The sequence below is a fragment of the Podarcis liolepis genome (genome assembly GCF_965112155.1).
Source record: "Podarcis liolepis genome assembly, chromosome: 11".
NCBI lineage: Eukaryota > Metazoa > Chordata > Lepidosauria > Squamata > Lacertidae > Podarcis > Podarcis liolepis.
In genome coordinates, this window is record NC_139565.1 from 64694037 (window position 1) to 64764158 (window position 70122).

General features: G+C 51.7%; 2 protein-coding genes across 8 annotated transcripts; both read right to left on the reverse strand.

Annotated features, from left to right (window-relative positions):
* Positions 1–5919: 5919 nt before the first annotated feature.
* Positions 5920–28564, reverse strand: LOC310688207 (uncharacterized protein; the record flags this gene model as incomplete). The annotated part of the gene is made up of 9 exons (XM_083464332.1): positions 28475–28564; positions 20103–20258; positions 17518–17694; positions 13402–13692; positions 12365–12494; positions 10092–10437; positions 9019–10042; positions 8804–8923; positions 5920–8121 (listed from the first exon to the last, which is right to left on the reverse strand). The coding sequence occupies exons 1-9, from the start codon at positions 28502–28504 to the stop codon at positions 5920–5922; spliced, it is 4476 nt and encodes a 1491-aa protein (XP_083320458.1). The 5' UTR covers positions 28505–28564.
* A 6951-nt stretch (positions 28565–35515) lies between these two features.
* On the reverse strand, positions 35516–60377 carry DNAJB5 (DnaJ heat shock protein family (Hsp40) member B5). Of its 7 annotated transcripts, none has more exons than XM_083466173.1 (4): positions 60212–60377; positions 46371–46627; positions 42474–43078; positions 35516–37581 (listed from the first exon to the last, which is right to left on the reverse strand). In XM_083466173.1, exons 2-4 carry the CDS (start codon positions 46579–46581, stop codon positions 37348–37350), a joined length of 1050 nt encoding a protein of 349 aa, XP_083322299.1. In that variant the 5' UTR covers positions 46582–46627; positions 60212–60377; the 3' UTR covers positions 35516–37347. The 7 variants fall into 7 exon arrangements, with proteins under 7 accessions (XP_083322299.1, XP_083322301.1, XP_083322297.1 ...); XM_083466175.1 differs by lacking the exon at positions 60212–60377 and adding an exon at positions 54272–54368; XM_083466171.1 differs by lacking the exon at positions 60212–60377 and adding an exon at positions 53094–53468.
* Positions 60378–70122: the final 9745 nt, after the last annotated feature.

The following is a 70122-nucleotide window of genomic DNA, read 5'->3' on the forward strand; positions in this document are numbered from 1 at the left end:
ATGTTTAGGGGTACTCTCATTTTCCTACTCGTATTGAAATACCACCCCTCAATGAGGCCAAACTTAGATTCACAAAATGTTCTGGGGTATGCGTACCCCGGGGGGGAGCACTACTCAGGACTGAAAGGGAACTTCTGGTTTGAAGCACGACCATTGAGGGCACCAGGAAGGCAGCCTTGTCCGTCACGGCCCGCCAGGGACTCTCAAGTGCTGCAGAAGACGCGTCAATATTTCAACAGCGGCCTTCCTGAGAAGGCACTTCAGAGAGGCAGGATAATATAGGGCAGCTCCCCCAGCCAGAAAGAGACTTTGCAGCAGATGTCTGGAGAAGGAACGTAAAAATTAACATCCGACAGAAGCAGTACTGAGCAAATTCTAGGTGGGAGCCTGAATGCATGGCTTTGCAATTCAGAAAGTGGTTTTTCCAGAGGAATGCAGATCGCCAGGGATTAGGTTTTGGAGAACAACTGACCTGCCAAGGGGGCTATTGGTCGAGACGTGGGCCTCTTTCTCCTTTTGGATAGTGGCAGAGGTCTCCCCTCTGCTTTGGTGACTGGGAAGAAAGCTCACAAGTGGCGAAGGGTCCCCATGAGCAGCATTTGCTTGATTTCAGAGCAATATCGTGCCTATTACGTTATGTACAGTGTGAGGAGGAGGAAACGTCTTGTGGCACTTTCAGGACTAACTCACTTATAGCAGCACGCGCTTTTGTGGCCTGTGGGGGTGTGATGAAACAGCCTCTGGCTCAGTGGTCCCCAAACTTTTCCAGGGGCCCCTCCCCATGGGTATGTAGATTAATCCTCCGTGCTTTGCACCGTACCCTATTAAAAAGCATTATTCAGAAGAGCAGTTTGCATGACCCACTGAGCAAGATAATAAGGCAATAAAACCCAAAGCAGTAACAATTAATTGCATATTGATTCAAAATCCAATTAAAACTGTTCAGTCTAATTAATTTAACAAAACTGATGAACTCAACCCAGTGATGCCAGCTTTTTAGTCCAATAGTCATGGACACCTCTGGTGCCCCCTGCCCCCCTCACCTCTTAGCGTGCCCCCACACACACACCTGTAATCCCACTTCACCCCCCAGTGGGTGGTTCCGCCCTCTTTGGGAACCAACTTATGCCATGATGCATTTGCTGGTTTTAAAGGCGCAATGAGCCTCTTTTTGTCATTTTTGCTGCAAGAGCAACATGCCTCTCTCCTCCCCGCACCATCCTGTGTGCCATGTTTCTGAAACGTCTCCTTTGTTACCTAGTCCTACACAATCACTCTCTCTTGTTGACTATGGTAATCTCCTGCTTAATCGTATTCCTCTTGCTCAGCTCCAACCGATTATCGCTTCTCATCTTCTCACTTAATTCTCCGTGCATTAATCTGGTTACACCTCCGTACTTCCGCTCACCTTTCCCGCTATTGTTTCATGCTAATGAATTTAAACACTCCTAAGCTTTATTCTTGCTTTGTCTCTGTTCTCCACCGCAGGCCTCCCATTCATCTAACAAGCACCTCTGCCCTCTCAGAGCGGGGAGCACCTGCTCTGCATGCAGAATCGTGGAATTGTAGGGTTGGGAGTGAAATAAAAAATTTAAGGTCTTATATAGATAATAAATGTACCAACCAAGCACATACATAGATGTGTAGACCACATGTCTGGAGCAGCACAGGAGGACCGCCATGAAAACCATTTTGACTCCCAAACTGACCAAATGTTTTCTCTGCAATGAGGGAGGGGGTGAGGGAACCTTCCCATTGTCTCAGGAATTGGGAAATCACCATCTCAAAAATGGCCAGACTACCAGGAAAGGCAATCAGATAAGGCATTATCAGATAACCTTGCAAACAGGAAAAACAACAACATTCAAATTTCTGTTGTAGACCACCTCTTCTGTGATGTATGTATGATGTGTGGAGGGGTGGTTTTGAGCTCCAGGGAAGGCAATTTAAAATGTCTGTATAAGGGTGGGCACACCTGGGTTCTGGGTTCCTCCTCCTTTCCTGCGTGTGAGGGGAGCCCCCTGTTGCAACAGTTCAATAAAGATCAGGCTTACTAGCTGCTTTGCTTCTCAATATTCTCTGGTTGGCCTCTGTTATTTTCTCCGAACGATGGAGAACCTACAAAGAATTCTATAGGGGCTCTTGTGTCCCCCATAAGGGAATAAGGGCGGATTTTGTTTATTACAGGAGGGACCCTGAGGGACATCCAGTCCAACCCCCTGCAATGAGGAACCTCCGCTAAAGCATCCATGACAGATGTCCCAGGTTCAGTCCTCAGCCTCGCCAGACTGAGGTGGGAAGAGACACCTTCCCTGCAATGCTGGAGAGCCATGGCTGCCAGCCAGTGTCGACAGTCCTGGGCTAGAAGGCAGCATCCTCTGGGGACTCAGCCTCCCCTCACTAGGCTCTTCTCTCCCGTCTGCACGGCCTCTTCTGACCCACTGCAAAAAACACTTAGAACGGACTTCTCCCAGCTGTGTCTCCCCCAGATGTTTTGACCTACCAACCTTATTCCAGCTGACCTGGCTGGACCTGATAGGTGCTGGAGACCGAAACATCTGGTGTGGGGAGAAGCCAGCCTGCGGTGGGATTTTTCTTAGGTCCATTGTAAAGTGAGGCCAATGTCACCTGCTCCAGAATGCAACCTCTGGATCTCAAGACTTGTAAGAACCAGCGCAAGATCCAGAGGAGCCTGATGGCTGACGGCTGAAAAGGCAACTCCGGCTGAAAAGGCAACTCCAGATAAGATGCAAGGAGGGTTCTGAGACACGTTGGAAAAGGGGGCTGAGTAAGTTGTGTTTCATGGACTGTGGCTGGATGAGAGGTGGTGTAGTATTGGGGTGGCAGAAGATGGTTAGGTAAAAGGAGCAGCTGGGAGAATGGATACTTTGCCCATACAGTCTGTGTCCTAATGGAAATGCTCTCTCCAAATCGCTGGACTTTCTCTCATAATGCATTGCTGAATAAAGTCTGACCAATTGGCAATTAGGTGGGAGCCTCCGTTCCTGAACCCCCCAGGGCAATTTCCTTCCCAGAACTCTCTTGCAAGTGCCTCTCCAGATGTTCTCTTTGACTTCTCTTTCCTGCATGCTGCCGATTTTGTTTTAAATGCCTTGCCTCTCAGCTAATATGTGGTCTCTTCCCCACCCCAATCTCCCCATCCCCTCCTCTCCCTCTCGTTCTCTCTCTTAATAAACAGAGCCTTCAGCTAAAGTCCTGCTTATTTCCCTTCCTGCAAAGCACCTAGGGGCACTTTTTGTTCATTTCCTCTAAGCAACATGATTATTTTGTTCCCTTAGGCTGGTGCCATAATTTGCAGCACTTTACGTAAAAGGCAGTAGTACCATCTAGTGGCCACATGCAGAAGGCATTGTCACACACAAAAATGCAGGAATTTGGATTTCCACTCACTACATGAACCTGGGCTAGTCAGACACTCTCTAACCTACCTGGTAGGCTTATTGGGGGGGGGGAATGAAATGGATGAATCAAGTAACTTATTGGAGGCAGGGAGAAACAAAAATGTAGTTTTTGTTAGGATGTAGTTCTGTTCCACCTTAAAAGGGTACAGGCATGACTATTGTGTGTCACATGCCTGTTTACTTCCAGCACAGTCTGCTGGGAACTTCCGTTTGTATATTGCTTTTGCATTTAGCTGTTTTTGCTGGAGATGAAGGGAAGCAGACATGTTTTTTTCTTTGTTCCTGCTGCTGAATAAAATGCTGTAATATACTGCTTACACGTGGCTCTGTCCGCCTCTCCGGCTGTGAGATTTATTCACTCTGCTGACAGAGCGTGCACGGGTCTCTAAGCGTATCTGAGGCTCGTGTCGCTGATTAATGCTGGGGAGAGCAGTGATCGTCCGGCTGCTGGCCGGTGGCTGGAGCCAGCTGGGGGCTTGCCTGATGCCCCCGTCTCCCCGGCAGTATCCCAACAGTTTTAACAAACGTTGTGGCTGACTAGTAAAGCACCGCAACCAGCATAATCCAAAAGGTTGCTCTGTGGCACAGAATGAATGAGCAGGTCTTCCCCTCCGCTCTGCAGCTGCTAGATAGGAGAGCAAAAGCAAAAGTGGGAGAGGGCTGAGGTGGAAGCTGGAGACCCACAGACCTGCTTGCTCTGTGCTGGATCCAAAACTGACTAATATCTGTTGGGGTGTGGATCCTGTGAGCTCCTTCCTCTTATGTTCAGGTTGTATACATGTGTAAATAAAAGTGTGCAATATTTAAAATGCAGTCAAACCAACCATTCGTGGTTTGCTAGACAGGCACATGACAGGAGTTGAAGCACACAAAGTTTCCCTGCAAGTTTGCAAGAGGGAACTATGTGAGAGAGACTCCCACTGTGTCCTGACAGAGCTGTAGATCTTCTCCTACCTTCCTGGGCACACACACTCTCGCTCTCTTTCCATGCTGCCAGCAACGTGAGAACATCTGCCAAGTCTGAGCTCCATGCTCTGCCTACATTTTAAGCTAGACTTAGGTGTGCCTTTGTAACCGAACTACCATTTGAAGCCTGCCTGAGCAAAGATGCTGAATTTGTTGCTCTTCAGCAAGTATTCCAAGCGAGCAAATGTTCTTTTTACCTTTTACAAGACTGTTTGTGTGAATATTGTTGAAAAGGGGGAAATAGCAGGAGCATCCTGGATTACTTAAAGGCTAAAAGTAGCCTATCTAAGCTGCAAAGGGATGCAACTCTGCTGAACTCACAAAGGTGAAGAAGGATGGATGATATCTAATAAATATATTCTCTCCTAGCATCTATTCACATCCCAACAAAAACCATGTATCCTGAAGACACCCCCATCTCTGCTGACCTTTATTGCAAGGAAACCCAACCTGGGCCTGTGCCTGGAACCCCTGAGGTCTCTCGCCTCCAAGAGATTGGCATTTAACATTACCCTCCCATGGCTCAGGATGTTTCTACCTGGAGGGAGGAAAGGATTCCAAGAAGCATGATTACAATAAAAAAAGGTTATTTATTGTTGCAAATGATTAAAAAGCAAGAACATCGCCAAACGAGGCTTGGTTCATGCTGAAAGGTTAAAACATCCCATCACCTCCCATGGACCCATCCAGGTCATGGGCTGAGAGAGAACCACCAAGGGGTCTGACTCCTGCCCCATAAGCTTCCAGGCTGGCCCAGCAGTGGGGAAAGGCCAAAGGGCTGCCACCAAGAGGCAGCTAAAGGGCAAGGAGGCCAAGAGACCTTTGCTCAAGAGGCCCAGGCAGTGAGTGGAAGATGGAGTGGAGGGGAGATGGGAGCCTGCTCAGGGCTTGGCTCCTTAGAGGGACAGGAAAGGAAGGGAAGGCTCTGCTGCCTCCCTGGCCTGGGCTGCCCCCCCCCCCAAAAAAAAATCTGTGCTTAGAGAGGAGAGGAAGGGGAGGTGGGGAAAGGGCTCCGTGGCTTCAGTGGGGACAGTGGAGAGTGACCTTGTGGGGACATGGGCACCAGACTCTGCTGCAGAGACGCAGTGGCCGGCCTGGGGGCACCATGGGGGTGGGGGTGGCAGCTAGAGGTGGGGGCCTGTTGCCCAGGGAGTCTGGAGCACCAGGAACAGATGGCAGTGGGAAGGGTGACAAAGGAGGCAAGATTGGGGCCAGGGGAGGGAGCGCTTTCAAAAGCCTGGGGGGATGCTGGGAGGTGGGCGACCCAGGGCTCCCAGGTTGAGATGGAGGTCCTGGAAGCTGGGGTGGGGAGCCGGAGGGCAAGGGAGGAGGGGGAGGAAGCCTGAGAGCCTGATCCCCAGCCCCGCTGGGGGCCATTCAGGATTTTAAAGGAGGCAGAGGGCTAAGGGGTGGAGGCTGGCGCGAGGTCGGCGGCTGGGCCCGGGGAGGCGATAACGAGGGGCTCCCAGGTTGGGTCGTGGGCTTCGGAGCCTGAGAAGCAGCAGAGGACGGTGCCTCAACGCCGTCAGGATCAGGACCTGCCAGGGAGGGTGGGCGAGGACGCAAGTGGGGTGCTTTGACAGGCGGGGGCAGGAAGCTCTCTGGCTCGGATGGCTGTGGCAGAGGCTTCCATTGCGGAAGGAAAGCTCCGTGGCCCGGAAGCCGGCTGGAGGACGATTCTGATGCCCAGGGGCGATGCAGGAGTGCCCTGCCATGGGAGAGAGTGGAGTGAGAATGGCCCTGACCTGGCATGGGCCCCGGAAAAGTCCTGGGCATGGTATGGGGTCTGGGGCCACGGGTTCGGAAAGGCCTGGGGGGCTGGCGCATGAGGTGGGGGTGGGAAGTGCCCTTGATTCGGAAAGGCCTGGGGGGCTGGCGCATGAGGTGGGGGTGGGAAGTGCCCTTGGTTCGGAAAGGCCTGGGGGGCTGGCGCATGAGGTGGGTGTGGGAAGTGCCCTTGGTGCCCCGGCGGGGCATGGAAGGAATCCAGAGGCACGAAAGGCTGTGAGATGAACGGCACGGCTTGGGCAGGGGGCTGCTGGAAGGGATTGGAGGAAGGGGCAGACTGGGCCTGCTGCATGAGGGGGTCCCAGGAGGCAGGAGGGGACTGCGAATGGGGAGACATGGCGTTGGAGACAGGGGCCCAGGAAGGCTCACCAAGCAGCGGCAGCTGGTACGCAGGATCTGGCCAGGGGAAGCGTGGCCCCTGCTGGAACTGGGCTGGAGGAAGGGGGTATGGGAAGGGGTGTGGAGAAGGAAGCAGCACTGGGAGCCCATGGATGGGGCACAGCAAGAGCGGGGGGCCAATTAGGTTCCCCCAGGAAGCCCTTGGAACACCAGGGTTGTGAGTGTCTTCCTCCGCCAACGCAAGCTCCTCTTCCTCTAGCAAAACTCCTGCGTCGCTCCCAGATGCTGAGGAGCTGAGGGGGATTGCAGAACGTGGCCTCCTCTCCAGCCCAGCACCCAGTACATTGTGTCCGGAGCTTCTTGATGGTCTGGGGTGTAGCTTAAGTCCGGAGCTGCTGGTGGAGGGTCCAGGGTGGGGGTCAGGTGTGAAGTTCCTTGAGGTCCCAGGGCACGGATCTTGTCCAGAACTGCTGGTCGAGGGTCCAGGGCTGGGGTCAGGTGTGGAGTTCCTTGAGGTCCCAGGGCACGGATCTTGTCCAGGACTGCTGGTCGAGGGTCCAGGGTAGGGGTCAGGTGTGGAGTTCCTCAAGGTCCCAAGGAATGGATCTTGTCCAGGACTGCTGGTCGAGGATCCAGGGTGGGGGTCAGGTGTGGAGTTCCTGGAGGTCCCAGGGCACGGATCTTGTCCAGAACTGCTGGTCGAGGGTCCAGGGCTGGGGTCAGGTGTGGAGTTCCTTGAGGTCCCAAGGAATGGATCTTGTCCAGGACTGCTGGTCGAGGATCCAGGGTGGGGGTCAGTTGTGGAGTTCCTGGAGGTCCCAGGGCACGGATCTTGTCCAGAACTGCTGGTCGAGGGTCCAGGGCTGGGGTCAGGTGTGGAGTTCCTCAAGGTCCCAAGGAATGGATCTTGTCCAGGACTGCTGGTCGAGGATCCAGGGCTGGGGTCAGGTGTGGAGTTCCTTGAGGTCCCAGGGCACGGATCTTGTCCAGAACTGCTGGTCAAGGGTCCTGGGCTGGGGTCAGGTGTGGAGTTCCTCAAGGTCCCAAGGAATGGATCTTGTCCAGGACTGCTGGTCGAGGATCCAGGGTGGGGGTCAGGTGTGGAGTTCCTTGAGGTCCCAGGGCACGGATCTTGTCCAGAACTGCTGGTCGAGGGTCCAGGGTGGGAGTCAGGTCTCGAGTTCCCGGAGGTCCCAGGGCACGGATCTTGTCCAGAACTGCTGGTCGAGGGTCCAGGGTGGGAGTCAGGTCTCGAGGTCCCGGAGGTCCCAGGGCACGGATCTTGTCCAGAACTGCTGGTCGAGGGTCCAGGGTGGGAGTCAGGTCTCGAGGTCCCGGAGGTCCCAGGACACGGATCTTGTCCAGAACTGCTGGTTGAGCTTCCAGGGTGGGGGTTAGGTTTGAATCTCCTTAAAAATCGAGGGGGCGGCTCATATCTGGTGGTTCTTGAAGGACCAGGACACAATTTGTATCCAGAGCTCTTCCCCAAGTGCCCAGAGGGGCAGTGACTTCTGGGGTTTTTGGGGGGCCTAGGGCACAGAGGTGGTTCTGCAGAGTCAGGGGTATCAAGGGCTCTTCGCTCAGGGGTGCTTTTGGTCTCTGAGTCCTGTCCTGAGAAAGAGAGAGAGGGAGGGAGGGGGTTAGCAGCTTCCGACAAGGCAAGTGACTCCGACAGCCAGCTGTGCACCCACAAGTTTCAACCAACCCCCCCCCCCGCACCATCACAACTGGTCCTACATCCTTGATGCTCCCTGGTGCCTCCAGCCCTAAGGTCACCCTCTCCCAACCTCCAAGTTTTGAACATCTAGACCAGGGGTGGAGAACATCTGCAGCCCTCCAGATATTGTGGGAATCCCAACTCTTTCAGTTCCAGCCAGCGTGGTCAGTGGTCATGGGTGACGAGGGAAATTGCCTGAAGTCCCTCAGGCTCCCCAAGGCCTGGTCTCCAAGGAGGCAGGGGTCCCTCTGACTAGCTCCTCTTTTAGAAGAGCCCCTCCACTCCCCATTCCAAACATTTCAGCTGCCAGGTGGTCCTGGGATGACAAGCTCCCCTACCTTCTCTCCTAGGATGATGGGCTCACCTTGTCCAGAAGACCCAGGGAGGGCTCCTCCCTCTTCCGGAAGGGTGGCAGGCTTTCTTTGAGAGAACAGGTGGACCAAGTTGGCAACCTGTTCTTGAGAAAGGATACCCGCATCGACAAGATGTTGTGCCACCTCTGGGACAATAGCTCACCTTGACCAGAAGGCCCAGGACGGACATGTTCTGCTTCCTCTCCCTCTTCTGGGACAACAGGCTCTCCTTGACCAGAAGGCCCAGGACGGACATGTTCTGCTTCCTCTCCCTCTTCTGGGACAACAGGCTCTCCTTGACCTGAAGGCCCTGGATGGACATGTTCTGCTTCCTCTCCCTCCTCCGGGACAACAGGCTCTCCTTGACCTGAAGGCCCAGAACGGACATGTTCTGCTTCCTCTCCCTCCTCCGGGACAACAGGCTCTCCTTGACCTGAAGGCCCTGGGTGGACATGTTCTGCTTCCTCTCCCTCCTCTGGGACAAAATGCTCTGCTTGACCAGAAGGCCCTGGATGGACATGTTCTGCTTCCTGTCCCTCTTCTGGGACAACAGGCTCTCCTTGACCTGAAGGCCCAGGACGGACATGTTCTGCTTCCTCTCCCTCCTCCGGGACAACAGGCTCTCCTTGACCTGAAGGCCCAGGACGGACATGTTCTGCTTCCTCTCCCTCCTCTGGGACAACAGGCTCTCCTTGACCTGAAGGCCCTGGGTGGACATGTTCTGCTTCCTCTCCCTCCTCTGGGACAAAATGCTCTGCTTGACCAGAAGGCCCTGGATGGACATGTTCTGCTTCCTCTCCCTCCTCTGGGACAACTGGCTCTGCTTGACCAGAAGGCCCTGGATGGACATGTTCTGCTTCCTGTCCCACTTCTGGGACAACAGGCTCTGCTTGACCAGAAGGCCCTGGATGGACATGTTCTGCTTCCTCTCCCTCCTCTGGGACAACAGGCTCTCCTTGACCTGAAGGCCCAGGACGGACATGTTCTGCTTCCTCTCCCTCCTCTGGGACAACAGGCTCTCCTTGACCAGAAGGCCCTGGATGGACATGTTCTGCTTCCTGTCCCTCTTCTGGGACAACTGGCTCTCCTTGACCAGAAGGCCCTGGATGGACAAGTTCTGCTTCCTCTCCCTCCTCTGGGATAATAGGCTCTCCTTGACCAGAAGGCCCTGGGTGGACATGTTCTGCTTCCTTTCCCTCTTCTGGGACAACAAGCTCTCCTTGACCAGAAGGCCCTGGATGGACATGTTCTGCTTCCTCTCCCTCCTCTGGGACAACAGGCTCTGCTTGACCAGAAGGCCCAGGAAGGATGAGTTCTGCTCTCTCTCCCTCCTCTGGGACAACTGGCTCACCTTGACCAGAAGGCCCAGGATGGACAAGTTGTGCTTCCTCTGGAGCAACAGGTTCTTCTTGACCAGAAGGCCCAGGGATGACAAGCTCTTCTTCTTTCTCCCCCTCCTTTGGGATGGCAAGTGCTCCTTGACCAGAAGGCCCCAGAAGGACAAACACATCTTCAGCCCAACCCAGGTCAGGTGCAGTGGGGGCGTTTGCTGTTGGCACCAGTTCCTGCTTAAATCGCCGCAATTGAAAGGCTGCTGTGGAGACATCATATCCCAGGATGTCATGCAGTTCCCAGTAGGAAGGGGAGCACTCAATTCCTCCCCGGAGCATGTCAGCCATGTAGCGCCACAGGAGGGCCTCCACCTTGCGGCGACACTGCTCTGCAGAGCGCCAGACTCCTGCCTGCCTGAGAGCCGTGGACATCATAGAAGGGCTGGGGATGTGGTCTGGTGTCTGGGAGGAGAGACTCCTCCATGTCCTCAGGAGAATCTTCTCTTCCTTCTCGGTCCATTCTACAAAACAGTCACAGAACCATAGAATTGTAGAGTTGGGAGGTACCCAGAGTGGGATAATCTGCAGTCAAAATGAACATTATATTTGCTAAATAAGCATATGGAGGGGTTAAGACACTTTGAGTTCCTCCATTCCTAAACAAGGCAAGTCTATGTGGTGTTATATCGTCTTGTGGTAGGATGTAGGGCAAAGGATCTCAATCTTTTCTCCTTCCTTCTTGCCCCAGTCTCTCTCTTCCTTTCAAGTAAGCAATGTGAGCAGATGTAATCATAGAATCATAGAGCTGGAAGGGACCTCAAGGGTCATCTAGTCCAACCCTCTGCAAGGCAGGAATCTCAGCCCAAGCAGCCATGACAGATGGCCATCCAAGCTCTGCCTAAAAACCTCCAATGGAGGAGAATCCACAACCTCCCAAGGGAGACCATTCCACTGTCAAATAGCTCATACTGTCAGAAAGTTCTTCCTGGAGCTATTGGTTTGAATCCTACCCTCCAGAACAGGAGAAAACAAACTTGCTCCATCTTCCAGGTGACAGCCCTTGATATATTTGAAGATGGCTCTTATACCTCCTCTCAATATCCTCTTTTGCAGGCTAAACTTCTCCAGCTCCTTCAACCGTTCCTCATAAGACTTGGTTTCCAGACCCTTGACCATCTTGGTCTCCCTCCTCTGCACACCTTCCAGCTTGTCAACATCCTTCTTAAATTGTGGTGCCCAGTATTGGGCACAGGACTCCAGGTGTGGTCTGACCAAGGCAGAATACTATTACTTCCCTTGATCAGGAAACTAGACTTCTGTTGATGCAGCCTAGAATAGCATTAGCTTTTTTTGCTGCGGCATCACACTGTGGACTCATGTTAAGCTTGTAGTCCACTCAAACCCCTAGATCCTTTTCACATCTATTCCTAATAAATCAGGTTTTCCCCATCATATATTTGTGCATCTGGTTCTTCCTTCCTATGGGAAGGACCTTACATTCGTCCCTGTTAAAATTCATTGTTAGCTTGCACCTTGTTCTCCAATCTGTTAAGGTCATGCTCAAAGACCAGGCTCCATTTTGGAAACTAGTTTTGTATTTTGTAACTGAAAACTATTTTACCTGCATACTACTTTGATATATTTGCTGTCTGCATTAAAATGTAAGTAAACATTTATGTTTTTACTAAAACGTAAGGTTCATTCTTAGCAACAGGGACAGAGGGGGAAAAGATCAGCAGAACACAAATAAACAGGGATAAAAGGTGCAATTGCCTAATTCCTAGCTTCCAGTAAGCTGCAAAAGCACGTAAGTGTGTTTACTCTGCTAAAAAGCCCTTCATATTTTTCCCACACACATGGGATAGAATGCTTAAATTTTGATTTACAGACTTAATCCTCAATCCATCTCCATCAAGTCCAAACCCCGGAAATGCAGGAATCACAGCTAAAGCATCTTTGACAGGCAACCGTCATGTCCTTTTTATCCTACTGCATCCTTCCTTCTGCACCCGTGTCAAGGAGAACCATGGGACCCCAGTGGCTCCTTGGTCCCTCCAGCCTTCCCAAAAGGACTTTTTGCATGAAAGAGAAAACGAACTTGTAATATCTGGATTTGAAGATTGAAAAAAAATACTGCTTTAGAGAAGATAGAATGGTTGGAGCTTAAAGAATGAATATCATCTGTAGCGGCAGAGAGTTATTCTACTCTATTTTTCTTCCGTTTTTTTCTTTCTTTCCTTTTCTCTTGCTTGCTCCTTCTTTAGATTTTTCCTTTTCTTGCATTTTCTTCCTCCAGACTTGGCTCTTTTCTAGATTAAGTATCTGTTTTATCTCAGCATATTATAAAAAGAGACTTTGTAATGGGCATGCATTTCTGTATATCTTTGAATTTATCTATCAATAAATGTTAAGACAAAAAAAACCCTCAAGTTCAAGAGTACCACCCACCTAAAGGATTATACAGGAGGTCCGGTTTGAGATGGCAAGCGGAGAAGGTGTCCAGGAACTGCTGCAAAGTTGTGCCTTTGACCATTCCTCCTTTCTCCCCGAGGATCTCCCACCTGCAGAACCAGGTCATCTGCAAAGGAGAGACCCAGACAGACCCCCCGGCTCTCAGATTCTTGCCCAGTTCAACTTCCGGAGCAACCTTGCATCCGCTGAACCAAATCTGCCCCTCCTCCAATTCTGCAAACTGAGGTCGGTGGAAGAAGACTGGAAAAAGTTTAAAGACTATTTACAGAAATACTGTAAAATTAATGAATGTTAGGAAAATGTTGGAATGAAGTTATATGGCTTTAGTAGAAATGTTACAAGGAATTAAGTATAAATAGATTATTAGAGCATTAAAGGGAAAAATAAGGTTAGAGTGTGTTAAGAAAATTATAGGATAGAAAATAGAGGAAGATGGAAAGGAGGTCGTGGAAATTAGTGAAAGAAGGATAAAATATTGAAATTGGACTGTTTTAAATGGTTTTTGTTTTGTTTTGTTAGTTGTATGTTAATGTTTTGCAGGGTTTTTTTATTGTACTGTATTATTGTATGTTTTTTCTTTTTTGGTTTTTTGTAGCGTCGTGTTCAATTTGTTGGAAAATTAATAAATATTATTACTAATTTTAAAAAAATCTGCAAACTGAGGCACCCGCCTCACCTTGGCCCATTATAGTGCCGGCCCGGTTAACGAAGAAGTCGCGTCCATGGATTACTGATTAAGTCCGTCCGTCAGGGTGACTGAGAAATCCCTTAGCAATTTCCACCTGAGATACCCACCTCCCCACTTCCTCTATCGGACCAGCGTGGCCTGGCTTCCGATTGGCAGGACTGGGCCAGCTGGTTGTCTGAACCACTACAGGAAATAACCCCTTAAAAATGGCTCTACGGTCCTTGATCCCTCTTGGTCCTGCAACTGATGCCTGAACCAGAATCTGAAGCCCTGATTTAGGTAGCTGGGTGTTACCCTCAGCTTCCCCAAGAGATGGGTTGCCTACCTTGAGGCTGGGCTCCTGCAGGTTGTCCCCATAGAGGGCTGAGATGGGGAGAAAGAGCACCTTACTGGGGTCCCTGACCCACGCCCCGAGCCAGTCACACACTTTCCCAACGATATATTTGTAGCGGTCGCAGCTGTAAGGCTCCGGCGTGGAAGAGTCCATCTTGTTGACACACACCACGAACTGCTTCACCGGGAGTTTGCTGGCCAGCAGGATCTGCCTCTGGGTCATGTGCCAACGCATTTCAAAGTCCCTCTTCTCTGCAGAGATCACAAACAGCAGGCAGTCAACCTGAGGGAGGGAGAGGAGGAAAGAAAAGGCCGTCAAAACTCTCAGTCGCCTGGCCCTGACTTTCTGCCAGGGAAGGGTATTCCCTAAGAACATCAGAAGATGGCTCTCTAGCCCAGCAGTCTCTACTCACAACGGCCAAGCAGAGGCCTCAATGGGAAACTTGCAAGCAGGATTCAGGCACGAGAGCCCCCTCCCTCCATGGGGCTTTGGGCTGAAGCCCCCACAACCCCTCAGATGCAAGCGCATACAGTGGTCCCTTGCTTCTCAAATGCCTTGGTATTTAAATAACTTGGAACCCAAAACTGCAAATCCAGAAGTAAGCGTTCCGGTTTGTGAACTTTTTTCAGAAGCTGAATGTGCTCCGTTTTGAGTGCCACGTTTCCATTTTGAGTGTTACTCTAGGTCTGTCTGTTTTTGCTATTTTGCATTTTTGCGGCTCTTTTTTGTTTTGTTTTTGTGACTGTGTGGAACCCAGTTCAGCTACTGATTGACTGTGTGACTGCAGTACATTGTTTATTGCTTTCATTTTATGGATCAATGGTCTCATTAGATAGTAAAATTCATGTTCAATTGCTGTCATTGCCTCCTGTGGGAACAGCCCTACTGCATCAGAGGGTGTTGCGGGGAGGGGGGATGCATTTAGAACAGGGGTCCGCAAGGTTTACCTCGCCTGGGCCGGTTCACTCCAGCAGAGATCCCTCTGCGGGCTGGATCACACGTGGCCTGCCATTTCCAGCACCTGCGCAGACGCAATTTCCGGCAGAAGAAAGTTCCCGCACCATGCTGCACCAGTTTAGCGAAGCGCGCAGGGACTTGCCAAGTGGGCGACTCAGTTCAGGGGTGGCTTGTGGGCCTTGTAGGCTGCTTGGGGCCCGTGGGCCTTAAGTTGCCTACCCCCGATTTAGAACAGGGGTTAGCAAACTTTTTCAGCAGGGGGTTGGTCCACTGTCCCTCAGACCTTGTGGGGGGCCGGACTATATTTGGGGGGGGGTGAACGAATTCCCCACGAATGCCCCACAAATAACCCAGAGATGCCTTTTAAAGAAAATAATAATAATAATAATTTATTATTTATACCCCGCCCGTCTGGCTGAGTTTCCCCAGCCACTCTGGGCGGCTTCCATAAAAACCAAAAATACAGTAAAATATCACACATTAAAAACTTCCCTGAACAGGGCTGCCTTAAGATGTCTTCTGAATGTCAGGTAATTAGTTATCTCTTTGACATCTGAAGGGAGGGCGTTCCACAGGGCGGGCGCCACTACCGAGAAGGCCCTCTGTCTGGTTCCCTGTAGCCTCACTTCTCGCAATGAGGGAACTGCCAGAAGGCCCTCGGCGCTAGTAGAAAGCACACATTCTACTCATGTAAAAACACACTGATTCCCAGACTGTCTGCAGGCCAGATTTAGAAGGCGATTGGGCCGGATCTGGCCCCCAGGCCTTAGGTTACTGGCCCCTGATTGAGAAGGTCCAGGCCAAGGAAGAGCCCAAAGATTTGACAAGACGGTGGTGGCTGGTACCCATTGGAACTGGCAGGACAGAAAACAAGGAGGTGGACAGAAGGTGGTGCCAGAGGGAGCGGCTGGCAGAGCCAAGGAATTCTCGTTTTGGGAGTTCATGATGGCTGGGAGTTTGTTAAGAGGGAGATAGTAAAAGCACAACGTCAGGCAATACCAATGAGACGGAAACATGGAAGGTGCCTAAAGAAGCCAGGGTGGCTATCTAAAGAACTTTTAACTGAGTTAAGATTAAAAAAGGATGTGTACAAAAAATGGAAAAGGGGGGAAACCACCAAAGAGGAATTCAAACAAATAGCCAGTACGTGTAGACACAAAGTCAGAAAAGCTAAAGCACAGAATGAACCCAGGCTTGCTAGAGAGGTTAAAAGTAACAAAAAAGGTTTTTATGGGTATGTTCGTAGCAAAAGGAAGAACAAAGAAATAGTGGGGTCACTCAGAGGAGAAGATGGTGGGTCACAGAAAGGGCTGAACTCCTCAATGCCTTCTTTGCCTCGGTCTTCTCCGATAAAGAAAACAATGCCCGACCTGAAGAATTTGGAGCAAATGATTCAGCAAAGGAAACACAGCCCAGAATAACTAAGGAGATAGTACAAGAATACTTGGCTAGTTTAGATGTATTCAAGTCTCCAGGGCCAGATGAGCTGCATCCAAGAGTATTAAAAGAACTGGCAGATGTGATCTCAGAACCACTGGCAGTCATCTTTGAGAATTCCTGGAGAACAGGCGAAGTCCCGGCAGACTGGAGGAGGGCAAATGTTGTCCCTATTTTCAAAAAGGGGAAAAGAGAGGACCCAAATAATTACCGCCCAGTCAGTCTGACATCAATACCAGGGAAGATTCTGGAGCAGATCATTAAGCAAACAGTCTGTGAGCACCTAGAAAGGAATGCTGTGATCACCAATAGTCAGCATGGATTTCTGAAAAGTAAGTCATGTCAGACTAACCTGATCTTGTTTTTTGACAGAATTACAAGCCTGGTAGATGAAGGGAACGCAGTGGATGTAGCCTACCTTGATTTCAGCAAGGCATTTGACAAGGTGCCCCATGATATTCTTGTAAAGAAGCTGGTAAAATGCGGTCTTGACTATGCTACCACTCTGTGGATTTGTAACTGGCTGACTGACCGAACCCAAAGGGTGCTCATCAATGGTTCCTCTTCATCCTGGAAAAGAGTGACTAGTGGGGTGCCACAGGGTTCTGTCTTGGGCCCAGTCTTATTCAACATCTTTATCAACGACTTGGATGATGGACTCAAGGGCATCCTGATCAAATTTGCAGATGACACCAAACTGGGAGGGGTGGCTAACACCCCAGAGGACAGGATCACACTTCAAAACGACCTTGACAGATTAGAGAACTGGGCCAAAACAAACAAGATGAATTTTAACAGGGAGAAATGTAAAGTATTGCACTTGGGCAAAAAAAAATGAGAGGCACAAATACAAGATGGGTGACACCTGGCTTGAGAGCAGTACATGCGAAAAGGATCTAGGAGTCTTGGTTGACCACAAACTTGACATGAGCCAACAGTGTGACGCGGCAGCTAAAAAAGCCAATGCAATTCTGGGCTGCATCAATAGGAGTATAGCGTCTAGATCAAGGGAAGTAATAGTGCCACTGTATTCTGCTCTGGTCAGACCTCACCTGGAGTACTGTGTCCAGTTCTGGGCACCACAGTTCAAGAAGGACACTGACAAACTGGAACGTGTCCAGAGGAGGGCAACCAAAATGGTCAAAGGCCTGGAAACGATGCCTTATGAGGAACAGCTAAGGGAGCTGGGCATGTTTAGCCTGGAGAAGAGGAGGTTAAGGGGTGATATATAAAAGGATGTCACATAGAGGAGGGAGAAAGGTTGTTTTCTGCTGCTCCAGAGAAGCGGACACGGAGCAATGGATGCAAACTACAAGAAAGAAGATTCCACCTAAACCTTAGGAAGAACTTTCTGACAGTAAGAGCTGTTTGACAGTGGAATTTGCTGCCAAGGAGTGTGGTGGAGTCTCCTTTTTTGGAGGTCTTTAAGCAGAGGCTTGACAACCATATGTCAGGAGTGTTCTGATGGTGTTTCCTGCTTGGCAGGGGGTTGGACTCGATGGCCCTTGTGGTCTCTTCCAACTCTATGATTCTATGATTCTATGCCCCCCTCCTTCCCGCTGAGCTTTAAAAGGGCAAAACTTAGAGTGAGGAGGGGGGAGAATTTGACACCCAGCCCCTTCCCGCCCAACACATTTACTGCATGCGCAGGACACAACCTTCGGCATGAAACCTCTCTTGTCCCCTCAGCTGCTGAGGAGCAGAGACTCTCACCTTTTGCTGGCCTTGCAAGCAGCAGCTGCGGTACATCCCTACACGACTTGGGGGTTCTGCAATGGTGACTTCATACTTGGGGCTCTTGTAATGCCCTCTTCCCGGAGCCGCACCCCTTTTCTGAACTTGCTGGAGGTTCTGCAGCAACTGCCTGTACGACTTGCCTTGCTCCACCTTCTGCAAAGGAGACAGAGGTGGCAGAAAATCCCAGGCAGGCGGGGGCATACAGCGGACACCACCCCCACCCCAGTTTAACAGCAGTTAGGTATGCCAAGCAGTATCCAGGTTAACACTTTATTCATTGACATGTTTTATTGGCACTGATTTTATGATGTCATTTACACTGATTTTATGTTCTTTTTAATGGAAAATACAGTGGTACTTCGGGTTACAGACGCTTCAGGTTACAGACTCCGCTAAGCCAGAAATAGTACCTCAGGTTAAGAACTTTGCTTCAGGATGAGAACAGAAATCGTGCTCTGGCGGCGCAGCAGCAGCGGGAGGCCCCATTAGCTAAAGTGGTGCTTCAGGTTAAGAACAGTTTCAGGTTCAGAACGGACCTCCGGAATGAATTAAGTTCTTAACCAGAGGTACCACTGTATTGTTGGGTGTTTTGGGGAGGGGTTTCAGTCTGGATGATGCCCCGAGTCCATTCCAGTTCTTGGGGGTCCTTTACCCAGGGAGAATCTAAGGTTTTATTTCAGAACTAGTCAGGCAAGTTCCTTTGCAAGACCATGACCTTAGCTGGCTACTGAAATGTCCTCATCAGCACCCCAAAAGAATGAGCCAGGCTGATTGGGAGAGGGGGCATTTCTCCACCCTGCTCACCTGGCTGCCAGGTGAGCTGGAAGCTGGGGAAGGGCTTGAAGAAGGAGACCCAGTGATCTGCTTGCTCTACACTGGACCCAAAGCTGCGATTAATGGAGAAGCAAGATCTACTGGGGCTGTTGGGGCCATGAACCCCTCCATCTGACGCTCAGGTTGTATAGATCAGTGTTTCCCAACCTTTTTTGGGCAAAGGCACACTTGTTTCATGAAAAAAATCTCGAGGCACACCACCATTACAGCCCCGTGACGTCAGCGCGCAGCGTCACGCCGGGAGGGACATGAATTGCTAGCAAATTACATAATCACCTCCTTGAGGGCTGGCTCATCTTCTCCGAAGGCAGAACCCCATTAATTAACAGCACAGACTCACACCATAGCCAAGACGAGGGGGGAAAACCTCAGTCATGCACAGTCATGCACATGTGGGGGCTAAATGAGGACGAAGACCGGGCAGAGAGCAGGGTTCAAATCACCCCACCTGGCCAGGACGATCCCTGGGTGCTTCCTTGGGCCACTCGCCTGACCCACCTCGCAGGGCTGTTGTTGCGAGGATAACACGGGGAGAACCACGCACGCCCCGGGGAGCTCCTTGGAGGAGAAAGCGGGTGATGAATGCAATGCACAAAATATATGAGAGGCGACCAGGTTTTGCAGGTGAGGGGCCCCCGCCAGCCTCCGCTTCCAACACCCGGCGCAACGACGCCGAAGTTTCCCCCCGGGATTGGCTCAGGGAGCAGCGCTGCTCCCCCCCGGCTCCCCTTCGGCCTCCCGGGTCTCTCTCTGCCGCCCACTGGGGACCCCCCTCACCTGCCAAGTCCGGAGCGCCGGTGGAAGTTGCATGCATGCATGCAGGGCGCCGCGTTGCCATTGCATTGCACTGCACTCCATGCAACGCCTGCACGCATGCATTGCCTTGCACGCCCGCCAAGGGGTCTCCCCGCGGTCCGATGCTTCCCCTCCGGTGCGGATGCAGCATTGCAAAAATAAAAAACCCCCGACGCAGCCCTACCTGGGGGGCAGCCTCCGCCTCCGCTGCTCTGCCTCCGCAGGGATCCCCGGGCTCCATCCTGCCGCCCGATCTCTGCGGGGGCGCAGGCAGGCTGCGCGGGGTCTGCGCAGAAGAGCCCCTGCCCGCGCGGCGGCCGCCGCCGCTGCGCTCATTCCATGGCCGGGAGAAGAGCGCTTCAAACAAAACGCCCGGCCCGCCAGGCCACGCTGGGAAACGTAGTTCGCGCACCCCGCGCGGGCGCGGAGCCCAAGGGCAAGGGGACTACGGATCCCGGCAGCCCCCGCGCCGGGGACGGAGGGGGAGAGGCCGGGTGCAGGGATGGAGGGACGGGTGGGCGAGCGAGTGAGTGAGTGGCAGCCGCCAAGCCTTGGCCGAGAGCCAGGATGGGCCTCCCCGGAGGAGGAGGAGGGAGGCGCAGAGCGGGAGGGAGGGAGGGAACCCCAGGGGTCATCTAGTGACGGCGCCCCAATCGAAAATTTGACTTAAAAAAATAAATAAAAAATCTTTCGAATTTTTTAATTTTTCCCGCGGCACACCAGGCAACATCTCACGGCACACTAGTGTGCCGCGGAACAGTGGTTGGGAAACACTGGTATAGATATCCAGAGATTCTGAAGCCCCTGCAGCTCCTGGGGTCTCTCGCCACTCGGAGACAGGGGTGGCATGTGAAAATACTTTGTATTTCCTTGCTTTGAGCATCATTTGGCAGAAAGTCAAGCCACAAACTTAATAATTAGGAAGGAGATACCTGTTTCCAGAGGGTCTCCATAGTTGCTGCTTTAAGATGCCCACATTTGTAGAGAAGGTGGCCGACGAGGGTGGACTTCCCGGACTCCTCTGAACCCGAGACCAGGATCCGGAGTGGGGGGTTCCTCATCTTCTCTGTGCCCGCAGCTGCCAACTCCTATATAGGGGAGGGGAGGGAGCAAAGACAGGGTGAGAGATGGGCATGGGCCTTTGGGTGAGGCACTGAATGAGAACCTGTGTTTTACAAAATGCTAGTATACTGCTGCGTCATTGAAAAAATTGCAGTTTACAGCAATAAAACCATATAAAAAGGTTTTTTTAAAAAAATAACCATTGTGGAAGGGTGTGTTCTTTATTTTCTGAAGGTACTAAAAAGTTTTCAGCAGGTGTTTCAAAGTTGACACAGAAGGTACCTGCTGAATCTCCAGTGGCAAAGAGTTCCACCGGACTAGCCCAATGATACTAATGGATCAGGTGTGTCAGGTGAGGGGAGCAACTGAATGAAGGAGCATCAAATCAGCCACCACCCTAGAGGTGCAAGAACAACTGTTTCTGAAAACCTAGGATGACAGTCCAATAACTGAAGAACTTTTATTGGAGATGCCCCATTGAAGAGGTATGGTTCAACCTGCAAATTCCAAGAGCTATTCTCACCCACATTAACAGAAAGCACAGACACACACACACACACACAGACACACACACACACACTATATATATATATATATATGCTTTCGTAGATTTTCACGGGTACAGGAATGCAGGTTTTGGTGTCTTCGGGTGTCTTCCCGTGTAAGAGTTGGGGTGTCTAGGCCAGTGTTTCCCAACCGGTGTGCCGCGGCACACTACTGTGCCGTGAGACACCGGCTGGTGTGCCGTGGGAGGGAGGCGGGCGAGTCGGGCGGCGAGAGGCGGCGGCGGCGGCGAGGATCCGCGTCGAGCCGGGGGCGGCTCCGCGGTGGTGGTGCCGAGCGGCGGGGCAGCTCGCGCAAAAGGGAGGAGCGCGAGACAGCGGAGGAGGAGGAGGCCGGCATGTCCGGGCAGCAGCAGCAACAGCAGCAGCAGCAACTCCCGGCGACGGCTCCTCCTCCGCCCGCTATCGCCGCCGCCGCCTCAGCTGCCCTCGCTCTGCTGCCTCCTCCCACCCCGGCAAGGGGAAGGGAAAAAACGTTCACTTTTGTGCGTCCCCCCCCCCGCGTGACGCTGCGCGCTGACGTCACGGGGCGGGGCTTTAATGGTGGTGTGCCGCGAGATTTTTTTCCGGTAAGCAGGTGTGCCGTTGCCCAAAAACGTTTGGGAAACACTGGTCTAGGCGACGTTTCGACGAGGTCTCACTCGTCATCTTCAGGCTGGTGCTTTCGGCTTCTTGTTACTGGAACAGAGCAGGATCTCAGTGTTTGAGTTCCTATAAATACTGTTGAGGGGGTGTGGTGTATAGCCTCCAACGTTCTGGGCAGAGAGGAAGTCCCAGGTTAGTGTGCCTTTTCTTCTTTTGTTCCTTAATTACTTGAGGGATATCTTGAGTGATTTCTTGAGTGATATTCTGAGTACCACTTAGGTGGGTCATTAAGTGTGGATTAGTTGCTAAAGCTTTCGTGTCTTGACCTCTTGAGCTTGTGAAGAGTTTTTCTGAGAAGATGGCTGTACTGCACTTAGTTGTGTTCTGGCTTGGCTTCGTGTATAGGGGCGAGCTGTGGTTTTGTGCCCTGTGCCAGCCAGATCTGTGTAGGGATTGCAGGGGGGTGCAGCATCCGGAGGTGCCACTATGGTTTGGCTACTGGATGGTGTCTGTAATTTATCTGTGGAGAGGGTCTGGGTTTGGGTCTGGTGTGGTTGATTGGTGATGGCGTTCTGTGTGCCTCTGGTTCTGGTGTCGGTTTTTGTGGGGAGGGCTAATTTCCAGATGTCTGGCAGGCGGGACGTGTCGTCACGCTTGTTCATGTTGTGAGGGTGTTTCTCTATCTCGATGGCTTCCATGATTATTCTCTTGTGGTGATGTTCCATGTTAAAGAGCAATTTGGAATCTGCAAAATTAATTTCGTGTCCTGTTTCTTTCATGTGTTGGAAAAGAGAGGAAGTTTTTTCTTCTTTTTTGATGGCATTCTTGTGTTCTGCGATACGTGCATTTATTCGTCTGTTTGTTTGTCCAATGTACGTGGCTGGGCAGACTTTGCAGGGTATTTCATAGACCCCTTGGTTTTCCAACTGGATTTTATCTTTGGGGTTTCTGAGGATATTGGCTATTTTTTGGTTGGTGCAAAAGGCTGTTTTGATATTGTGTTTATGGAGGATTTTGCTAATTTTATCTGTAGTGCCCTTGATATAAGGAAGGAGGGCCATGCCATTGTTTTCTTCTGTGTCTTGGTTTTTGGGGGGTGTTTCTTTTTGGAAAAAGAAACACCCCCCAAAAAGAAACACCCCCCAAAAACCAAGACACAGAAGAAAACAATGGCATGGCCCTCCTTCCTTATATCAAGGGCACTACAGATAAAATTAGCAAAATCCTCCATAAACACAATATCAAAACAGCCTTTTGCACCAACCAAAAAATAGCCAATATCCTCAGAAACCCCAAAGATAAAATCCAGTTGGAAAACCAAGGGGTCTATGAAATACCCTGCAAAGTCTGCCCAGCCACGTACATTGGACAAACAAACAGACGAATAAATGCACGTATCGCAGAACACAAGAATGCCATCAAAAAAGAAGAAAAAACTTCCTCTCTTTTCCAACACATGAAAGAAACAGGACACGAAATTAATTTTGCAGATTCCAAATTGCTCTTTAACATGGAACATCACCACAAGAGAATAATCATGGAAGCCATCGAGATAGAGAAACACCCTCACAACATGAACAAGCGTGACGACACGTCCCGCCTGCCAGACATCTGGAAATTAGCCCTCCCCACAAAAACCGACACCAGAACCAGAGGCACACAGAACGCCATCACCAATCAACCACACCAGACCCAAACCCAGACCCTCTCCACAGATAAATTACAGACACCATCCAGTAGCCAAACCATAGTGGCACCTCCGGATGCTGCACCCCCCTGCAATCCCTACACAGATCTGGCTGGCACAGGGCACAAAACCACAGCTCGCCCCTATACACGAAGCCAAGCCAGAGCACAACTAAGTGCAGTACAGCCATCTTCTCAGAAAAACTCTTCACAAGCTCAAGAGGTCAAGACACGAAAGCTTTAGCAACTAATCCACACTTAATGACCCACCTAAGTGGTACTCAGAATATCACTCAAGAAATCACTCAAGATATCCCTCAAGTAATTAAGGAACAAAAGAAGAAAAGGCACACTAACCTGGGACTTCCTCTCTGCCCAGAACGTTGGAGGCTATACACCACACCCCCTCAACAGTATTTATAGGAACTCAAACACTGAGATCCTGCTCTGTTCCAGTAACAAGAAGCCGAAAGCACCAGCCTGAAGATGACGAGTGAGACCTCGTCGAAACGTCGCCTAGACACCCCAACTCTTACACGGGAAGACACCCGAAGACACCAAAACCTGCATATATATATATATATATTGGTTGGTGCAAAAGGCTGTTTTGATATTGTGTTTATGGAGGATTTTGCTAATTTTATCTGTAGTGCCCTTGATATAAGGAAGGAGGGCCATGCCATTGTTTTCTTCTGTGTCTTGGTTTTTGGGGGGTGTTTCTTTTTGGATTAGCTTCGTAACCCTGTTTTGCTGGTATCCATTGGCGATTAACACATTTGAGAGATTCTGTAACTCAGTTGTCAAGTGGTCTTTGTCAGCCAGGCGTTTGGTTCTGGAGATGAGAGTCTTGGCTACGGAGTTTATTTGTGCAGGGTGGTGGTGTGATTGTGCATGTAAGTAGCGGTTGGTGTGTGTTTTTTTCCGGTAGATAGTGTGTCCTAGGGAGCCATCAGGTTTTTTGTAGATTAGGACGTCAAGGAAGGGAAGTTGGTTGTTGGCTTCTATTTCCATAGTGAATTGTATTTTGGGGTGTAGGCTGTTGAGATGTGTGAGGAAGCTATCTAGTTTTTCTTTCCCGTGTGGCCAAATTACAAAGGTGTCGTCAACATATCTGAGCCAAAGTTTGGGTTTGTGTTCTGACTTGTCTAAAGCATTGGTTTCAAAGTGTTCCATGTACAAATTTGCGATGACCGGTGAGAGGGGTGATCCCATAGGTGCTCCTTCTATCTGTTTGTATCTTTGTCCATTGTGGATGAAGTACGTGTTGGTTAGGCAGTGGTTGGTCAGGTCCAGGATGTATTCGGGGGGATTGTATTTGTTTTGAATGGCTGTCAAGGCTTCATTAATGGGCACTTGTGTGAAGAGAGATACAACATCGAAGCTCACAAGTAGGTCATCGGGATGTAGGTTTTGCTTCTTTATTGTTTCTATGAACTGGAAGGAGTTAGTAACGTGTGAAGCGATGGATTCTGCATAGGGCTGAAGTTGCTTAGCGAGAAATTTAGCGAGATTTTGTAGATATGTTGACGACACCTTTGTAATTTGGCCACACGGGAAAGAAAAACTAGATAGCTTCCTCACACATCTCAACAGCCTACACCCCAAAATACAATTCACTATGGAAATAGAAGCCAACAACCAACTTCCCTTCCTTGACGTCCTAATCTACAAAAAACCTGATGGCTCCCTAGGACACACTATCTACCGGAAAAAAACACACACCAACCGCTACTTACATGCACAATCACACCACCACCCTGCACAAATAAACTCCGTAGCCAAGACTCTCATCTCCAGAACCAAACGCCTGGCTGACAAAGACCACTTGACAACTGAGTTACAGAATCTCTCAAATGTGTTAATCGCCAATGGATACCAGCAAAACAGGGTTACGAAGCTAATCCAAAAAGAAACACCCCCCAAAAACCAAGACACAGAAGAAAACAATGGCATGGCCCTCCTTCCTTATATCAAGGGCACTACAGATAAAATTAGCAAAATCCTCCATAAACACAATATCAAAACAGCCTTTTGCACCAACCAAAAAATAGCCAATATCCTCAGAAACCCCAAAGATAAAATCCAGTTGGAAAACCAAGGGGTCTATGAAATACCCTGCAAAGTCTGCCCAGCCACGTACATTGGACAAACAAACAGACGAATAAATGCACGTATCGCAGAACACAAGAATGCCGTCAAAAAAGAAGAAAAAACTTCCTCTCTTTTCCAACACATGAAAGAAACAGGACACGAAATTAATTTTGCAGATTCCAAATTGCTCTTTAACATGGAACATCACCACAAGAGAATAATCATGGAAGCCATCGAGATAGAGAAACACCCTCACAACATGAACAAGCGTGACGACACGTCCCGCCTGCCAGACATCTGGAAATTAGCCCTCCCCACAAAAACCGACACCAGAACCAGAGGCACACAGAACGCCATCACCAATCAACCACACCAGACCCAAACCCAGACCCTCTCCACAGATAAATTACAGACACCATCCAGTAGCCAAACCATAGTGGCACCTCCGGATGCTGCACCCCCCTGCAATCCCTACACAGATCTGGCTGGCACAGGGCACAAAACCACAGCTCGCCCCTATACACGAAGCCAAGCCAGAGCACAACTAAGTGCAGTACAGCCATCTTCTCAGAAAAACTCTTCACAAGCTCAAGAGGTCAAGACACGAAAGCTTTAGCAACTAATCCACACTTAATGACCCACCTAAGTGGTACTCAGAATATCACTCAAGAAATCACTCAAGATATCCCTCAAGTAATTAAGGAACAAAAGAAGAAAAGGCACACTAACCTGGGAACTTCCTCTCTGCCCAGAACGTTGGAGGCTATACACCACACCCCCTCAACAGTATTTATAGGAACTCAAACACTGAGATCCTGCTCTGTTCCAGTAACAAGAAGCCGAAAGCACCAGCCTGAAGATGACGAGTGAGACCTCGTCGAAACGTCGCCTAGACACCCCAACTCTTACACGGGAAGACACCCGAAGACACCAAAACCTGCATTCCTGTACCCGTGAAAATCTACGAAAGCATATATATATATATATATATATATATATATATATATATATATATATATAAAATATCAGAAGGAAACCTCTTTCATCACACACTCTGTTAAGGAAATGGTTTGAGGGCGACTCTGGGACCAGCTCCATTCAAAGTTGGGCTTCTACCACCGAAGTAGATTGCTTCCCACTAGCAAAGCTGCCAAGGAGATCTTAGCTGCGATTCCTGCATTGCAGGGGGTTGGTCTAGATGCCCCTTTAGGTTCCTTCCAGCTCTAGGATTCCGTGAGTCTCCCGTTTCTAGAATCCTCCCTCTATCAAGAACACTGAACCCCAGCTGTACCAGTCTGCTGCCCCTCAACACAGGCACATTCTTCTGCTATCTCTCCTGGTTCCCACTGCACCCTTTACAGCAGCTGCGTTAACAGCCAGGAATTCAACGGGTGCAGCTTTCCAAGCATTTAGGAGATGCGGAGAAGGAGAAACTTTGCCTGCTGAGTTCCTGCCTCCTGTGCAGCCGCTAAAGGCACAGGTGTCAGAAAACTCAAGAAGCAAGAGACAGCTGGAAGACCAAGACTGCACCTGGCGGCATCCTTTGGCATCACCAGCCATAAGCGCCACCTGCCCTGTTGTCCTGCACAGAGGCACCGCAAACAGTACCAGCAGAAGACACACACGGGGGGGGGGGAAGGGTCTCGTTCAAATAAGCACCCGCTCACTGAGCAATACTTCCTTGCAGCAGTGGCAGAAGAAAGGTCAACTTCTGAGGCTGCAAAATGGGCCAATGGCCCTTTCTGTCCAACCTACTAGGCTGCTCAGCACGTTGAATTTTTAAACTTTTCAAATTCCAAAAACTGAAAAGTTTTAAGATGACTTGGGAATTCAAAACGTAGTTTGGTTAGATTCAGGTAATTGAGGTTTGCTTGGTAAGTAAAATGGGTGTGAAATTGCACAGAAATCAGTAAAAATGATTGCCAAGTTCCTATATAAAAATTATTATTATTACTCATTATTATTATTAAGCATTACCAGGCATTTTCAGAAAATTAAAATGCTTTGCTTTCCTGAAAGCAGTTTGTGTGTTTCTTTATCAAACATAGACTTTTCAAGCTAAGTCTTGTCTGGTCGCAAAAATAACCGGAGATTTGAATTCCTCACACCCAAAAACATATTTTTAAGATTCCCCACCAGAAAAGAATTCCGATTCTTGCATTGCAAGGTGAGCCCTTGAGGTCCCTCCCAGCTCTATATTTCCGAGCTGGAAGACTTGGAGAGAGCAAGAAGCTTCTTTCCAAGCAGCTACAACATCCCAGAGGACAGTCAAGGTCAGTGAGTCAGACTCAGATGTGAGAGAGACCCGAACTCAACTCCCCATTGGGCTTTGAAACTTACTGGGTGACCTTGGAGGCCAGTGGCTGCCCCTCAGCCTAAGCTCCCTCACAGGACTGTTGTGAGGATAAAGGGGGAGTGGGGAGAGGAAAGAAGCTGCCCACCTTGAGCTCCTGGGAGGAAAAGCGGGCTATAAATGCAAAGTGATAAATGAGCTCAGAAGCCCATTATGGAGCAGGCAGATCTTGCCTAAAGAGCCCGGACTTGGGGGTGGGAGTCAGGTGAAAAGAGACCAGCCATGAACAGATTACGCTAGTAGGACTGCAAGACGTTCTGTAAGGAGGACTATTCAAAATATTGCAAGACTATGAAGAGAATTAGTTAATGATAATTAAGAGCAACAGAGAAATTAAGAAATGCAGAATAAGTGATAAAGAACGGAAACTCATCAGAGGTTGTGGACGGATATTATTAAATATTGTATAAGATAAGAAGTTATGTTAAATGATGGTTGAAAATGATATGTAAAAAAAAAACCAATAAAAATGTATTTAAAAAAGAAAGAAAAGAGACCAGCCAAGACTCCCTCCCTCCTTTAAATCCTCTCCCCCAACTCTCTTTCTCATGTGCACAAAACAAACAAAGGCACCCTCAAGTCCAAAAATTTAAATGGATTTAGCCCTTGGGGGTTACAGTTATAATCATGGAGGGATTGCCTTCCAATTTGCACCAGTGCAAATAGTAAGCACAATGCTCATTGCAATTGTCTGCTAATTGGAGACAAACTAATTAGGGGAGGAAGAGGACCAGTCAAACCATCACCTGTTGCAAGCGTCAACCAAGCCCCCCCAATACCCAACGCCTCCTCCTCCCTAAGCCTCCCATAGCAGACACCATATACCTTCCTGGCCCAGGTCCTTCCCCAGCTCTGCCCCCTGGTTTCCCCCTTGCAATGCCCCCACCCCTCCCAGAGGGAGCTTTAAACCCTGGCCACGCCCACCTGCAACCCGGGGAACTCCCCAAGCAGAGATTAACCCCACCTGGCGCCCAGCTGAGTCATCCAAGTCCATTCAATAAACACACAAGACGTAACCGGCTGCACGTTTGGAAATATATATATATACTATTCATTGTACTGAATTGTAGATTTCAACAGAAGTAACTCAAAGTTCAACGAAAAAAGTAGAAGACCCAGTGGATCAGTTCATTCACTGATCAGTTTATGCATAAGGTCCATATATGTGAAAGTGTCTGTTCCACCTGTCTGTTCCTAGAGTCCAACAATCCACACAAAAGGTTGTTGCAGTTTGACAAGGATTTCTGGAATATTAGCCTCGTTTCGCCGTCTTGGGCTTCATCAGTAGTACAAACTCGTATATGACATCACAGGACAGTAGATCATCCTTTTTTTAGACTCTGTGAAAGGATTCTGTGGAACTGATATTTTAAGGTTGTTTAAATGAATATTCTAAATTGTAAAACACAAAATCTAATAAAAAATTATATTAAAAGAGTTTGTGAAAGCAGAAAGTGGGGGTGGAGGACAGGTGCTCGTCCTCTGCACCTGCCCCACGGTCCTTGTTAGACCTCCAAGGTGAGCTGAGCATCTACTTACCTGCAGGAACAACCCCCACCTGGGCAGAAGAGGTGCTTGACTGGAGGCTCCCTGGGCTGAAATAGCTTAAAATATTCTCTTTCCAGTTATGCTGTTTTCAATGTGTATCCTATAGACCTCCATTGGTAATGTTTTATGTATGAAATCTTTAAGATAATATTTTAGTTTCCTGCTAGTTATGTTGCTTTGAATGTGTATTTCATAGGTGACCTTCTGCTGCAATGTTTCGCTTTGGAATGTTTATTTGATGCAATTGCAAACCCCTTTGAGGATTTTTCCCCCACCTTAAAAAAATAAAGTGGGATAAAAATGAAAATATAATAATAAATATTAAAAGGCCAAGGGGAGCGGCAGAGTGAGCTGTCCCTGGAATGATTGCCAGCAGGTTGACACCAAAGGGACATTAGCTTTTAGAGGGGGGTGATAGGAGGATTTTTTTAAATAAAAAACCCAGCTTTTATGCCAATGAGCACAGAGAAACAGATCATCTTCCAAAAGCAGCATTAGACATTTGGTTATCCTAACCATTTATTATGGACTCTGCAAATGCAATGTAATCATTTTGCTCCCACCAGTTGCCGGATGGAGAGGTAAATGTACCGTAAGTTTTCCACATAATGCTGTTGTTGAAACTTCACATTTTTCTTCCTGTGGACACCTGGCTGCGCAAAGAGATATTGTGTTATTACCACTGTTCATTAGTGCTCATGTGTATTTTATACTTCCCCAATAAAATGGAGGTGGGGGCCAGACTCTGTTCATTTTGCATGCGGGGTGCTCACGTCATTCCCCTCTGCAGCCACCAGAGGGCGGGCTGCCCCCAAAAGAAAGCAACTCTCCCCCCCCCCAATCTGTCCTCCCCACAAAGCCCAACTGGGGCCTTTGCTGCAACCCAGAACTGGGGGGGGGGGGCCAGAGAATCTGCATCAGTCACAATCCTCAGGGGCACAGACCCTCCATGGCATCCGAGGAAACACTGACAGCATCCTTCAGGTCTTCCCCAAGCAGCGCCCCCATTTAAGAAGCGCCCCCTCCAGGAAACCTCCACCCAGCTGGCCTTGCAAGGCCACTGCCCTGTGCCTCCGCAGAGAATCACAGAATTGGAAGGCGCCTTCCCAAAACCGCCAGAGTCTGGACCTCTTTCATTCAACTATGGAACAAGTCCTCAAAGGCTGTTTGCAGGTGTCATAAGAATTCTAAGGTCTCAAATATATAAATTAAATGTTCATAAATGTACAAGGCAAACAATACATATGTACAGTGGACTCTCGGGTTGCGAACATGATCCGTGCGGGATGCACGTTCGCAACCCGCGTGTGCGCAGACGCGGGTTGCGATTTGGCACTTCTGCACATGTGCAAAGCACAATTTATTGCTTCTGCGCATGCACAACCACAGAAACCCGGAAGTAACCTTTTCCAGTACTTCCGGGTTTTGGTGGTCCGCAACCTGAAGCGGCTGTAACCCGAGGTATGCTTGTATATAAACCATGTGTCTGAAATAGTACAGGAGAGCAATCCTGAAGCCATTTTGACTCTCCCAAACCAGTCTGACTCTCCCAGTGACCTCAAATGTTTCTCTGCAAGGAGGGAGGAAATGGGAAAGCCTCTCCATTGTCTTTTCCTTACCTGTCTTAAGGGCGTATTTGTGTAGGAATAGGGTGAGCCTGTGACCTGGATTCAGGAATTAAAGTATTTACCATCACAAAAGAATGGCCAGGCTGCCCAGGTAATGCAACCAGCAACCATTATCAGGTATCCTGGCAGACAGGATTTCTCCTGGAGACCGCCTCTTTCTGTGATGTATGTATGATGTTTTGGGGGGTGGTCTTGGGCTACAGGGTGGGCAATTTCAAAAGTCTATATAAGGGCTTGCGTTTCATTGTTCTGGGTCCCTCCTCCCTCCGGTGTGTGGTGAGCGAGGACCCTGTTGCAACAGTTAATAAAGATCAGGCTTACTAGCCGCTTTGCTTCTCAATATTCTCTGGTTGGCCTCTGTTGTTTTCTCCTTCTGATAGGATATTTAAGGACTCAATACAGTGGTGCCCCGCAAGACGAATGCCTCACAAGACGGAAAACTCGCTAGACGAAAGGGTTTTCCGTTTTGGAGGTGCTTCGCAAAACGAATTTCCTATGGGCTTGCTTCGCAAGACGACAATGTCTTGCGAGTTCCTGCTGGGTTTTTTCCCTCCCCCCCTTTTTTCTAAGCCGCTAAGCCGCTTATCAGCTGATCCGATCAGCAGATAAGCCGCTAAAAACCGCTAATAGCGCTAATCCGCTAATCCTTCAATGGGCTTGCTTCGCAAGATGAAAAAACCGCTAGACGAAGAGAATCACAGAACGGATTCTTTTCGTCTTGCGAGGCACCACTGTACAGACTCTTAGATACCCCATAAAGGAAAAGGAGCAGTGTTTTTCTTATAACACAGGTTTCCCAGAGAACAGGGTGCCATCAGTAAGAACTGGATTAGGCCTGTTACGGAAATTACGGGGGGGGGGGGCACATCTCTAAAGTTGTTAAATGTTACAAATATTGCGCATAAATGTATCCTTTTGACTTGATAGCGCAGGGAAGTTACCTAGCTTTAAAAAACATGTTTGCCAGTTTCCTTCATTCCACCGCCAATTTGCTTCATTGGCCAAGGACTTGGAAACCACTTGGTCCCCGCCATAATCCTCAAGCGGGAGGTCGCGTACTCACAGGAAGGTACTCATAGCGGTCAATCGCTGGGCAAAGGCACTCCTCCGGATTTGCCCAGGTGGCAAACTAGGCAAACTGAAATATACTCAGAGTCGCACAGTGATTTCATGCTCTTTATTCAGCTCATAGTGGTGAGGAAGAATGAATCGATGTCCCCTCAAAGTATCTGCTTTATATACATTGTTTACACAATGGACCGCACATGATTGGCTAATTCTGGAATTCTACTGTAAGCCAATCAGGTTGTGGATTCACTTATATCTGGAGCATGATTGGGTGGTTCCTGCTAACCAATCATACTGCTGCATTGTTCTAGGACCAATCAGACTGCTGCATTTTGGATCCTATTGTTCTAGGACCAATCAGACTGCTGCAGTTTGGATCCTATTCAACTCAGTACATAACAGAAACCTAAGTTCTATTGTCCCTTTGTAGTAGGTGCTCAGAATGTACTTCCCAATACATATCCTGTCTCCGCCTGTTGCCTCAACACATTCCTCCTATGTTTCTCATGTATAACCCTCCCCTTTTCTGATGTAGCAATGATGTAGTGATGATGCTTAATGAAGTGTATGCTGGGGTAAGATAGAAACTTTAAAAAATCCTTGTCACCCCATCCTTGGGGTTCAAAATTCCTCTTTGAGCCTGTTGCACAATAAACTTTGGTCTACAGCTATTTGCTCCGGTTGGTGGCTGGACTCCTTCCTTTAACCAAAACAAACAAGATGAATTTTAACAGGGGAAAATGTAAAGTATTGCACTTGGGCAAAAAAAATGAGAGGCACAAATACAAGATGGGTGACACCTGGCTTGAGAGCAGTACATGTGAAAAGGATCTAGGAGTCTTGGTTGACCACAAACTTGACATGAGCCAACAGTGTGACGCGGCAGCTAAAAAAGCCAATGCAATTCTGGGCTGCATCAATAGGAGTATAGCATCTAGATCAAGGGAAGTAATAGTGTCACTGTATTCTGCTCTGGTCAGACCACACCTGGAGTACTGTGTCCAGTTCTGGGCACCACAATTCAAGAAGGACACTGACAAACTGGAACGTGTCCAGAGGAGGGCAACCAAAATGGTCAAAGGCCTGGAAACGATGCCTTATGAGGAACGGCTAAGGGAGCTGGACATGTTTAGCCTGGAGAAGAGGAGGTTAAGGGGCGATATGATAGCCATGTTCAAATATATAAAAGGATGTCACATAGAGGAGGGAGAAAGGTTGTTTTCTGCTGCTCCAGAGAAGCGGACACGGAGCAATGGATCCAAACTACAAGAAAGAAGATTCCACCTAAACATTAGGAAGAACTTCCTGACAGTAAGAGCTGTTCGACAGTGGAATTTGCTGCCCAGGAGTGTGGTGGAGTCTCCTACTTTGGAGGTCTTTAAGCAGAGGCTTGACAACCATATGTCAGGTGTGCTCTGATGGTGTTTCCTGCTTGGCAGGGGGTTGGACTCGATGGCCCTTGTGGTCTCTTCCAACTCTATGATTCTATGATTCTATGATTCCTTTATTCCACAGGGACCCACGGGCTCAGCAGGATGAGATGGGTGACTGAGCAGCCTCACACCTAGATTTTTCCGTAACAGGCCACTTAGGTTCTTAGATTAAGCAAAGGTAAAAGGACCCCTGACTGTTAGGTCCAGTCATGGCCGACTCTGGGGTTGCGGCGCTCATCTCGCTTTACTGGCTGAGGGAGCCAGCGTACAGCTTCCGGGTCATGTGGCCAGCATGACTAAGCCGCTTCTGGCGAACCAGAGCAGCACACGGAAACGCCGTTTACCTTCCCACCAGAATGGTACCTATTTATCTACTTGCACTTTGACATGCTTTTGAAATGCTAGGTTGGCAGGAGCAGGGACCGAGCAACAGGAGCTCACCCCGTCATGGGGATTCGAACCACCGACCTTCTGATCAGCAAGCCCTAGGCTCTGTGATTTAACCCACAGCTCCACCCGCGTCCCTCTTAGATTAAGTAAGCAGGGCTAATTGTGCACATGAGAGTGCAGGGTAGGGCTCTTCCAAGATGTGAACTCATCATCTGCACTTCTGATAAGTACATGCATTAAAAAAACCAAATCACTGCCAAGTTAACTGGTGTCACCTTTTTAGTAAGAAGGGAAATAATCAGGTTAGCTAATCCACAGAACAACAGCACTGTGGGTGCGTGGAGGGGAAGATTGTGGGTCCCTTTGGCGAGAGCAGCCCCAGAGGTGGGGAGATTAAATTGGAAAGCACACATTAAAGGCCACTCAGCAGCCGTAGCAGAAGGCAAGAGACAGATCTATTCAAAAATACTTCAAAGGATGCAAAGGATCTGTGTGGAAAAGCCAGCACACGTAGCCTGATTTTGAACTCCAAATCTTTTAAAGCTTTGCATATATAGGTCACTGTAGTCTAGGCCACAAATCGTTCTTGGGTGGCAGAGGGACCTCAGAGGCAGAGCGAGTAAGGAAAGGCTTCGGACGCTTTCTCCTTTGCAGAAATCCAAGACACAGAAAGGTCTCTCTCTCTCTCTCTCTCCAGGTTGTGGCATGAAGTACACAAGTCTCGACGAAGGAATGTCTTGATTCCCAAACACAGATTGGGCACATTAAAACATTCTGGAGCTTTGAAAACCTTTTGGGCTGGGGGCAGTCTTCCTGGACTACAATGCCCATCATCTCTCTTTGGTCACCGTGGTCAGAGCTGATGGGAATTTTATAGCCCAACATCACCTGAAAGGTGACAAGAATGGCAACTTAAACTGACGGAATACGCACAGCTTGCAGATCTAACATAGAATAAGAGAACAAGAACATTTCTTTAAAGAAGATTGGAAAATGTTTATTGAATATATGGGGGGAAATTGTGTACACTTGAAAACGTCGGCAGTATTAAGATAAATTCAACAGTGTAAACAAGTTTCAATAGAAGTAATAATGGAATACTGAATGGTTTAGTTCATGGGTAGGCAAACTAAGGCCCAGGGGCCAGATCCGGCCCAATCGCCTTCTAATTCCAGCCCGCGGAATCAGCATGTTTTTACATGAGTAGAATGTGTCCTTTTATTTAAAATGCATCTCTGGGTTATTTGTGGGGCAGAGGAATTTCTTTTTTTTCCTTCCAAAATGTAGTCCGGCCCACCACATGGTCTGAGGGACAGAGGACCGGCCCCCTGCTGAAAAAGTTTGCTGACCCTGGTTTAGTTCATATAAATTATGCAGGGATTTATGTTATACAAAATGAACCATGGAAAGAGAAGAAGGGAAGCCACTGATATTTTAAGGTTGTCTAAATGAATATTCTAAATTGTAAAACATAAAATCTAATACAAATTGTGTGAGAGAGAGAGAGGTTATCTTCCCCTGCACTCAATGGAAACTGCAAGCCTTTTTCAATCAAGTATCTTTGCATTCCCTACTCCGGTCTCAGACAAGCTGTATGTAACTTCAACACTTGCTCTGTGACATGTTTGCAATTAATGCAGCAAAAAATACATTGCAACCTTCCCTCAACTTGCTGAAAAAGTCTGAAAATATTAATTGTTGGGTGTTAGCTCCATACCCTGGCACATGCATCTGGTTTTAAGGACCAGCCTGAAGAGTCCTGGACCTGTGTGACCTGGAAGACTGCGACCAGACCAGCCAGACCAATTCAGTTACTTATTTAAGGAGAAGCAGAGCCAGGCACAGAGAGGTCTCCCGGCGCAGAAACGCTGCGAGGACAAGGCAGCTTTCACCATCCCTCGGCGGCAGGCGCAGTAACGCAAAGGCACACAAAGAAGCTATTTTTAAAATACTTTATTTTCTTTAAATATTAATACGGGACATTACAAAAGAATAAAGAAATACAAAAAAACCGCTATAAAACCACTCGGGGTCTCCCTGAAACGGAGAAAAACCCCAGAGGCGCTCCTCCCAGCCCCGCTCTCACCCGCCAGCCCTGCCAACCTCCACCAGCAGCCTGAGTTTTTTTGTATTTGTTTTAAAAAACACACACACACGTTGGGGGGGGGGGAGAAAGGCATTGTCTTAACCATTCAAACTGGTTGGTAAGTTCAACACTGCGTTAACAGTTTTAATCTCCTGGGAGAGAAAAATTGCACATTAAAAGGACCCAAAGTGTGAGGTTCTGTACAGCTATACAGGAAGCAGCAGCAGCCGCTGCGCTGCATCCAGACTCTCCGCCCGACCACAGGGCAAGTCGAGGGTCAGCTCAGGAAAAAAGCCAGGCTGAAGCGGGCGGTCACTCTGCTCGCCGCCACCCCTACCCCCCGGGGCACTGCTGTGAGCAGCCCAGGAAGGTGCCCCCGTTTCAAGTCAGAGAAAACAGCTTCCAGACAGGCAAAACGGAAGTCAGGGATCCCAAGGTTTTGGCACCACGTTTTGTCAGGGAGGGGTTTTAATAGGGGGGGTGGGCAGGAGAAAGGGTGCTTTTGCAAAACAGCATCAAAACCCTTTGGAAGCCAAGCCCACTTCCCAGAGACGTCCCTGCGGGTGGAGCAAAGTCTCAGCTGGAGAGGATAAGAAACACTTCTCTGAAAATGTCCCTCTGAAGTTTTTAAAATGCAGCCTGTAAAATAAAGCACCACACAAGCAGGTTTCCCGGCGACTCTCCTCCTCTTCCCCACGCTGGCCTGGCCCTTCCGGATCTCCCTGAAAAATGGCACCCCCGTGCCCCTAGCCACGCACACGTACACCCCCCTCGGACCTCTCCTCAGACCCTGGCTCTGAACCTTGCGGCCTACGTAGCTTGCGCCCTTCTCAGGCCGGCTTCTCCCATCCCTGGCCCCCGCAAAAGAAAGGGAGCGCTCAGGTGAACCACACCGGACAGTAGAAAGCAACCCTTGCAAAGTTTCTATTAAGCGTAAAAAAACCCAAAAACCCAGGAGCCGCCGAGCCAAGCAGGCCTCGAGCTCCGTGGCAAACGCGGCAGGTTGGCACACCGGCTGGAAGACCCACCCAGGCAGGTGAGCTTGGCTCCGCAGAGCCCAGACGTCTCGTGGGCTCCAAAGCGAAGGTGGTGCGGGAGCAGAGGGCAGGAGCAGGCCTTCTCCGTTCCCCGCGGAGGCACACAGCGACGGAGGAATGGCACCGTGGGGGCCCAGTCCAGGTGTGGACAGGCCCTGCTTCTGCAAGGCAGGATCGGACGGCTCCTTGGCACGTTGCCCAGCGGCAGCCAGAGCAGAGAGTCGCTTAGAGAGGTCCTCAGACCGCCCACAGGAAGCAGGAGAGAAGTCCGGGTCCTATTTACACCGGAGCAGGTTGGGGGTAGCCACGTCCCGGCCGCTTGTCAAACTGCCCAGTAGAAACCCTCCAGGAGCGGCGAGAGGGGTCTCGAGGCTTGTGCCAGGCTCAAGAGGGAGGGAGAGGGGGAGAGAGTGGGTGGGTGGGTGCCAGCCGGGCCGTGGGGCAAAAGAGGGAGTGCGCACACAAGCCAGGTCAGAGCGTCTCTTGGAAAAGGAGGATGTGGGTGGGCACCCAGGGGCGCTTCCCCCTCCACGTGCATCGCGAAGGTCGAGTGGACCGCAGCACCCGTGCGTGAAGTATTGCTGCTCGGAAGGCAAGGTGGCCGGCCTGGCAGGGAGGCCGGGGGCCGTCCAGCCCGGAGGGGGGCCCTAAGAGCAGGGGAGGTGCTGCTTGAGGATCTGCCGGGTCTGGGGGGCTATTCTGTCCGGGAAGCGGACTTTGAACTCTACGATCAAGTCCCCGCGCTGGGTGGGCACCTTGGGGAAGGGCAGCCCCTCGCCACGCAGTCTCTTCACGGTGCCCGGCTTGATGATGTCGTTGCAGGGCAGCGGGATGACGCGCCCGTCCACGGTGGGAATGTTGACGGTGCAGCCGCACAAGGCCTGCAAGAGAAGGAGGAGGAGGCAGGGTTAGGCCAGGCGCAGGGCTTGCAACCAGGAGGAGAAGCGTTGCTCATGCACAAATCGACGCAATACAGGTGACATGCAAACACCGAGGAACATAGAGAAGATTAAATGCTTAGAAAATTAAAACAATGCAAAATATATATCAAGACTCAGATAATAAAAGTGGCACAGCTTTATTTTAGGCAGGCTCAGGGAACAGCCGCCAGGTGCACACAATACCTGCTTTTTAAAAAATGCACTTTCTTTCAGAACCTTTCTATTATGTCGCCCCTGAACCCCACCTCAAAGGATCAGAAAAGGAAACATCTTGGGGGGCAGAATTGTGCAATTCCAGCCTGCAATCTGCACTGAGCCCGAGCGAGTGAGCCAGCACAGGCTAAATTTAGACAGGCTTTACGGCTTAATCCCCAGCAAGGGAACCAGAACTGGGGGGGGGGGGGAGTGGGCAGGCGGCCGTGGCTTCCAGCGCCTGCTCAGCTGTTGCACACACAGCGGCCTTTGCCCGGTTGGCAGCCAGCAGCTTCCAAAGCTCATGAAAGCAAGAGTCCGCGGGAGGGGGCGGCTTTGGCTTTCAGTCCTGCGTGTGGCTGGGGGGGGGGGCATGCTACTTCCAGGAAGTTAAAACTTTCGAGGATCCTTTCCTGCCAGCTTCAAGGATAATGGTCTGGAAGGGCGGAGGCAGCAGAGACAGGCCTCAACCAGGGCTATTTTTACCCGCCAACGCAGAAAGAGAGCAGCCAAAGGATCTGCCCTGACCCTGACGAGTGTGGGGAAAGAGGAAGGTGGCAGGGCGCTCCCTTCGGCACCCTCCTGTCTCTCCCTATCCCCCATACAGTATTTTTCGCTCCATAAGGCGCACCTGACCATAAGACGCACCTAGTTTTTAGAGGGGGAATGCAAGAAAAAAAATACAGTGGTACCCCGCAAGACGAACGCCTCGCGAGACGAAAAACTCGCAAAACGAAAGGTTTTTTCGTTTTCGAGTTGCCTCGCAAGGCGAATTTCCCTATGGGCACCTTCTGAACACCTGAACACCTTCTGAAGGCGGGCGGGGGCGAAAGTCTTTGTCCCCCCTTCCTGCCTTCCCAGGGGCTTTTAAATTGCCCCGGACAGCGGAGAAGTCCTCCGCTGTCACGGGGCGATTTTAAAATGCCGCCCGCCAGCATTTTAAGATCGCCCGGACAGCGGAGAAGTCCTCCGCTGTCCCGGGTTTTTTTAAAATGCTGGGGGTGGGAAGAAAAGCCCTTGTGTCCCCCCCCCCCCCCCAGTCTTCAGAAGAGGTCCGGGGACAGACTGTCCCCGGACCTGGTCTGAAGGCGGTTTCCCTAGGAACGCATTAATTGATTTTCAATGCATTCCTATGGGAAACCGTGCATCGCAAGACGAAAAACTCGCAAGAAGAAAAAACTTGCGGAACGAATTAATTTCGTCTTGCGAGGCACCACTGTATTCTTTAAAGGGAGCGCTGAGCAGAACCTGTACGCATCCCAGGCTCTGCTCAGCACTTCCTTTCACGAGCAGCACACACACTCCGTGTGGCTTTTTAAAGGGAGTGCGGCTCTTGGGGGCTTTTCCGGGAGGTGGGGAAAGGGACTGAGGGGCTAAGCCAGAAGCTAGAACAGCAAGAGGGAGCACTGCACACCAATCCCTCTCGCTGTTCTGGCTTCTGGCTTAGCCGCGCAGCCTGCATTCACCCCACAAGACACACACACATTTCCCCTTACTTTTTAGGAGGAAAAAGGTACGTCTTATAGAGCGAAAAATACGGTAATTGAACAGCAGGGAACATAAAACTGGCTGAGTCTCTCCGCTTTGGAGCCAGCCTAGGCTGCCCTTTGCCTCTCTGCCGATGGGACCCTGAGGAGCAAGCCTTGAGGTTCCGGGCTGCTCTGTCTCCCCAGAGACTCTGCAGGTCTGCTAGGCTTCCCCAGGTACATCAGAGGCAGCTCCTAACTAGGGACATGAAGTTGAGGCCTTAAGGCAGCCTTCAGAACATAACTGCCCCCTGTGGAAGTGAGTTCCAAAGTTTAACGACAAGCAATGTGCTTGCTTTTACGCTGCCTTCTTCCTGGGAGACAGATATTGCGCTCAAAGGATGAAATAACGGCGAGATGTTGCATTGAGAAGGAGTCCCGTCCCACCTTCCTCCATGTTAGCCTGGCTGCTTCGACAAGAGACCGGGTCAGATTGCTCAAATCACCTGGTCCTGGTGGCACCTTGCAACTGGCTGGAAGTGCCCCAGGCGGCATATGCCAATGTTTAATAGGGTTTTTTATTTTAATATTCTGTTGGAAGCTGCCCAGGGTGGCTGGGGAAACCCAGCCAGATGAGCGGGGTATAAATAATAAATTATTATTATTTATTATTATTATTATTAGGAGGAGGAGGAAGAGATGCAGCTGCCTTACTTGCTTCCAGCCCCATTCTGTCCTGTTCACACCCCTTTAAAGCTCTTCCTCAGGTCTGTGGGTCCAGAGAGACGTATCCCATGGCCCCCCACACCAGCCCAGAATTATCAGTGTTTCGGCTTGGAAGCCGCTGTGTCTCCAGCTCCCCCTCCCCCTTCCCAAACAGCCACCCGCAGACTTTTAGGAATGGATAAATTTGTTCCAGCCCACAGTATCTCTGGGAAAATCCACCCGCCTTGGGGCTTCGCCCGCCAACGAGCACGAAGGAGAGAGATTTCACAGCAGATACGCAAATGGCCTCGAATGGCTCCCACCCAAGAGGAAAGCTGGAGGAGGAAGGCCAGCTGAATAACTAAGAATGGGAGAGATTGGGGGGAGAGAGAAGACCAGACAAGCTTCTCCTTTACTGAGGCCTGAAGCCCTCAGGCAAGCCAGTTCAGCTCTGCCACTGAGCAAGAGGGCAGGGCCCAGCTTCCTTGGAAAGCCCCTTTCATGCCGTAAGGTAAAGGTCAAGGGACCCCTGACCCTGGGGTCCAGTCGTGGCCGACTCTGGAGTTGCGGCGCTCATCTCGCTTTATTGGCCGAGGGAGCCGGTGTGCAGCTTCCGGGTCATGTGGCCAGCAGGACTAAGCCACTTCTGGCGAACCAGAGCAGTGCACGGAAATGCCGTTTACCTTCCCGCCGGAATGGTACCTAATTATCTACTTGCACTTTTTGGTGTGCTTTTGAACTACTAGGTTGGCAGGAGCAGAGACCGAGCAACGGGAGCTCACCCCGTCGCGGGGATTCGAACCGCCAACCTTCTGACCGGCAAGTCCTAGGCTCTGTGGTTTAACCCACAGCGCCACCCGCGTTCATGCCATAGGGAGGCTGAAGATCACTTGTCTCTTGACACCGTGCAGAGTGCTAGATGACTTCCAGGCCAGGGAGATGCTGCAGGTGGAGCCAGAGGCTTTGCTATGCAGTTCAGCTCCCTCAGAGGCTTGGAGAAAGTCTTCCTTCTCTCTCCCAGCCTCTCCAAGCGATGCAAGCCAGGGCACTCGTCTTCCCAACAGCCCTGCAAGGCAGATGCCCAAGGCCACTCCATGAGCTTGGGGGCCAGGGATGCGGGTCCAATGGCTGTGACCCAATCCCACCATCACAGCCTGATCCCTACGCCAGCTTCTTAAACGTATTTCCTGTATGCTGCACAGGGTTTCCCAAACTGGGGTCTCCAGCTGTTGTGGGACTACAACTCCCATCATTCCTAGCTAGCAGGACCGGTGGTCAGGGATGATGGGAGTTGTAGTCCCACAACAGCTGGAGACCACAGTTTGGGAAGCACTGATGCAGCATAAAAGGAGCTTGTGTGCCAGTGCAATTGTTTGGGAAAGGGTGAGAACATAATTTGGTGTTGGTAGGAGAGAGGGGGAAAGGTGAAGACTCAGGGGATCCATTGGGATCCTCTTGAGCCCCCTCCCCACCTGTCAAGCGCCAGAGGCATCCCGTCTCCCCCTAACTTGTCCTCCGTCTCTCTCCTTAAGAGGAGCACCCAGCACATCTTCAGCCAGATTAAAAGGTTGTGCAAAGACTGAACTACACACAAGCTGAGGAATCGGGAGAGGGGGGTAGACTTGTAACAAAAGGCTTATTTTATTTGTTTCCATCAGACAAAGGCCCGTTCTGTGGAGAGGCGGTAAACAAGTCAATCTTATCATTTCCTTTAACAGCTGCGACCTTGCAGCATCTTTCAAACAAAGGGGAGAATCGAGGAACTTTTTACATGTCTCAATTTCATTTCATCTCCTGATTTTGGAGGAAGCAGCTGCCGCCCGGCCCATCTAGAAGGCTTGCCCTCGCCCTGCCTCTCTTTGCCCAGGCCTACTGGAGTCTGCCTCTGCAGGAATCACAGAACTGCAGAGCTGGAAGAGACCCCCAAAGCTCATCTAGTCTGACCCTCAGCAATGCTGGGGTTCTTCAACCCCTTCTAGGGTAGGCTATCCTCTTTCTCTGGGTAGTTTCACAGATGCCTGCCTGCCTGCCTGTACACCTCAGGGCATGAAGCTTCCTCCTGAAAAGTCATGTTGCTTCACCACATATCACAGAAGGGACCTCAAGGGTCATCCAGCCCAACCCCCAGCAATGTTGGAATCACAGCTGGCGAATCCCTGGCAGAAGGCCCTCCGCCCTCTGCTTGAAAACTGAAGGAAAGCCCACCACTTTCCCTGCTGCGCTGTCAAGCAGCCCTTGCTGCCAGTGCACCCTTTATCCCAAAGGAACTGCACCCTCCAAAATCCTGGATAATGCAGGAAAGGGGCTCCCCCCACAAAAGGCAGCCTTTGCCAGGACGAAATGGGGCAGCAAACAGCCGCGTTGCCACCAGCCCCTGCCTTCCGGTGCCCACCTCTTGTCTGCGGCACCAGCAGCCCCTCGGGGGACGCGCAGAGCCCCTACCCCGCCCTCCTCGACCCGCGGGCGCACCTCTTTCAGACTGATCATGGCCGTGTAGATGATGTTTGTCCCGTCCCTCCGGAAGAGCGAGTGCGGCTTGTCCTTCAGGATGAAGACGATGTCGGCGGGGATGTTGTCGGGAGTGGCGTCCCCTTCCTTGGGGAAGGTGATCTTGGTGCCCTCCTTCCAGCCGCGCTTGATGACGATGTTCAGGATCTTGTCCTCCGTCCGCATGGTCCGGCCGTCCGGGTTCAGCCGCCGGCGGGTGATCTTCATGCGCTTGGTGGCCCCGTGGTAGATCTCCTCCAGGGACACCTTCAGCTCGTGGACCACAGGAGGATCCTGCACCTTCCGGCGCATGTGGATGGGCTCCGGGTGGCGGCGGTGGACGCCGTTGAGCCCGTTGAAGCCGAACCGGCCGAAGGCACTGAAGGGGTCACCGCCGTCATCGTCGTCGATGTCCATGTCGTCGTGGTCAAAGCCGTTGAAGACCCGGGAGCGGCCGCTGGTGAAGAAGATGTCGAAGGGGTTGGAACCCCCAAAGAAGGAGGCGAAGGTGGCGTGGGGGTCTCCGTGGAAGGTGTAGTGGAAGGTGTTCCCAGAGGTGCCCGAGGAGCCACCGCCGGTTTTGAGCCCTGAAAGAGAACCAGAGAGAGAGCGGGGGACAGTCAGGCAGGTGCTCTGGAAAGGAGTGCTACAAACAGACCAAATTCACTAAGAGAAGCAGGATTGGGCAGCCTGAATTGGCCAGCCAAGAACTTGGCCGCACATTTGATGTCTCCTAGCCAGGACGGCTCTGCTCTGCTGGAAACCACAGGAGAGGAGAGTGGCTCTTGTGACCCTGTGAGAACAGGAGGCTGGAATAGGTGGGCCATTCAAGTGTCTTATAGCACAAGGATGGAAGAACGAGGAAATCCCAACCAAAGAACTGTGGCAAGGGAAATTGATGGACTCTGCGGAATTGGTGAAACTGACACACAAACTGCGTGATAAGGACAACTGCGACTTTAAAGAAGAATGGGAACCTTTTACAAAGTATTTAAAGAAACAACAAAATGAACTGGACTCCTTGGCAGGTTTTGAATACACATTCACAATTTTATAATATGCAGAGAACAACATGTGCTGAGAAACCAGAGAGAGAAGCTGAGGGAAGTCTGGGGCAGGGTCAGAGGGTGGGTTTTTTTTCTTTTTGGGGAGGGGGGAGGGGGGAAACGGGGTGGGGGGAAGGAGGATGACGTATTTTTGATAAACTGTTATGTCAAAATTCCTAATAAAAATATTATTTAAAAAAAGACAGACTAGGTGGGCCACTGGCCTTATCCAGGAGGTGCTTCTTAGTTTCTTATTCCACCACCACCACGAATCCTGGGAACTGCAGTTTACCCCTTACAGAGCTACAGCTCCCAGCCTCTTTAAGAAATCCCTTTCCAGGATTCCTGAGGGAGATCTGTGGGGCTGCGGGAGAGGAGAGGGCTCTTATACGCGGGTCCTGCTTGTGGGTTTCTCATCTGGGCATCTGGCTGGTCCCAGGGACAAGAGGAGGCTGGGCGAGAGGGGCCTCTGGCCGCATCCAGCAGCATCTTCACAGGTTCCCCAGAGACAGGGCCAGGAACCCAACAGTGCAGGACACTGAAGCCCTACGTGACCCCAGGGCGCTGGTCCTTTGCCTTTCAGCAGAGCGCTCATGTACCCCCTTAAAGGGCCTTGAAGACACCCCCGTTCCCCATGGCCTAACCAGACCACACGTCTTGGCAAGGTTTTGCACTGCAAGGAGCCCAGCTGAGAATCAGGGAAACTGAGATTACAGCTGGCATAATTTGGTACTTCAGAACAAGGCTGGTTACAAGGTAGGCGATTCTGACTAAACATCAGGAGCAGCAACTGTCTGGACAGTGGGACAGACTCCTGTGGGAGGTGGTGAACTCTCCTTTGTCAGAGGTGTTTAAGCAGAGGTTGGATGGGGGCCTGTCGGGGATGCTGAGATTCCTGAATAGCTTTTAAAGTTTAAGAGATTATTGTATTTTAATATTCTGTTGGAAGCTGCCCAGAGTGGCTGGGGGAACCCAGCCAGATGGGTGGGGTATAAATAATAAATTGTTGTTGTTGTTGTTGTTGTTGCTGCAGGGGGTTGGGCTAGATGACCCTCGGGGTCCCTTCTAACTCTGCAATTCCATGATTCATAAAGTGCTGGCAAGGGGGCTTCCTCCCCTCTAAGCTAAAAGATGAGCAAGGATTATTGCAAGAGCAGAGACTGAGCGGGGGGGGGGGGGCGGGGGGGCTGGATGCTTCCAAGCCCAACAGGAGATCAGGCGGCAGGACAAAAGGCCCAGGGGAGACAGGGGTGCCAGGAGCCCAGAACTTCGGGAGAGAAGAGGGAGCTTGAGAGGCTGCAAAGAGGAGCAGGGCCAGGCCAGCACTTTCTGGGTCCCCATTTAGCAGCCAGCCTGCAGCTGCAAAGCTTTTAATAGCAAGACATTATAGCACAGCATCCTCCACAGCTCTGGCCCCACCAGGGAAGGGGACGGAGCGTGGCCAAGAGAGCTCTCTGGCCTCCCAGAGGGCCTGCTCCCCCCTCCCTCCTTAGCAGCCAGAGCTTTCAGTTTAATCCCATAACCACTGGATCCCAGAGAGAAAGCATCTAAATGGGGCCGGGTTCTTCTAAGGACTTCACTTATTCCCTCGGGAAAGAGAATGGCAGCTTTTAGCTGAAATTACAGCAATTTCACGTTGTCAATCACAACTGTGACCTCGTGAGACACACACCCAAATCCCAGGAGGCGGCAGAGAACACCTGCCAGATCCCGGCTTTTCCTTCCAGACCAAAGCTGGAAGCCAGGTGCTCCTTCTGGCATCTCAAAGCTTTCCCCGGAGAGCATCCCATCTTCCTCCGGCCCCTCGCTACAGTTTGGTCACACGTTAAAAAAAGAAGACTAGCCCTTAAGTTGGCAGAGAAACTGTGGAACTGCAAGGAGGTGGAGGAGAGACGGAAGGAGCCAGCAGAATGCCCCAAGAAGTCACGGCATCAGCTACTGGCCCACCCCAGGAGCCCCCAAACCCGTTTCCGTGTCCCCTGTCAAACGTCCCCTGCTGCCCCTCCAAATTAGTTTGCAAACTATACTCCAGGAACTAGATCCACATAGAGCAAATGCATGCAATTTCACCCAATCCGTGTCACTTGTTCCCATCAAAGAACATGCCTTTCCAGGCCAGAATTTGGATAAACTCTGCTGGAGGTTGTTTATCTGAGACCTTCTGCTCAGCAAGTCCTGGGCAGGACCGGCTGATTAACACCACTGCTATTCCCAGCAGTTCCCTTCCTCCTGCAGAACCTGACATGTTCCCTGCCAACAGGCTGGGTTTGCTTATGAAACAAGGAGCTATTACTAAAATTGGGAAAGGCTCTCTCTCTCTCTCTCTCTCTCTCTCTCTCTCTCACTCACTCACACACGGCAGCATGTACTGAAAAGGAAGCGGAGGAGAAGGAGAAGGCATGAGCCAAGCCTCAATTATGCCACAGGGAAGATGTTTGCACCCACAGATCACGGTGCCAGTGCATTTCCACACACTCCGGGAGGAACCAAGTCCTTGCAAGCAGCGCCATTAAAAGCGCCAGTTTCTCCAGGGAGCTGCCGCCAGCTTTTCCCACAGCCCAGGCCCACAAGGGGGCTTTCCTCCCCACTTAGCCGCCTTTGCCGCACAGGTGAGTGAGGTGCCTCACAGGTGCCCTTCAAAGGTTATCACAGGGAAGCAGGCAAAGACACTCTCTCCAGCACATCAGGCCAGAGGCTGGGTGTGGGGTCTTGAGCCCTGCAAGCCTGCAGCTGGGAAGGGAGGGGCTGTGGACAGGAGGCAGGCTTAGACCCCCACCCACCCAAATAAACCGCAAGCTCCCTGGCCAGCCAAGAGACCCGGCCACCCGCTTACCTTCTTCCCCGTACTGGTCATAGACGGCCCGCTTCTTGGGGTCGCTCAGCACATCGTAGGCCTCCGCGATCTCCTTGAACTTCTCCTCCGCGTTGGGGTCCTTGTTCTTGTCCGGGTGGTACTTCAAGGCCATCTTCCGATAGGCCTTCTTGATCTCGTCTTCGTTGGCTCCGGACTGGATCCCCAGCGCTTTGTAGTAGTCCTTCCCCATGTTGGTGGTGGAGACAGTCCCGGCCGCCGCCGCAGACTCTTTATTCCTGGGGAGGGAGAGGAGAAGGAGGGAGAGGGGGGGTCAGAAAGGACTCCAGGCTGACCACTGAACGGCTCCTCCACACCCCCTCCAGCCCCGGTCAGTCCGTCCACACGGCTGCCCGCTAGCTCAGCACCAACCTGCGCTACTGAGGGGGGGTGGGATTCGAGGTTCTAGCGCCCCGACGTCCAGGCCGAGTCCTGGGGGAGGCCTCTCAGAGCTCTGCCAGCCGCTGCCCCTCTGGATCTGTCAGCAGTTTGGGTTGGGGGAGGGATTTTTAAGGCGGTTGACTCACCCTCCTGCTGCACAATTCACAGGGGCAGAACGCAGAGCGAGCGAGAGGGGTGGTCAGTGTTGTTATTTGGAGGCAGCACCACGTGACGCTGTAACTGGAGAGGGCGGCCGGTTTTGCCAGGCCACAAATAGGTGTGCAGGGAAGGAGCCTTGGACCGGACAGCGGAAAAGCAGCTGCCGTGCGTACGTCGAGGGCAGCGTGCGGCCAGGGAGGCGGCAGGCGGCCCTTCCTAGCGCCTGGCCGGTCTCAGCGTTCCCAAAAAGGGGAGGAAGAAGGCAGGGGCAGCGGAATGTGTTCAAAGCAGGCTTTATAACGAAGCAGAACGAGAGGTTAATTAGCCAAGGAAGGATTCCTTCCCCCAGCTTTTCTCTCTCCCTTCTGTGCTTTTGCAGATTGCCTTAAAAGAACTTTTTAGAACAATACAGCGCTGGGAGTTCACGCGGGGACATGTTCCCACCATGTACCAGCGGAAAGACGGCAGAGGATGAAGCTGTTAGACAGAGACATCTTGCAATGGGGGGCGGGGGGGGAGTTATTTTTAAAAGTAAGCGCCAGCCCAGCTGAAGCGAGAGGAGAGCCTGCGATTTGCAGAGGGAAGCCAGAGGAAGTGACCAGGAAGCCAGAGAGGACACACCCAGGCAAGCAAGGGGGCATGTCCGATCTAAGGGACGGTGGTCTTGTTTTGCCAGAGCTGCTCAGCTTCTCACTGTCCACCCCATGCAAATGTCTTAGACCCACGTCCAGACAGGTCCTCTTGGTTTTCAGGCGCTAGAGCAGACGAAATCCTTCACAAAAGGGAGTCCAAGACTCCAAATTCCTTCCTTTGCAGAACTTCAGAATTCAGGCAGGGATCCAACTTCCTGTTGCTAACTCCCCTCTCTTTCCGCTGTTTGCAAAACTCTGATGAACTTCAAGGGCTCTCTCACCAACATGCACACAACACCCTCCCTGCCCGTCCCTCTCATCCCAGCGTCTGGAACGGCCACATCACACCCTGACCTCCGAATAAGATGCCAGGTCAGCGACTGCCCATCTTGGGCCAAACCAGAACCATCTCCAGGGGCCCCCACCCAGAGATGCAAAAGTCTCCGGCAGGTGCAGGAGGGGCTGCTTCAGCCACGGCCCCACCTGCAAATTTCCCAGTCAGAAGTGGTTCCCAACAACCTTTGCATAAGCAGGGGGGAATTCAGGGGGAATTTTGACAGGAAATGCTAAAGCACCCATTCCCACTCAGTTGCTAGACTGAGGAAGTTCACAGTCTTCCTTATATTACATTCTTATATATATAGATTGCGCACACACACACACACAAAAACACAAAAACAGGAGTCTTTTCACAGAGACTGCACCCGTTCCAGCCCTAGCAACCATCGACTGGATGTCTGCCAAGAGATTCACACACACAGCACGGAAACAACCTCCTCCAAAAAACTGAACAGCTCTGTGAAGGTCACACGTGAGGCCGTAGCAGGGAAAAACCTCTCCCATTCGGCCCCCGCCTCCCTGTTCCCTGCTCAGCTCATGGCCTCCCACCTCGCCAGGTTCCTCGGGGCTTCTTGGGGGAGTTCCTCACCCCAGCCTCCCACACACCAGCAGTGCCCTCCTTCCTCTCTCCCCAAAAACGTTCCTCTGACAAAGCAACCAGGCGCTCCCCTGTCCCAAGTTCCTCCCAGAGGCTCCAGCGGCACCTGGGGTCACAGGATGAAACACCTGCAGCCACCTTTAATTTGAAACAGGTCAGGTCTCTTGCCTGTGAAGCAAGTCACCGCTATGCCCAATTCACAGATGGGGAACTGAGGCTGATGGAGTGATTGCGGCCAGAAAAGACAAAGACTTGGGTCTCTGAAGCCCAGGGTCTCTCCCTGCCATAAGCACCTGAGAAGAGCACCTACTGGATCCGGCCAAGGGCCCACCCAGTCCAACATCCTGGTCTCACAGTGACCAATGGGGTGCCCATTATGGGAATGACCAAGCACAAGAGTCGCTCTCTCCCCTCCTGGGGTCTTCAGCAACTGGGGTTCGGAAGGCCAGGAGCCCTCGATAGCCCCCTCCTCCATGAAGCTGCCCAGTTATCTTTTTAAGTCCTCTAGGTGGCTTGCCCCCGCTGCCTCCTGGGGCAGGGAGTTCCGTAGGAGATGATAGGACAAGCACAGGGCAGAGTGGGGCAGTTTGGGATAAGCTGCAAGGAAATCTTGAAGCTGCTCTGGGATACAGAAGGACAGGGTCACAGTGCCTCCATCAGCCAGCATACTCCTGCCAGGCCCCAAAGTTCCCCATATATTTATCTCCCTTTCCTCCTTTAATCCCCACCACAGCCCTGCAAGGTGGGCCAGGCCGAGAGGTAGCGACCAGCCCAGTGAGCTTCAGTCCCCAAGGTCTTGACTCCATCAAGGTCACCCCGTGAGCTTCATAGCAGAGTGGGGATTCGACCCCTGGTCTCTTCTGGGCCCTCATCCCACACTCCAACCACGACACCAACGCTGACTCTGACGATTGCAGACCCCTCTGGCCAGGCAAAGCCCCTAAGACGCCCCCTTCTGCATCCGCACGGCTGAGCCCCTCCTTCTCTGCCGGGCAGAAGGTTAAGGGCCCACTGTGGGTGCCCCCTTCACCGCCAGCCCCACGGCCGCTGACACATGGCGCCCAGAGCACCCCCACACATCACGCTCAGCCCTTTCCCGGAGAAGCATCTTCTGAAGGGTAAGCCGGGAGACAGAAAGAGAGTTGCTGACACAGAAGCAGCCAATTCCCTCTGTTAATTAGTGAGATCACTAGCTGGAAATAAGGCTCCAGCAGGTGGGGGCAGCGCTGACGGGGCTCCTCAGCCCCACTCATCATGGTGGGAGTTTCTATTGTTAGACACGCGGGGACCACGGAGGGAGGGGGCAGGCGCACAAGGCGGCCCACGGGAGGTGGGCTTGAAATGCCAGGCTGCATCGGGAGGAAGGGCTTTCCCAGGCCAAGCGGCTCACCTGGTGGCAGGTAGCAGCTCTGGAACACACTGGCAGAAAGGAACGCGGAATCTGCGGCAGCGACAGTTACAAGCTGCTGCCGGAGCAGACGTTCCCTGCCCAAGTCTCGGGGGCTTGGCATGGCAGCTTGGCAGGGACCTCACCCACAGGAATGAGGCTCCAGCCCCCCAGCAGGGCCCAGGAACAAAGGCATGGACTCGGGCTCTAAGGGGAGGGCATCTCCTTGATCCCAGCCTGTCTGGGGTGGTGTCACCTTGCAGAACTGAATTCGGCACAACCTTTCTTGGCCAGGATTCCTGACCACCGCTGGGGATCGCCAGTCAAGCAGGGGGTTGGACTGGATGACCCTTGGGGTCCCTTCCAGCTCTACACTTCTACGTCTTCTCTGGAGAGGGAGCCTCCAAGAGCCCAGCTCCACTTTGGACCACAGGGGCCGGTGGCTCACTAAGCAGCCATGCGCAGGTTGCCTCTGAGCGGCCCGCCTGCGTAAGCAACCCCGGGCGTTAGGTTAAAGGGCAGCGGGCGAGATCCAGGAGTTGCACCCAACACGCCCCCCCCTGTGGCGCTGCAGGAGAGCCAGGGGCACAGGTTCATAGGGCACAGTGGGGCAAAGCCCCTTGGGCAAGTACAGGGGCAGGAGGGCCGGGAAGACAGAGTCCCCTTCCTCTTTCTCCTCTGAACTACAAACCACCTGGGCTTCCACTGGTGGAAAGGGGGGGCTGGCGGAGGAACCGTAGACTCAGATGGGACCCTTAAGGGTTGTGTAGCCCAGCCCCTGCAATGCAGGAAGGAGGGGTGGGAGGGAAGCGAGGAGAGATTGCCCCCAGCCTCAGCAGTGACCCAGCAGGACTGATCCTGCCCGCAGCTCCCCCAGCTCGGAAGGGCATGTGGAAGCGGCCCCCCTCCGACAGGCACCACAAGAGCAGAGAGATCTTCTCTGCGTGGGGGCTGCCTGACGTAAAGCTGCAGGGAAGACTGCCAAGCCTCATAGGTCACCGTGCGGCTCCACCATCCTCTCGGAGCAGCACCCCACACAGATTTTGGTAAAACACGACTCGGTCCCTGGATAACCCCCTCCCTCCCACCTGGAGACAGATGCACAGTTTCAGCAGCGCAAGCCTGAGCGTGCTTCTCAGGAAGCCCTGGGCAGCACAGCCCTACTCGAGCGGAAGGGGGCAGGAGCCCAGTCCCCCCCCCCCAAGACACACACAAAATCACACACACCAGCCCTTTCCACAGAGAAATCCACACACCAAAGACTGGACTCGGTCTCTGCTGGAAGCCAAAGGGGAAATGCAAGGCGACCCCCGCCCAGCCCCTTTGCCAAGGGATCCGGACCCCCAAGACCACCCACTAAGCATCTGGTCCCTCTGAAGCACAATCAGTATGCATCTCCAGCCCCTCATCCTGCCCCCACCCTGGGCAATGTCAGAGCTGGGTCAGGCGGCCAGGGAGACCCTATGATCCTCCGGCAAAGGGAGCGATGGGGGGGGGGAGACAGAAGAGAGGCACAGGCTGTCCTCCTCAAGCTCCCCATCCATCGCCCTCCCCAGCAGATGCCAGACGCGGCACACGAGACAAAGATGGATGCCAGCAGACAGACCACCACCCAAGCGTGGCAAACGCAAGCAGGGAAGGCAGGGCGGCCAGCCACTTACCGAAACTTCACAAACACATTCATAGCCCAGGCGCTCATTTTTAAAGGCTCCAGCTTGATCCGGAACATGGCTTGCGGGGCCTGGAGCTCCAAGATGCAGCCGCCGCTAAAAGAGTTGCCCGGGAATGGAGGCGGAGGCGCCTTCACCACGGCAGCCAGGCTCCAAAAGCAGCCCCCTCCCCACAGCCAGGAGGAAGAGCTGGCCAAGCCGGACAGGGCACCTGGACCCACCACGCACACCTGGACTCCGAAGCCAGCTGTTCAGGAAGAGGGCGAAAGGCTCCCCCACAGAGGGAATTTGGGGAGCAGCGGTGGTTCACAAGGCAGCAGCCTCCCAGAAGCTTCCCTTCCTGCGCTTTCCCGCAGCCCCCTCCCTCACCGCTTGCCACAGAAAATGCTCAATGAAATCACTCGCAGTCAGGATTCCTCCTCTAATTGGTTTCTCCGACTGAAAAGCAGACCTTACCAGCCTTCCTGCCCAGCTGAGGGGGGGGGGTCTCTCACCCTTCTGCTCATCCTCGGAGGCTGGGCAGCAGGTCACAGCCCCACGCTGGACAGCCTGTTGGCGATCCTCCCCCCTGAAGGACAGAACAGGGCAGGGAATGGGTGGCCAACTCAGCCCCCAGAGTCATCAGGAGTCGGCTTGGCATCTTTAATGAACCGGTGTTTGAGAAGAAGGTGCCAAATTCTTAAGCCTAAGTGGGGAGACAGTCTGCTTCTCAAAAACCCTCTCCCCCCCCAAAAAAATGCATACTTCAAGGCTTCCACACAAGAGACAACCGGCTCAAAGCTAACGCCGTCCCTGCGAGGTCCACCAGTGTCAGAGAACGCCAAGGAAAGTGACTCTTGCTTGGCGCTGGGGGAAGTTCAGCGTCCGCAGCCCTACAGCATCCATCCCCGAAGCACATGTCAAAAGCACCAGCCCCACGCTGACTCCCGAGTCTAACTAGCACCTGCGCATGCAGTCACTCCACTTCCTGAAACTCTGGCGCCCAAGTGAGCGCAAGTAAGCAGGAAACCTCACCGCTGAGGAAAGAGGCAGCTCGGGACGACCCGGGAGCCGCTCTGCTCCAAAAGCCACTCTCGGCTGCCGCTGGACGTCCATCAGAAGTCCCGGCAGCAGCAGCTACAAGGAAGAGCCTGAGAGATCCCCGTCCAGGGATCCCTCCCGGTCACACTGCCCGATCACCTGGTCCGCTTCAGAGTCCCCAACACCCAGCGACCACCCCAGGCAGACAAAAAAAGAGCAAACAACAGCCACACAATGGTCCTTCTCAAACAATCCACAGCCGTCCCCTGAAATTCCAGAGAAGCCCAGACCGGACCAGAGGACCAGATGTCTCCAGAGCTGGCAGCGGCTCCTCTGCCCCCTAAACAATGGGGCATTTCACCCACCACCGAACCAGAGGCAGGCACAGCCGCCTGGCCCCGACCCTGAAGGGATGCAGCTGGCGCCGGATCCCCGGGGAGGGGGGTGTTCTTCCGCATCCCCTGCCTGAGGACGGGCAGGGAGAGCGGAGTCCCGATCCGGAGAAGAGAAAGCGGGTACCTCTCCACGCGGCTCCAGAAGAGCAGAATTGCTGGCATATCAGCGGAGGGAGTCACTCGTGGTGGTGGCAGCAGCAGCAGCAGCAGCAGCGCTCAAAGCCCAAGTTTGGTCAAGGCGCGCAGAGTGTGCGGGAGCGAGCAAGCGAGTGAGGGCTGGAGCGCGCACAGGCACCCGCAGGCAGGCAGGCAGGCAAGGCAGGAATGCCGTGCGCTCGCTCGGGCGGGCAGAGGGACCCTTCCAGCGCCGCCAGCGACGACGACAAAGACGGCAGGGAGTCAGCGTGCAGAAATGTCATGATTACACTCCGGGTGAATCATCGCCAGCCATGCCCACCCGGTGCCCACACAGGCAGCAGTGCCAGGGGAGAGGGAGCCGGCAGCAGCGGCCGCCCCCAGACCCCTCCCCACTCCTCCACCCCCTGACATACACACCCCACAGCAGGGAAGTCAACTCTCGCCCCTCCTGGCAGCTGGCACTGGCACTCCAGATGCCCCTGAAGAGGGGGGGCTCTGCCCCACTTTGCAGCTGGGACTGGGAAGGGGAGGAGATGTCCAGAGGCATCATGTCAGGACAGACTGGGTGGAAGAGGAGGAGGGGGTTGTTTGGCTGGGCTGGGGGGACGACATCCCCAGCCCCCCCCAGGAGACCCCCCAATTGCCCTGCTCGAGGAAGGGGAGGGTCGTTCTCTCCTCCCCACTCCCCTCCCCCGTAGCAGGGAAGTCAACTCTCGCCCCTCCTGGCCCACCAGACACCCCTGGCGAGGGGGGGGGCTCTGCCCCACTTCGCAGCTGGGACTGGGGGGGGCAGGGGAAGCGCCCCGAATGGGAAGCGGAGGAGACGTCCATGGGCATCAGGTCAGTTTAGCCGGGCTGGGGGGAGTGACATCCAGGAGACCCCCCCCACCAGTAATTGGAGCCCGGCCTGGGCAAAGTGGGGAGGGGGCGACAAGTCCCGGGGGGGCATTACCCGCGTGTGTCCCCCCCCCCACCGGCCCAAGGAAGGGGGTCGAGTTCCAGCCCCCCCCCATATCTACCCACGGGGGGGGAGCCCACTAGCCTTTTCCAGGGGGCGTTGAGGGGCGGGGCCAGAGCCAGAGCCCCGCCCCTGCTCCTCGCCCCGGAGGGCGCCGCCGCGTCCCCCCCCCTCCGCCTCCGCCTCCCCCTCCGAGCGAGACTCACCTCCGTCCCGTCCCGTCCCGCCCGCCCGCCTCCCTCGGCCGGGCCCTCTGCCGCGCGGGGGCCGGGCGCCCGCCCCTGCCTAGCAACGGCCCGCTCCGGCGCCGCCCTCGCGCGCCTATTGGCCCCGCCCGCTGCCCATCTCGAGGAGACGCCGCTCCCTTTGGAGAACGAGGAGGAGAAGCTCCGCCCCCTCCGCTCCGCCCCGCTCCCCTCCCTCAGGCTCGCTCTCTCCCTCCCGCTCCCTCGATTGGCCTCTCCGCCAGCCAGTCACGCCCATTCTCGCCTGTCATTGGCCCCTCCGCGTGCGCCCTCGCCATTGGCCGGAGCTGCCTCGCGTGCCGGTTTTCGACCCGCCCACCCGGCCGCGGGAGGCTTCTGGAAGCCCCGTGACGTCACAATGGGGAGCGCTCCAACCAGGGAGGCCACGCCCACCGGGCGGGCGGGGCGCCACGTGGGGCGCCGCTACACGCGAGTAGAAGCTGCCCGGCCAGGCGGTCTCCTCGCCGGACTGGGGCTCCGCACGAGCCTGGCCTCCGGAGCTCAGCTGGCGCAGGATCGGGGCCTCGCATGCCGCTTACTCGCGAGGAAGCCGCCCTGGCCCCAGCGGCCCTTGCACGATGCATGCGTGAAGTTTGCGCCTGCAAAGGTTTCGTTCTTTCCGTCCCGTGCGAGTCCCGGAACTCCTGCTGCTGAAAGTGGCAGCTCGTGTCCTTAGCTGCATTTATACAGCAGGTTTTTTGCTCCAAGGAGTTTCAGGCGGCGGACACGTTTCCCCACCACCCCCCTCATTTAATCCCCACAACAGCCCTGCGAGGTAGCGGTGGTGGCGGTTGTTTAGTCGTGTCCGCCTCTTCGTGACCCCCTGGACCAGAGCATGCCAGGCACTCCTGTCTTCCACTGCCGCCCGCACTTTGGTCAAACTCATGTTTGTAGCTTCGAGAACACTGTCCCACCATCTCGTCCTCCGTCGTCCCCTTCTCCTTGTGCCCTCCATCTTTCCCAACATCAAGGCCTTTTCCAGGGAGTCTTCTCTTCTCCTGAGGTGGCCAAAGTCTTGGAGCCTCAGCTTCAGGATCTGTCCTTCCAGTGAGCACCCAGGGCTGATTTCCTTCAGAATGGAGAGGTTGGATCTTCTTGCAGTCCATGGGACTCTCCAGAGTCTCCTCCAGCACCAGAATTCAAAAGCATCCATTCTTCAGCCATCAGCCTTCTTTATGGTCCAGCTCTCACTTCCATACATCACTACTGGGAAGACCAGAGCTTGAACTATACAGTGGTACCTCTGGTTACGTACTTAATTTGTTCCAGAGGTCCGTTCTTAACCTGAAACTGTTCTTAACCTGAAGCACCAATTTAGCTAATGTGGCCTCCTGCTGCTGCCGCACGATTTCTGTTCTCATCCTGAAGCAAAGTTCTTAACCCGAGGTACTATTTCTGGGTTAGCGGAGTAACCTGAAGCGTATGTAACCCGAGGTACCACTGTGGACCTTTCTTGGCAAGCTCAGGGTAGTGGTACACCCACACAAAGGCACCCCAGTGCGTTTTATGGGCAAGTGTGTGGATTCGAACCCTGATCTCTCTCAGACCTGTTCCCACGCTCTAACCACTATGCCACCCTGGCTCTCCACTCTGTGACAGCGAAGCAATGGCAAAACAGAAGGATGTTCGGATGGGCCAGTGTAAAATCCACCCCTAAGCTGCTCCTCTGGCTTCAATGACCTGTGGCTGGATGTCGGGGAAGGAGGCACCCAGAGAGGCCCCAGGGTTGCAGCCAAGCCATTGTGGCCGATGCCCTGGGCTGTGTTCTCATTTTGGCGCCGGCTTGGACCCTGGCAACAGCCGCCTGTGGCAGTCTTTGCCTCTTGCTCTCCCTTCCATGTAACACAAAAGAGCTATGCCTCTTTGAATGGGCGAGTTTAGGAGTGCCAAGGCAGCCTGCGCCACCCGACTCTTGGGTCAGAGGCACGCCAGGGTGGACCAGAGGTCATGCCTTTATTTTTAACAATTGCATAGAATCCCACAAGCAGCATTTGAGCACAAGAGCAGCCATCTCCGCTCCTGCAGTTCCTAGAAACTAGTATTCGGACGACGCATCACTGCCTCTGACTGTGGATGCAGTGCATAGCCATTGGGGCTAGTAGCCCCCGATAGCCCCCTGATCCTCCATGAATTTGTCTCGTCTTCTTTTAAAGCTGCCTAGGCTGCTGACCAGGGACATGGGTGGCGCTGTGGGTCAAACCACAGAGCCTAGGGCTTGCCGATCAGAAGGTTGGCGGTTCGAATCCCCGCAACGGGGTGAGCTCCTGTTGCTCAGTCCCTGCTCCTGCCAACCTAGCAGTTCGAAAGCACATCAAAGTGCAAGTAGATCAATAGGCACCGCTCCAGTGGGAAGGTAAATGGTGTTTCCGTGCGCTGCTCTGGTTTGCCAGAAGCGGCTTAGTCATGCTGGCCACAAGACCCGGAAGCTGTACGCCGGCTCCCTCGGCCAATAAAGCGAGATGAGCACCGCAACCCCAGAGTCGGCCACGACTGGACCTAATGGTCAGGGGTCCCTTGACCTTTACCTTAGGCTGGTGACCACCCCTGCTTCCTGCCTTCCTGCATTCTACATAGGACAAAGAAGCAACAGACACAAATTCGGAATGTTTCCATCTCCCTAGACATCCTGCTGCCGCCTGGAAAGTTGCCTTCATGCAGCAGAGCGACTTGGAGCAAATTGGAGCTGAATTGGAGCAAATAACCAAGTGTGTTTCTGTGCTTCAGGGACTAAAGGAAAATAATGGCTTCCTGTCCCCCTTTAGGTGTTAATTTGCTTAGCAGCAAATACAGTTGTTCCGCCACCAATTACTGCAGGTCACTGCTTAATTTGCATAGGTCTAGCCTGTAATTGAAGGGTCACAGGCTGTACTTACTTGCTATTATGTCCCATTGTTTACCATTCTCTCACCTTCCAACTCAGAATGAGACCAACGCTCCACGCATCTGGTGATGTGGACTCTAGTCATAGTAGTCTATTGTGCGGTAATAAATCTCTTCCCCTTTATTGCTACATAAACATTCAATGGAAGAGGGTGCATTATTCTGCCGGGGATGAATGAAAAATGGCCCCTTTTGAAAGTCTGCCTTGACGTCGTTCCTTTCAAATCCTTATATAACAGGACAGCACAAGGACATAAAGAGGAGTGGGAAGGATTGGGCCGAATGTCCATCCACACCTGTCTCCTGTTCTCACAGGGGCCAACTGATGCCTCAATGGGGAACCGACAAGCGGAAACTGGGTAAAACAGCGCCCTCTTGACCTGTGGCCCTAGCAAGGCCGTTCAGAGCCTGCATACTGCCTCTGACAGTGAAGCGCAGCCATCCTGGCTAGCAGCTGTCAATAACCCTCCCCTCCTCCATGAATTTGTCTAAAGGGGACGCGGGTGGCGCTGTGGGTTAAACCACAGAGCCTAGGACTTGCTGATCAGAAGGTCGGCAATTTGAATACCTGCAATGGGGTGAGCTCCCGTCTTTCGGTCCCTGCTCCTGCCCACCTAGCAGTTCGAAAGCACCTCAAAGTGCAAGTAGATAAATAGGTACCGCTCCGGCGGGAAGGTAAACGGCGTTTCCGTGCGCTGCTCTGGTTTGCCAGAAGCGGCTTAATCCTGCTGGCCACATGACCCGGAAGCTGTACTCCCTCGGCCAGTAAAGCGAGATGAGTGCCACAACCCCAGAGGCGGCCACAACTAGACCTGATGGTCAGGGGCCCCTTTACCTTTACCTCCATGAATTTGTCTAATCCCCTTTTAAGGCCATCCAAGTTGGTGGCCAGCCATCCCTGCCTCTTGTGGGCACGAACTGTGTGCTGTGTTATGTCTTTTATCTATCCTGAAAGTTAAGGATGCAGAGGCTATTCAGCTCCCGGCACAAATAGAATTCAGTCCAGCTCTGCCAGAATCCACAAGAATCAGGCTTTCCTCCAGAAAGTAGTGAGCGAGCGCCTGGATCTTACCCTGGCATTTTGGCAGAGGGCAGGGTGAGGCTAGCAGAACAACAGACGGGGTGCCCAGCAGTCCCAAGTTTTTACACTGGGCAACAAGAATAGACTTGGCAGAGCCTGTCCGACCTGTGCAGCCAGGCAGAAAGAGAGTTGAAACAGAAGGGATTGCGTCATGCAGGATGCTCTGCCCATCCCAGAATATGCTCAGACATGGGCTTCTGGTGGCCTCAAGGGGAAGCAGGGCCATCCCAGGGGAGCAGCTGCTCCAGAGAGCACCTCATCTCTCTGAGGATGCCTCCTGCCTTAGAGAGAAATCCACACGATTTCTGGACCCCGTTGATGTTCATGGAGCTCCTTGGAATTTGCTCATTGTTCTGCCAGTAACTCCAAGACAAGGCTGGGAAAGGGTGGTGCTTGCATGTTGTGTACACATAGATGCCTGCCGTTCCGGAGATGTTTTCCTTGCCCCGTCTATGTGATGATGAGGGTGACCATGACACAAATCATTCCCAAGTGATGAGTATTGCCTCCGCTCTGTAAACAGAGTTTTAAGAGACTTGTTCACAGCGCTTGCAGAATGACAGAATGCCTCTTCCAAGACAACCCTTTTGCTCAGGCACTTCCATGCTATTTCAGAGGTGGCACAAACATTGCTGACATGTGACAGAAAGCAGAAATGAAGCATGTTTTTCTTTTTTAAAAATTGAATGTACATGCTAGCTTGAATTAATGCTATGTTTATACTGCAGGCGCCTGCAGGAACTGCAAAAATCACCTCCGTTGACAAGTGCGAAAGTGGTCTAAGCATTAGATCACCACAGCTACACTCCAATTCCTAGTCCGTGTTCTACCCTAATTCCAACCTAAGACTGGACAGCACCCAGAACCAATAAATCCACCATTCTGAAATTTTGCTCCACCAGAGCAGCATTCTGTGTCCAAGAGTGCCCAGCCAGACACCATGAAATATGAAAGCATAACTCGCTCTCCCCTGCTGTTTATCCCCAGCAGAGCCTAACTACTCAATGCACACAGGCAGGGGCTGTTACTTGGAAGGAAGACAGAGAAATTTGTTCAGGCAGGGAACAGTACAGGCTCAGCAGCAGACTCAGGGCTGGCTCCCGTCAGCAATTCTGCTGCAGCCTTAATGCTGCACCAGCCGCAGCCTTCAGCTCAAGCAGGAGGGAAGCCCCACGCAGAATGCATTGCAGTAATCCAGTCTCTCATTTTGAAGAGGATCTCATTCCAAAGTGTGGGTGCCACCACACTAAAAGCTGGGTGAGGCACCCACAAGAAGGGCCTCAGTCAATCCCTTCAGTGTCCAGGCTAGAAAGACACCCTCTTTATAATAAATGAAACTGCAAGCTCTTTGGGGCAGGGACCTGTCATGTTTCCCCACATTGTAATGAGAGCCAGTGTGGTGTAGTGACTAGAATGAAAGACTAGGACCCAGGAAACCAGGGTTCAAATTCCCACTGGGCCATGAAGCTCGCTGGGTGATCTGGGGCCAGTCACTGCCTCTCAGCCTAACCCACCTCACAGGGATGTTGTGTGGATTAAATGAGGAGGGGACCAATCATGTAAGTCACCTTGAGCTCCTTGGAGGGTAAAGGGGGGATATAAATGCACTGAATAAATAAAGCGCCATATAAGCTTAACAACAAGAACAATGGCAGTGATAAGCAAACGCACCAATTGGCAGAATCTTCAAATTCACTTGGGCAAGCCCAGGGCAACGTTCCCGGAGGCTTAACCCATTAGGACCCAACTGCAGGATCCTTTACAGACACAAGGGATCCAGTCTGGCAGGAGCCCTCGGAAGAGAAAGTCCAGTGGCCAAACACCTCAACCCTTCCACACACAGATGGACACCCTCTGCAACAATTGCAGCCTCGCACTTGAAAATCTCCCCATATCCCCACTGGCAAACTTTAGCTGCTTAAAAACCCCTCCAAACTCACAAGTAAGTCCTCTTCCTGCCTCTCCTTTTGTGGTGGGTCTGGCGATTCCTCTCACACACCGCAATTTAGTGCAGTCAGGGGGTCCCCGTCCTCCTTGAGACCTCTTTTTTCAGGGGAGATTTCGGCTCTCCAAGATCTTTCCTGGATGTGGCTCTCGCCTCCCGATGCCCTTCTGCCACCTTCTGTGCCCAGGTACATAATCACTGTCTCTCCTCCTGCCCTGGCCCTCCCCTGTCACATGGCCTCTGGGCTCCACTTCCGAGCTGCTCTGTGGGGCCTCCCCAGTGCCCAAAGGGGTGGCCCCAAGGCTCTCATTGTCACCAGGCAGGCAGGCACCCTTGAGAGAATGACACCCCTCCTTCAGGGTGACGTAGGGGAAGAGAGGCTGGCTATTTGCCACCTACAGGATGTGAGCAAGTGTCATCAAGGAATCCTCTCATCTTGCTGACATGGAGTGTTTATGGGATGGGCTCCTCTTGGAGCCGGCAAGGTAAATATTTTCCCAGGATTATCAGCTGGGATCCTTGAGTCATCGTGGTTGGAACCCGCCACTGGATCCACCCAAGTCTCCAAAAAGGCTGCTGCACCCAGAGAAGGGGTGGCCGCATCCGGTCTCCATGGCAACCGCTTGAAGGATGCTTTGGTCCATGGTGACATGCAGTTCTGCGCTGCTCAGCCCCCTCGCCCTGGACTGAAATCCATTGAGGAAGTCAATAGGGGGGGGTGAGGCCCAAATGTTCTCAATAAGGAGCAGCCCAGCAGGGGGCTCGGCTCCATTCAGGCAAGGCAGGCTGGCTGGATTTCCATTCAGAAAGAAGGCTGGGAGTTCAGGCTGAAAGTGGAGGATTTCAAGAGCCTTCCCTGAGGATAGGAGATGACTGGGGTGGGCAGGGGAGACTTCCAGGGGCCAGACACAGAGGGCCACATTTAGACCAAGAGCCGGAGCTTCTGGTCAGGCATTTGAGTCCCGCCACAGACTTCTACTCTGCAAGCAAGTCCTGCTCTCACCTTCACATTGCCAGTGGCACAATTTTTCTGACACTGGTGAGAATCCTTGTTCTCTCCCTGAGGTTTCAGGTCAAGAGAAGCCTGGCTTGCTGGCTGGAGCTCTTCAGGCACACCAGTGGGACAACCAACTCTCCACCAGCCCTTGTGTGATGAGAGCCAGTGTGGTGTAGTGGTTAAGAGTGGTAGGCTCATAATCTGGTGAACCGGGTTCGTGTCTCCGCTCCTCCACATGCAGCTGCTGGGTGACCCTGGGCCAGTCACACTTCTGTGAAGTCTCTCAGCCTCACTCACCTCACAGAGTGCTTGTTGTGGGGGAGGAAGGGAAAGGAGAATGTTATCCGCTTTGAGACTCCTTCGGGTAGTGATAAAGCGGGATATCAAATCCAAACTCTTTCTTCCGCCTGCAACCACACACAGCACCCCTTCCAAAGTGGGGGGAAGACTTCCCAGTTGCAAACGTAAAGCCTGGTTCATGGAACCAATGCTTATTTTTAAAAAATACACTCCTGCAGAAGAACATAAATATAGCTTGCTGGATCAGGCCAGTGGCCCATCTAGTCCAGCACCCTAATCTCACAGTCACCACCTTCTTTTAAAGCTATCCAAGCTGGCAGCCACTGTCACCACCTTTTGTTAAACCGTGGAACTCCCCACCACTGGAGGCAGCCATGGCAACCAACTTTGATGGCTTTAAAAGAGGATTGGGCAAATCCATAGAGAAGGAGAGAGCTATCAGTGGCTACTAGCAACAATGGCTTTGCTTCCACGGTCAGAGGCAGTGGTGCTTCTGGATCCCAGTCTCTGGAAACCATGGAAAGGGAGATGAATCTTGAGTTCGAATCCTGCTTGCTGCTTTCCCTTGGGGGCATCTGGTTGTCTGCTATGACAACAGCAGACCCTCCAAGGGTCCCTATTTCCCAGGGGCAGTCCCGGATTTACAGAAGCCGCCCCGGTTTCTGATTTGACCCTGGAATGTCTCGATTTTCCTTAGGGGCTACCTTGGAAGGTGATCCGGAAACTGCAATTAATCCAGAATGCGGCAGCTGGACTGGTGACTGGGAGTGGCCACCAAGACCATGTAACACTGGTCCTGAAAGATCTTCATTGGCTCCCAGTACGTTTCCAAGCACAGTTCAAAGTGTTGGTGCTGACCTTGAAAGCCCTAGACGGCCTCGGCCCAGTAGACCTCAAGAAGCGTCTCCACCCCCATCGTTCTGTCCGGACACTGAGGTCCAGCGCCAAGGGCCTTCTGGCGGTTCCCTCGCTGTAAGAAGCCAAGTTACAGGGAACCAGGCAGAGGGCCTTCTTGGTGGTGGCGCCCATCCTGTTGGAACACCCTCCCATCAGATGTCAAGGAAATATCCAACTATCTGACTTTTAGAAGACATCAGAAGGCAGCCCTGTTTAGGAAAGTTTTTAATGTTTGATCTTTTATCGTGTTTTTAATATTCTCTTGGGAGTCGCCCAGAGTGGCTGGGGAAACCCAGCCAGATGGGTGGGGTATAAATAAATTATTATTATTATTATTATTATTATTATTATTATTATTATTATTATTATTATTATTATCAGGACGTCCATATTTTCATCAGAGAAATGTTAGACCAGGATACTGAAGCAGATGGGCAGTTGCCCTGATCCAGCAAGATCTTCTTCTGCAAGGGAGAAGAACGCTTTTCCCGGAGGAAAGGACTATCAATTTGTGGCACTGGCCACCATGGTTACGCTTTGCCCTAATGGTCAGAGGCAGCCGTGCTTCTGAATCCCAGTCGCTGGAAACCGCAGGAAGGGAGATGAATCTTGCGCTCAAATTCCACCTGCGGGCTTCCAGTCTGGGCACCTGTTGGGCCACTGGGAGAGCAGGATGCGTCTCCACGTAGCCACCGAACCGGCTCCTCTGGTGTTCTTCCGCTCAGAAAGCTACGGATTACTTCGTCCTCCGGTTGCTTCGCAGAATCCCCCTCCCTTTTTTTGTTTTTTTGTTTCCAGGCTGCTTCCACTCTTGCCAAGCGGAGGCGGCGTTAATGAACGCTATCCCCATCTCAACCTGAGCCGATTCTCCGCCTGGCGCGCCGCGGCTGCCAGCTGGGTGGTGTCTCCCCCCGCTTGTGTTATGCAAAAGTCATTCGCCGCCTTGCCAGCCAGGCAAGTTTCTCCGGGAAGCAGCACAGCCCATTCCTTCCTCTCCCGTTGACCCCTCCAGCTTGCTCTCAATGTGCCAGCCACACCTCTCTCCTGGCGCACGGTCGCTAACTGAAAGGGCTAACGGGCACCCGGAAAGCGCCCACCAGAGGCTCCATCTCGCGCTTGCAAATGTTCCCCACGTTCCCTTGAAACGCTTCCCCCTTTCTTCCCTCCCTGGGGGGCTCCCGTTTCCTTCCATCCCGGCGAAAAACAGGATGCCGCCGCCAGAGGCGTAACGTGCGCGCCCTGACCCGACCAGCTGCTTCTGCGCTGAGTAAGGCCTGAGCAAGGCTGCTTTCCCCAGGCTGGGTGAGGCCCGCTAGTTAATGAGAGCAATTGGAGGTAATTGGGCTGGGAGAGCCTCCAAATGGGGCAGGGCAGCCGCAGACACGTGTCCTTTTGAGGAGGAGCGGGGAACGTGAGCCTGGGAAAAGTCATAGGAAAAGTCGCGTTCAGAAGGACTTTCTGGGGAACAAACCACCGCGAAAGGTGGTGGACTCTCCTTCTTCGGAGGTTTTCAAACAGAGGTTGGATAGCCGCTGTCATGGATGCTTTAGCTGAGATTCCTGGATTGCAGGGGTCCGGCTGGATGGCCTTTGGGGTTCCCTTCCAACTCTACAGTTCTATGATTCTATGGCCTCAGAGGGTGGTGGCCTCTCCTTCAATGGAGGTTTTAAAGGAGAGGTTGGGTGCCCATCTGTCAGGGATTCTTGAGCTGCAGTTCTTACATTGCAGGGCATTGGACTCGATGATCCGTTGGGGTCTCTTCCAACTCTACGATTTTATTCTTGTAAGTTGTGGGATGAGAATTGCAACTTAGGACTAGGTGCATTTGAAGCTGTGGCTTACATTGCACACACTCTCAGCTGTAGATTCAGGTAGGTAGCCGTGTTGGTCTGACGCAGTCAAAATAAATTAAAAAATTGTTCAGTAGCACCTTAGAGACCAACTAAGTTTGTTCTAGGTCAAAATAAAAAAATTCCTTCCAGTAGCACCTTAAAGACCAACTAAGTTAGTTCTTGGTACGAGCTTTCGTGTGCATGCACACTTCTTCAGATACACTGAAACAGAAGTTGCCGGACCCTTCTATATAGTGAGAAGGTGGGGAGGGGTATTACTCAGAAGGGTGGTGGGAATGGGAGATTGGCAGATAGCTGAGATGAGCCTGTTGACGACTCGTAACGACTGCAATAGGTCTTACAGGAAAAGGCAAGGGGTGAGAAGGTGAAAAATGGCTAAGTCATGTATAATGAGATAAGAATCCAATGTCTCTGTTGAGACCAGGTCTCTCCATGGTTTTAAGTTTGGTAATGAGTTGCAATTCAGCAGCTTCTCTTTCCAGTCTATTTCTGAAATTCCTTTGTAGTAAAAACAGCTACTTTGAGATCTTGTATAGAATGTCCTGGGAGATTGAAGTGTTCTCCTACTGGTTTCTCTGTTTTGTGATTCTTGATGTCTGATTTATGTCCGTTTATTCTTTGGCGTAAGGTTTGGCCTGTTTGTCCAATATAGAGAGCTGAAGGACACTGTTGGCATTTGATGGCATACACAATGTTAGACGATGAGCAATTAAATAGTCCCGAGATGGTATGTGTGATGTTGTTGGGGCCAGTAATGGTGTTGTCTGGGTGTATGTGGCAGCAAAGTTGGCATCTGGGTTTATTGCAGGCTCTGGTGCCAGTGTCCGTGTTAAGTCTGGTTGTAGTATTATTGTGGGTTAGGAGTTGTTTAAGATTGGGTGGCTGTCTGTAGGCAATGAAAGGTCTTCCTCCCAGAGCTTGAGAAAGAGAACTGTCATTGTCCAGGAGAGGTTGTAGGTCTCTGATGATGCGTTGTACTGTTTTAACTTGGGAGCTGTATGTGATGACTAGAGGTGTTCTGTTATTTTCTTTTTTGGGTCTGTCTTGCAGCAAGTTCTCTCTGGGTATCAGTCTGGCTCTGTTGATCTGTTGTCTTATTACATATTTCATACATTATTTCCTTGGCATCTGAAGGGAGAGCGTTCCACAGGCAGGGTGCCACTACTGAAAAGGCCCTCTGCCACTAGAGTCTCATTGGCATTTTGTAATATCTGCCTTCATTCACAAATATGGAGGCCTCAGGGGAGGAAGCTTAAGGGGAAGGAACCCGGAGACCCTCCAAAAGCTCTCAGGCTCTCAGCAGCCGGCATGGCCAATGGTCAGGAATGGTGGAGGTCCAAGAGCTCTCCTCCCCCCCCTTCTTCCCTGCCTGACTCTCCTTCACACCAGGACAGTGAGATTATAGCATCCTAAATCTGAACCTTCTCTGATTACTTTCTCTTGTTCAGAACATTCTGGGAAATTTCCCCTATCAAGAAGCAATTGTCTGACCATTTACAGTAGTTCCCATGGCAACACATCCCCCATAGTTTGCCTAAGAAAAAAACGGTGTGCCTGGTCAACAGGCTGCTTGGCCAGCCTGAAGGAGTCCTTGTGGTCATGAACTCTCCTCTTCTGCAACTCCTGATCTTAAAAGAAAGCCTTTCTTCCCACAGCAGGGAGTTAAACTATGGAACTCACTCCTGCAGGGGGCAGCTATGGATCTCTTTGGATCTCTTTAAAGGACAATTGGAACCGTCTCCCTTGGAAGGCTGTGTGCTCTCCTTTCTTGGAGGTTTTTAAAGAGAGGTTGCCTGACCATCTGTCATGGATGCTTGAGCTGAGATTCCTGCCTTGCAGTGGTTAGGCTAGATGACCCCCCGGGGTCCCTTCCAACTTGATGATTTGATGATTCCAATTAGACAAATTAATGGAGAGGGTTATAGAATCATAGAATCATAGAGTTGGAAGAGACCACAAGGGCCATCGAGTCCAACCCCCTGCCAAGCAGGAAACACCATCAGAGCACTCCTGACATATGGTTGTCAAGCCTCTGCTTAAAGACCTCCAAAGTAGGAGACTCCACCACACTCCTGGGCAGCAAATTCCACTGTCAAACAGCTCTTACTGTCAGGAAGTTCTTCCTAATGTTTAGGTGGAATCTTCTTTCTTGTAGTTTGGATCCATTGCTCCGTGTCCGCTTCTCTGGAGCAGCAGAAAACAACCTTTCTCCCTCCTCTATGTGACATCCTTTTATATATTTGAACATGGCTATCATATCACCCCTTAACCTCCTCTTCTCCAGGCTAAACATGCCCAGCTCCCTTAGCCGTTCCTCATAAGGCATCGTTTCCAGGCCTTTGACCATTTTGGTTGCCCTCCTCTGGACACGTTCCAGTTTGTCAGTGTCCTTCTTGAACTGTGGTGCCCAGAACTGGACACAGTACTCCAGGTGTGGTCTGACCAGAGCAGAATACAGTGGCACTATTACTTCCCTTGATCTAGATGCTATACTCCTATTGATGCAGCCCAGAATTGCATTGGCTTTTTTAGCTGCCGCGTCACACTGTTGGCTCATGTCAAGTTTGTGGTCAACCAAGACTCCTAGATCCTTTTCACATGTACTGCTCTCAAGCCAGGTGTCACCCATCTTGTATTTGTGCCTCTCAATTTTTTTGCCCAAGTGCAATACTTTACATTTCTCCCTGTTAAAATTCATCTTGTTTGTTTTTGCCCAGTTTTCTAATCTGTCAAGGTCGTTTTGAAGTGTGATCCTGTCCTCTGGGGTGTTAGCCACCCCTCCCAGTTTGGTGTCATCTGCAAATTTGATCAGGATGCCCTTGATGACTTCTAGTCACAGTAGCTATGCTCTCCCTCTGCAGTGGGAGGCATCAATGCTTCTGAATACCAGCTGCCAGAAACCACAGGAGGGGAGACTGGTCTTGAGTTTGAATCCTGCTTGCTGGTTTCCCACAGGCAACTGTTCAGCCACTGTGAGAATACGATGCTGGACTAGATAGGACATTGGTCTGATCCAGCACAGGCTCTTCTTATGTTCTTATATACAGCAGTACCTCGGGTTACAGACGCTTCAGGTTACAGACTCCGCTAACCCAGAAATAGTAAGGTTAAGAACTTTGCTTCAGGATGAGAACAGAAATCGTGCTCCGGTGGCGCAGCAGCAGCAGGAGGCCCCATTAGCTAAAGTGGTGCTTCAGGTTAAGAACAGTTTCAGGTTAAGAACGGACCTCCAGAACGAATTAAGTTCTTAACCCAAGGTACCACTGTACAGCAATCCTGTTAAGGCCTCTGACCTCCCCTTCCTTTGTTAGGCAGATGGCTGGCAACCAGGCCAGGCTGGTGGCGAATGTTTAATCTGTGGGTGATGGGAGGGCACCCAGTTGGGGAAGGCTTGGCTGGAGAAAACAGAGGAAGCTTCACGAGGGTTTCTGTCTGCTGCCTTCAAGTTCCCTTGCTGGGTCTCCTAGAGATGTCTGCCTTGCTATCCGGGGATTGGCTGCCTATTTTTAGGACTGTCTCTTCTATAACCTATTTGCTTCCAGCAGACTGCACTTGCCTGTTTGTAAATAAAGGAAATATTGCAAAGACACTCCTCTCTCATCCCAAGGAAACAGGCTGCGTGCACATGACCGACATATGAAATGCAGCAAAGGGCTTCTCTTTCTCAATCTCTGTCGAAGCTGGTTTGGGGAAACCCCATTCAAAATGCAATGCTTTTTTTGTAAGAAACAAGAGGATGGATACAGGATAGGTTTTGTTTAATCCTCTTTTCAAGCAGAGTAAACCAAAGTGTGTGCACAGCCTTATTTGACTTGGAAAGGCATAAGAAACAAGCCCGGAGAAGCAGGCTCAGAAACTTTGGTAGAAAAGGAGAGTTCGCTTCTCCAGAGATCTGTCCAGGGCTGGAGAATCAAGGGAAAAAGTTCATTCCAGATTTCTTGGTTGAGGTTATTGCAGGCCAGAAACACAGCAGAGTCATTATTCTGAGAATTGGGCAATTGACCTGAAATGACCCTGCAAGGTTACTAAGAACAGAAACTGGTTTCGGGGAAGAAGGAGCGAGCCGAGTCAGGGACACAGCAAGCGCAGCAGCCCTTTCTTTGTGGCTTGAGAAGTGACAGGCCAATTGCAGGTTTGGCTGCTGCTGGGAGGCAGCGAAGGTCCTGGGCTGCCTCTGGAGCAGCTGGAGAAGCTAATCACCATCATCAGAACCTGCTCCTGCCGAGCCCTGACCCTGATCTGGGAGGGCAAGGCTGACTGGGGTGGGTGGGACTGCAAAGGGAGCTCTTGTGGGCTTCTCTCCGGCGATTCCCAGAATTAAAAACAACAGAGTGGAACTTGGAACTCTTCCCAAGGCCCCGAATTGCTTGCACAAAGGCTAGATTGTATCTGTTCTTTATTGAGCATTCATCCTGATTTGCCTGTGGCAGGGAGAGAGGTGCTCAGCAATGAGCCTTCATCCTGCATTCACACTGAATTGCTTGCAAGCTGTTAATTCGTTTCCCCGTTGATCACTCCTTCATCCCACCGTTTTCATATATGTTTCAGAAAAAAGAATAGCATTAAAACAAAAAATACAAGAATAAAATACAAGAATAAAAAGAAAAACAAAAATACAGGAAAAATACAGAACAAATACACAGATAAAAAAGAAAAGAAAAATAAAAAATCAACCTTTCCATATCTTACATTCATATCCTTGTTTCCCTGACCTCCTCATACCTCCCTTTTTTGTATTCCAATTCAATTAATTAATTCAGCAATTTCTTTCCCTCCTTATTATCCTAATCTCTGATCTTAATATATTATAACATTAAATTTTTACCTAATTAAAACTTAACTTCATTCAAACATCATTCTAACATTCATTAATTTTGCAATACTTCTGTAAATAGTCTTTAAATTTCTTCCAATCTTCTTCCACCGACTCTTCTCCCTGGTCTCGGATTCTACCAGTCATTTCCGCCAGTTCCATGTAGTCCATCACTTTCATCTGCCATTCTTCCAGAGTGGGTAAGTCTTGTGTCTTCCAATACTTTGCAATAAGTATTCTTGCTGCTGTTGTGGCATACATAAAGAAAGTTCTGTCCTTCTTTAACACCGGTTGGCCGACAATGCCCAGGAGAAAGGCCTCTGGTTTCTTCAAGAAGGTATATTTAAATACCTTTTTCATTATATATCATCTCCCAGAAAGCCTTAATCCTTGGGCACGTCCACCAAAGGTGAAAAAATGTACCTTCAGTTTCTTTACATTTCCAACATTTATTATCGGGCAAATGGTAGATTTTTGCAAACTTAACTGGGGTTATGTACCACCTGTATATCATTTTCATAATACTCTCTTTGGGCATTACATGCCGTAAATTTCATACCTGTGGTCCACAACTGTTCCCAGTCAGCAAACATAATGTTATGTCCAACATCTTGTGCCCATTTAATCATAGCAGATTTCACCGTTTCATCCTGAGTATTCCATTTCAACAGCAAGTTGTACATCTTTGACAAAGTCTTAGTTTTAGGTTCTAACAGTTCTGTTTCTAATTTTGATTTTTCCACCTGGAAGCCAATTTTCTTGTCCACATCCCACCATTTTCAATGCACATCCTCATCACTTTCCAAACTGCAAACAGTCTGATTAGTTTACCAAGCCTGGGGGCAGCAGAATTTTTAACTCCACAAACCTATATTTCCCAGGGTGTGCTTGAATTCCCTCACACGAAACACTCGCGGTCCAGATGTGCCCTTAGTTATCTCCTAAGGAATAAATTCTGCTAAGGAACTGTGGAGTGATGGATGGATTCTGCTCCTCAGGCCCCCTTCCAGGTCCCCAGTTCTACAGTGGCCAACCAGGCACCTCTG

What these genes read in the sequence shown, in the direction of transcription:
- DNAJB5 (XM_083466170.1), bottom strand. Translation starts at nt 51,613, where the DNA reads ATGTTCCGGATCAAGCTGGAGCCTTTAAAAATGAGCGCCTGGGCTATG. An exon ending in AATGTGTTTGTGAAGTTTCG is followed by an intron (nt 46,628 to 51,545) that starts GTAAGTGGCTGG and finishes CTCCCTCCCCAG; the next exon opens with GAATAAAGAGTCTGCGGCGG. An exon ending in CCATGATCAGTCTGAAAGAG is followed by an intron (nt 37,582 to 42,473) that starts GTGCGCCCGCGG and finishes CTTCTCTTGCAG; the next exon opens with GCCTTGTGCGGCTGCACCGT.